The sequence below is a fragment of the Megascapheus bottae genome, chromosome 18, assembly GCF_031878675.1.
Source record: "Megascapheus bottae isolate mThoBot1 chromosome 18, mThoBot2.hap1, whole genome shotgun sequence".
Lineage (NCBI taxonomy): Eukaryota > Metazoa > Chordata > Mammalia > Rodentia > Geomyidae > Megascapheus > Megascapheus bottae.
The window spans coordinates 8358416-8430504 of record NC_143526.1 but is presented as its reverse complement, the minus strand read 5'-3'; positions in this window follow the sequence as shown (position 1 = coordinate 8430504).

Genomic DNA, 72089 nt, shown 5'->3' with positions numbered 1-72089 from the left:
CAGTGCAACCCTGATACTCACAATACACTATGTTGGAAATAAACTTTATAACTTGGGAGAGAGAGGAGTTGGGGGCAAGGGAAGGGAAGTGGGAGAAAACAAGGGAGAAGGTAACAATGTTCAACAAACACTTGGTACTCTTTCTTTAGGTAACTATGCTCCTTCTGTACATTACCTTTCCAATTTTAAAAAATGCAATATTTTTGACAACCCAAAATGAGAGGTGGATGGAAGGAAAATTGTGTTGAGTTACAGAAATGATATTAAATCATAACTTGATTCTACAGAAGCAAATGCAGAAATTACATAACTAAAAATTCAAGTGATAAATGTACATTTGTTAACTTTCAGAATCCAACAATGTAATACATAAAGTAAAAGCTATAAGGATATTCCACTGAGATAGGAAAGAGAACAAAGATAGAATTTAAAATACTGTGACTGTGAAAACTTAGGTTTCGTAAAAATTACAGGTATCAGTGATTCATACTTCATAATTGTGAGAGTCTGAGATTACTGAGGTGGGGGTTAGCAGTCCTAGAGTTTTAACTCATTGCCTGGACACTGTCCCTGAGCTTCTTTTGCTCAAGATTAGCACTCTACCACTTGAGCCACAGTTCTACTTTCAGGTTTCTGGTGATTAATTGGAGGTAAGAATAAGATTACAGGCATGAGCCACCAGCACAAAGTAGAGGCTCAGATTTGAATCTAGCCTGGGTATACAAATCCCTGAAACTCTTATCTCTAAACAGTCAGCAAAATTCAGAAGTGAACATATGCTCAAGTTGTAGAGCATCAGCCTTGAGCAAAAATGCCAAGTGAGAGACTAAAGCCCTGAGTTCAAGCTTCAGTGCCAGCACAAAATCTATAACATCAAAAAAAAACTTTCAAAACATTGCTGTGATCATTTAAAATAACCTACAGAAATAACTATAATGTATGTTAGAAAGCACCTGGGGATTAGAAAAAATTATATTAAGTGAAGTAAGCTCAACCCAAAGGAACCTAGGCTCAATTGTAATAATTGTAATTATTTGTAGTAATTTGTACAAATCTAGGACTCTCCTAGCAGAGGATCACAGTAGCTCAAAAACTATGCATATGAGGTCATATAGGATGAGACTAAATGAAATTAACTCTAGGATATGGAAACAAGAGGTTTATCTTGGTAATTGTTGTTTTTAATGCATTATGTGCAGTTATTTCTTTTCTCTTATCCTCTTATGGTTAATCTCATGTGGTTACTGCATCTGACTTTGTTTCCTGGTATGTTGTATATAAATTTGTTCATTTGAAATAGGGAAAGAAGGGGGGAAAACAAGATGATTGGGAGGAGATGGGGGGAGGGAAATGGAGAAAAAAAAACATGAAAAGGGATGTAGTAACCTGACAAAATTAACTATATAATGGTATTTTTATTTTTTTTAAACTACTTAAACTGCATGAGGTATTTTCCTGGAAAACAGGACTGCCCATGTGTGATGCTCTCCTTTAAAAGCTCAGCCCCACGGAAGGTCAGGTCTGCTCTCTATCAGCTGCTGTTAAACTGACTCCTAGCTCCGTTCACTGAGTACTGGTGACTCTATTGCTGGGAGTTCAGGGACCCCCAAATGGCTGGGATATAGCCACTACCTGATGAATGTAACTGTAACCCCTCTATACATTACCCCAACAATAAAAAGGTAAAAAATTAATTAAAAAAAAGAAAGAAGCTGGGGAATTGGGAGCCCCACTTGTTACACCTGTGGACATAGGCTTCAGATGTTTTGGCAAACAATTTGTACTTCTTCAAAAGGTTCTCACATATACTTCATTTCAGCTCACTAAATCCCTACCTGTCTCTATGCCCAAGAGAAAGGACTTCTTTTATCCATACAAATATATACTATTATTAAATCATAGTTTGTAATAATAGAAAAACTAGAAATAACCTGTCCACTAGCTGACAGATGAGTCAATAAAAATTTACTACACATATGCAATGAAAAGTTGAACATAATAAAATATTGACATGAATAGAAAACACAGATGATCTCTGAAAACACCCAGCTCAGTGACAGAAATCTATTACAGAGGGTCACATAAAACACCCAGAACATGCAGATGTATAAAGACATATTGTCATTTAGTGGTGGCCCACAGACAGCTGTCTACGAGAGGAATAAGGGGAGGAACAGAAAGTGTTTGGAGAAATTGATAAAAATATTCTAGAAAAAATTGCGGTGAACCTGAATACTAACAATCCTTTTTTTTTACTGTAAAGGGGTAAACATGCTAAGTAAAAAAATAGAAACAATAACAAATGGTCAAGGGAAGAACTAAGATAGCACGAATATTACATCCTGGAGAAATATTCATAAGCAATCAAAAAGAAAGATCAAAATCTATTAATGAAAACGATACATCATACAAATGCTAACTACAACCTCTGGGATAATGCAGCACTTGACAATTAAGGTAAACCATAAATGTTAGTGGTAATAAAGAGAGGCACTACGTAATACAGGAACAATGTACAGGGAGACAAAGCCTAACAGTGTAACTCAAGTGTCAGAACAACAACCATGAACATGAAAGTCAAGTGAGAGTTCCAGGCCCTGAGTTCAAGTCACAGCCAATAATGGCACATAATAAAGTAATGAATTCCTATCTAGATAATACTTCAGAAAATATATAATCTTGGAGATTTACAATAGTAAATGTACTAGTCTGTAATTATACTGGGATGTTTTAATATGAATCTCTCAGAATCAGATTAAACAAAACATGAAAATATAGAATATTTGAAAAAAAGTAAGTTTCACGTCTACACTCATCCTTTCCAAACTATCAACCGCATACATGGTTAGCAGATATATGAAGATTGCTTTTTCTATGGAATAGAAGAAGGAGAATAACAATAGAAGACAGAATTTTCTGCAAATAATAAAGAATGCATTTGTATATGTGAAAATCCTATAGATACTGTTAAAAATATTATGAGTGCAAATCTAAAATATGGTTATTTTTATAGATGGAAAGATACAATAAATATCCTAGAGGTCCATTCAATTAGCTTCATACTATATGGCCTTATGTATCAAGTTTTTGCTCTATTGCAAATCTTTGCTATTAGAGCCCAAGGTTTCTACTGGTTATGATGAATGAGGGAAACAACTGAGCCTCTAGGATATTGAAACAAAAGCCATATAATGAATGATTGCTGTCCTTAAGGTGCTATGTTATCTCTCATCTCTTTTGCTGTTCCTTTGTTATCTCATAGTCACAATATCTCACTTTGTTATCTGATATATTGGATACATTTGTATTTGGTTACTTGAAATTGGACAGGGAAGGGGGGAAAACCAAGAGGGGGGTGTGGGGGGAGAAGGTAATGGGGACCAAGACATGTGGAAGGGTATCAATGTATGTGAATTAATGCACCTTCTATCTGGCAAATATCATGTAACCCTTTTATTAATTACAATAAAAAAATATTAAAAAAAAAAAGAAAGCTGGACTGGAGTGACCTCAGCAATGCCAGGGTGAGGGATAGCATCTTCACCATTGTCCCTTTATTGCTGGTGGTCCAGCCACAAGGGAAAAATTTAGCAATATCTTGACCATGTGCTCCTCAGCTGTTGCTCTCCTGGGCCCTTATTCCAAAGAAAGGAAAACTCCTATTGCTACAAAAACCGAAACACAAATGTTTATTACAGCCTTATTTGGGAGTGGCCCCCAAACTAGCAGATATCCTTACACTGATGAAACCAATGAAGAGTTAATATGCTGTGACAGCTGCATCCACACAACAGCACTCACCAATAAAAAGAAATAAACTCTGACCCATGCAGTAATCCTAATAATTCTCTAGAATTATATTGAATACTGAGGATGGAAAGACAATCATGGAAAGTATATACTGTCCACTTACACAATGTTCCTGAAATGACAAAAGGGTACAAAAAAAGATACAATAAATAATAAAAAGTTCCAAGGTGAATAGATAATTTCAATGTCATTTGATTCAAAAGGATACAAGGATTTAAAAACTATCCTTAGAACTCAAGCTAAAGTTCACATAACAGGAAAAGATTAAAATTGACAGAGATGTAGTTGAGGAAGGACAGAGGAGGATTTATACTAGAGACTGAAGAAGTTGTTGCAATGTTATAATAAAAATGCAGAGTAGGGCTGGTAGCTCGGCCTTGGTGGTAGAGTATTTGCCTAATGTGAACAATGCCTTGGGTTCGATTCCTCGGTATCAACTACACAGAAGAAGCAGAAAGTGGTGCTGTGGTTCAACTGGTAAAGTATTTTCCTTGAGAAAGCTCAAAAACAGTGTCAAGATCCTGAGTTCAAGCCCCTGGATGGGCAGAAAAAAAAAAAAAGCAGAGTAGGAAAAGTACATAAATAAACTTGTCAGTAGTTTTACTTTGTCTTTGTTTATGGACATTTGAGTCAATGCCCAGAGTTGTGTTTGCTGAGTCATAGGGGAATTCCATATTTTTTTTGTTTGGTTTTGTTTTTGTTTTTTTTTAGTAGGCCTGGCAGTTTTCCCTGAACTCTTCAGCTCATGGCTACTGCCCTACCCTTGAGCCAAGCCCCACTTTCCATTTTCTAGAGTTTAATTGGAGATAAGAGTCTCAGGTCCATCTGTGACCAAGCTGGCTTTGAACCTTGATCCTCAGATCTCAGCCTCCTGAATAGGTAGGGTTGTAGGTGTTTAGTCTTTTGAGAAATTGCCATACTGTTTTCCAGAGTGGTTAACAAGTTTACACTCTCTCCAACCAACTAAAGTGACCAGCACAACTATGTTCACTTCAGTATTATTTACCATAGCGAAGATATGGAACTAGCCCAGATTTCCCTCAGCAGATGAGTAGATCTTCCCCTCAAAAGATGGGGTATTTCTACACAATGGATTCTATGCTGCCATCAGAAAGAATAGCATTACCCAATTTGTAAGGAAACGGAAAGACTTGGAAAAAATTGTATTAAGTGAAGTAGACCAGACCCAAAGAAGTCTAGGCTCCATGATTTTCCTCATTAGTAACAATTAGAATGCATCTAGGATTCTACTAGCAGAGAATGACTATGTTATCTAGATAAATGAAAGCCAATTTTACAAACCCACAAAGAAAGAGTAATTTTTTTTCTTTTGCCAATCCCTGGACTTGAACTCAGGGCCTGAGCACTGTCCTTAGGTTTTCTCAAAGCTAGAGCTCTACCACTTGAGCCACAGCAACATTTCCTGTTTTTTCTATGTATGTGGTACCAAGGAATCGAACCTGGGTCTTCATGCATGCTAGGCAAACATTCTACAACTAGGCTGAACTCCCAGCCCCTATAGTAAGCAGAATGTGATAGCAGTGTTTATTTATTTTTTAGCAGTATTTATTTATGTATGTTGTGATTCATCAAAAAATTATAATATGTACAGATTATAAAAATCAATATATTTGACTGCACAAGAAGAGACAATGTAAAAAATTACTTACTTGGGTCCACAAACCTTTGGGTAACCTGGTTTTTTACCCATGGAGACTCAAAAGAGAAGTGCTTTCAACCATTCCTCCTTTAGACTTTCTGTATCGCCATTGTTGAATCTTCTACTGTTCTACTGCTGTGTTTTTATTCTGACATAAAAGATAGGATTCTCCATTTGAGGATAAAAGAGTTTTGAATAATGATTGTGGAGGCATAAAGGAGAACCTCAGAAAGTGAGGCTCCTCGCCAGGCTCAATGACTCATGTAATACTAGCTACTCAGGAGGCTGAGATCTGTGGATCAAGGTTCAAAGCCAGCCTGGGCACAAAATTACCTGAAATTCTTATCTCCAATTAACCTTTAGAAAATGGAAAGTGGGGCATGACCTAATCCATTACCACCATCCCTTCTGTTGATTTGGTGGGGCCAGTGTCAAAGTTTAATCAGTAAATCAAAGTTAACCTCAAAATGGACAACTGGAAAGGAAAGTTTATATGAACTGAAATTTGCAAAGTCAGTTTTTATACTTCATCAGAACTAGATTGCTTCATCTCAAACCTGTCAATGAAAATTTTGATTACTTCAGTTTCACATTAATGTTCATTTATAATGCACGAGGGTCTCTTTGTAACAGCCTGCAACCCTCTTTATCCCACAGTGTCTCTTCCTTCTTCCTTACCTGCTCTGGTCCTCTCCTAGATAGTCCATAGTAACGTAAAGTCATACAACCACTATGTAAATCATAACAGAGTTTCAAAAAAAAACCTAAAATTTGATCTACCTATGTTGAGTGACATTAGCCAATACAAAAATGCAAATATCCTGAGATCTGAGAATCATAATTAAATCCAGCCCAAGTAGAAAAGTCCCTGTGAGACTCTTTTTTATATATTTTTTATTGTAATTAATAGAAGGGTTACATTTTATTCACCAGATAGAAGGTGCATTACTTCACATACATTGATACCCTTTCTCATGTCTTGGTCCCCATTTCCCTCCCCCAACCCCCACCCCTCATCTTGTTTTCCCCACTTCCCTGTCGGATTTCAAATAACCAAATACACATATATACAATATATCAGATAACAAGGTGAAATACTGTAACAATATGAGATAACCAAGGGACAGCAAAAGAGATGTGAGATAACAGTACATTCAGGACAACAATCACTCATTATATGGCTTTTGTTTCTATCTCCTGGAGGTCCTTTCCTTTAGCATCCTACTATATGGCCTTATGTATCTAGGTTTTGTTCTATTGTAAATCTCTGCTAGTAGAGCCCAAGGTTACTACTGATTATGACAAATGAGGGAAACCATTGAGCCTATGTTCCTTTGAGTCTGGCTTACTTCACTTAATATGATTTTTTCTAAGTCATCTTACCACCCTGAATGTGCCCGATCTTGTCTGATCTCAGAAGCTAAGCAGGGTCGGGCCTGGTTAGTACTTGGATGGGAGACTCTTAACCACAAAAATCCAGATGTGATGCTGTGGTTCAAAGTGATAGAGCATTAGCCTTGGGCAAAAACAGTACGGAGACAGTTCCAGGCCCTGTGTTCAAACTCCATGCCTAACAACAACAACAAAAATTATAAATGTCTCATGTTCTTGCACATTTGTAAGCTGTAGACCTAAAAAAAATTAGGATGATGGCTGGAAGTTTGTCATAGTGGTAGAATGCTTGCTTAGCATGCGCAAAGACCCGAAATTCAATTCCTTGGTACTACATACATAGAAGTGGTCTTGTGGCTCAAATGATAGCATTCTAGCCTTGAGAAATCCAAAGGACAGTGCTCAGGTCCTGAGTTCGGGCCCCAGGACTGGCAAAAAATACATACACATTAAAAAATAGGATGAAGACTACAATAGCTAATAGATTCTGAATATGAACAAAGGGATGCCTCTTAGTAGGATTGAAGCAAGGCAGTTTGTGGTGGTGCACAGCTGCCATTCCAGCTTTCAGGAGGCTGAGACCAGAGGATCTGCTTTGGATATGGCTTGAGTTTTTCCCACAAGCTTATTGGGAGCCTACGTGATGATGTTCAGAAGTAGGGCCTTTCATGCATGGAGAAAATCGGGAGGGCATTAGGTCATAGGACAGAGATGCAGGTAACGCTCTGGAAAGGGTTGTAATGAGTCTCTGTCTTCTCCCTCACTATCTTGTGTCTCCCTCTTACCTGTACTTCCCCCAGGAGGCCATTGTGGTAACATAGGCTGTATCTAGAAGCCCTCATCACAGCCAGTGTTAAGCTATCTGCATTTTCATCATCCAAAACTATAAACTAAATGAACTTTTTTCCCCTCATAAAGTTCCCAACCTCGAGTATTTCATTGGAGTAGCAGAAAGAAGAGCAACACAGGCTGTTGTTCTCTGTCCTACAAAATCAGCAAGAGGGGTGATTTTGATAGCCTTATCCAGGAGAGCTTTGAATGACTTAAACCCTTCAATCTTTCCTTCTGTCCACTCCCTTCCTTGGTTTCAATCACAAACAGGAAATGGAATATAAAACTTCTAGATGTGCCTGACCAATTACATATTTAGGTTTCTGCCTAGAGGCTGGAGTTGAGGCTACTTTGAAAGGTCATTCACATGATATCAGAAGCTTTCAAATTCGGATTGATTTTTCTGACTTTACCAGCTGCACATGAGTCAGAAAATGAGAATCCTTATAAAAATAGACACATCACAACAATTCTCTTGGCCTCACTTTTCTCTAGGTGATAAAAACAATTCCTCCCATCAACTCATATGTGTATTATTGTTACTACTTGGCAGAGCAGGAATGATGAAGAAACCTTGATCATCTTTGGGAAGAAGACTCATAAAAAAGAGGAGACTTTTGTGGGTTTCATTGCAATAGCAGAGAACTAAGGTTATTTGGACTGAATTTACTCTCATAAACAGCTGAAAACCTGGGCCATAACCTCAGCTGGATGTCATGTGAGTAACTTCACAGGATATTAAGGACTTGTTAAATTTAGATCTTGGAGTCTGGATTTCCCCTGAGGGCTACTGCCGATTTTGAAAGAAAGAATTTAGATGATGAAGTTGAGATCATCATAGCAGTCACTCAGAAGCCTTCTGGAGCTCAGATGTTCTGTTGTCCTGATTTTTGTTGTGAAACATAAGGGCTTAATATGTTACATATTAATATGTAATGTGCATATGCAATGTGTAATCATTCCTCTCTGCATTTATGCCTTCAATAAATTGAAATAAAACATATTACTTGGAGAAACCTTTAGTATTTTCTTTGTTAAATAAATTTTTACAGGTAATTGAACTCCATGAGAGAGAGAATATGGCTTCAGTGTGAAGCTGACCAGATCAGAAGTCAGCCAGATGAGATACCAAAAGACTCCTTCCTTCAGACATTATGGAAAGTGATTCTTTAGGTCTTTAAAGGTAATTTGTTTATTTTATTTTTCTTTTGTGAGAAAGAATACAATATTTTAGAGTCAAGTACTTAAAAATGACTGAATACAAGTGGCTTACACCTGTAATTCTAGTTACACGGAAGCTGAGAACAGATGATTACAATTCAAAGCCTACCTGGGCAGAAGAGTCTGTGAGATTGTTCTCTCCAATTAATCATCATCAACAACAACAAAAAAGCTGATTGGAGGTATGGCTCAAGTGGTAGTACACCAGCCTTGATCAATAAAGCCCAGCAAGAACATGAGGCCCCAACTTAAAGTCACAGTGCCAGCCTCTCCCCTGAAAACAAGTACTTGAAAAATGGAGAGGTGCCAGGAGCGGAGGCTCACGCCGGTAATCCTAGCTACTCAGGAGACTAAGAGCTGAGGATCAAGGTTCAAAGCCCCAGCACAAAAGTACCAGAGACTTTTATCTCCAGTTAACCTCTAGAAAACAGGAAGTGGGACTTGGCTCAAGGGTAGGGCGGAAGCCTACAGTTAAAGAGCTCAGGGACAATGCCCGGGCTCAGGAGCAGGGTGGTAGCCTTGAGCTGAAGAGCTCAGGGACAGTGCCCAGGCTGAGTTCAAGCCCCATGACCCATAAAAATAAATGGAGAGCAACTCTATAAATATAAATTGAAAGAAGTGATTCAGTTTAATTTAGCAACTACAAATAATATTTTCAGATTTCATTGTCCCTTGTTTCAGGTGAAGCGAGTCTGGGAAAAGATTTGGCTTCCCAAATGTGTACCATGCCTAGTTCCAGGACTGGCTAAGGAGATCGTGTAAGTACTCATTGAGGATCAGGCTAATATGGCCAGTGGCTAATCTGTTATCAGTAGTCCCCAGCTCTCCAGCTAGTTATCTGGGCCAGCTTTGTGAAAAGCAACCTTACTCACTCCAAATTTTAGGACTGTCTTTTGCCAGATGGCTTAACTGTGGGGACATGGACTTGAATTCTGAATTCTGAAGACAAACAATGATACACTTTGGGAATGGAGTAGCAGAAAGAGGCCTTTGTAGCATTTTTTCCCCTTTGCAGTGAAAAGCATACCTAAGAAAATCAACTTAAGGGAAAATTTATTTTGGCTTACAGATTTTAGTCCAGAGACACTTGGATTCATCACTATGGATCTGGGACAAGACAGAAGGATACAGGAGCATGTAGAGGAGCAAAGCCAAAAGGAAAGGAAGAGGCAAGATATGGACACTCGCATGAAGTGTACACTTCTAAGGAGCTATTTTCTTCAGCTAGGTCCTTTCTCCACAATTTCATTACTACCCATGGGATATGAATTCTTCAGTAGATTAATTCATTCATAAAGAAAGAATCCTCATGATCTATCACCCTCCCCTTCAAAATCCTCACAACTAAAGACTGCTATACTGGCAGCAAACCTTTAAAACATGAGCTTCTGAAGAGACACTAGGTGCCCATACCATGATAACTGGATAGCACTAGCATGCCTACCTCATGGCCGTAAGCCAAGGTGCTGTCCAGTTTACATTCTTGTTTACAACTTTGTGAGCTTTCACCATTCCACCTTTGTCCTCACACTCTTCATGCCCTCCTACATAGGTTTTATGTTCCCTGAGGTTAAAACTAGAGGTTCCTAGTATGACTTGTGTCTGATATTGTATCTCCCTTTAGTTTTGATTATTGCAAGGGTTAGGAAATTCTTGTCAGATATTGCTACCCTGAAAATTCAGTTCTGCAAACGGAGTCTCTCAATCCAATGATCCAGTTTAGTGTAACATACTCACCAGATAAGAAAATTTAGTGAGCTATAATTATTAAGTGGATCATTGTCATTAAGTATTAACTAGCTAAAGAGAAAGCATCTTAAAATATCAAATACTTGGAAGGACTGGAGAGTATACCAAGACATTTAAAAATAATACTGAAGTTATTTCAGTTTTCTACCTCAATCTATTTATATTCTGAAGCTACTTGTGCAGATCTGGTGACTAAGGGTAACCCACAAGCCAATATGAGGTTACCAACCTAATGTGCATTTATGGAAGATAGATGTTAACCAATCTTCTTTTAATATTGCAAATACTACAGACAACATGGCATCAAAAACAAGTGATACCAAGGACCATCCCTTCCTTAAGCAGAGAAACACAAATAACGTTAATGATTACATTATGAAGTAATAAGGGTCTGCTATAGTACCTATGTGAAATAAATATCAAGAAAGCCCTAAGAGCAGAGAGATTATGTGTTGTTTGTGTGTGTGTGTGTGTGTGTGTGCACACGCGCGTGCGCAGGTGCACGTGTTCGTGGTTGTGGGTGTTTTACTCTAGGACTGGGTCATTCACAATAATAGTTGTCACTACTTATAGATAGGTATGATGAATTGATCATTTTTAAATGTATATTATATTTAAGAAAACTGTACCTTAATAGAGGAGCAGTGAATTTACCATGGTCTGAGCTCTTTATCTTGGTATCTGATCTTGAGTCAAATCAAATTTTCTGAAGCTCAATATTCTCTCATGAAAATAGAAATGATGATAATAATAAGAATAGTAAGTGTCATGACCCAGGATAGCTGTTAAAATAAAATTTAATAATGCAGTTTCGAATACTCTGCTTAAACCTAATGAAAATTAAACTGCAAGTCATGATTTCATGTCTTATTAATACAAAACATATAACATCTGTATCCTTTAACCATTGGCGTCTTTTTTATCAAAATCCAAATGTAGCATTTCCCAACTTCTACTTGTGATTCAAGTAGTAAAACATAGTATAAAAAGAATTAGTAAAGTAAACCGTAACTTAGAAAGTTATAAATTTTATTTTCCTGGTCTTCGTGTTAGTCTTCAGTCTACCATAACAAATTATGTTTTACTAACGTGGTATATACCCATTTTCCTGCCTTAGCCATTCCTGTACTTAAATGTCCTTGCATGGCTTTGATACTTAATGAGTTTATCATCACAGCTGTACATTTATCAAATATTCAATTGTCAAATCAGAGTTGAAAATCAAATCCCCTATAATGCTCTTATGGCTCTTCTTTAAATTTCCTTTTTGAGTGATCAGCTTTAGTTTCCACTGAACTACTTGAGTAACTTCCATATTTTTCATTAGCACCCTCTAAATTCATACATGATCACTTCTCTTGTTGGCTGGACACCATAGTGGCATTCATTTTTAGGTGTTTCAGTCTTAGACAACCTCTGGTTCCATTGTCCTTAAGAAGTGTTCTAAAGTGCTTCTGCCATGTACTCTGGCTTAGAATAAGACTTAAGTTAATAGATACAAAGCTATCCTTAGATCTATCTTGTAGTTTTCCTTCTTTTCTGCATCTAGAATTCATTGACTGCCTTAGTATGTAAACAGTAGTAAAGTCATAAGTCAGTAGACCTTCTTTGTGACCATATATGAAAAAGCCAAGCAAAGTTCAGATCTTTTCATTTAAAACCTTGATAACTTCTTATATGAGCACAGTTCTAACTGCTGACCTACAGAATCATGCTATAATTTTATTAATTTTGGTTGGCAAACATCAAAATGACAAAATGGCAAAAATCCAACTTTGAAATAGTAAATAGAACCAAGAAGTACACAACTTACAGGAAACATAATCAAAGATACCAAATTTAAAGCTAAAACAATTATTAACTTGAGCCAGGCATAGAGACACACTAGTACAATCCAAGTACTCAGAAGCTAAAGAAAAAGAATTAAGAGCCAGCCTAGGCTTGCTTTTGAGAACCTATCTCAAAAAATAATTGACTTAAAACCATGTCTCTAAATAGCTACTACCTTACATTCATTGAAGAATTTGTTTTCTAGAACATTTGATAGAGGGAAAAAAATGAATGTTACAAGTTGAGTAAATCTTTGCAACTGACAGTATAAATTTCAATACTTCATTCTAAATTCACTTATTGAGACCCTCTTATATTTCTTGGGCTGTTTTAGGCCCCGGTGTTTCTGCTGTGATCAATAAAAATGAGCTGTTGAAAGCTGTTAGATGCCTGGAGAGACAAGATAAACAGATACATAAAAAAGAAATAATAGTAATTGGTGTGCAGAGCTTAAAACATCCTGATATTGGAGCATGACTAAGCAGCTATTTGTGACTGGCATTGGAGATGTTCTCTAAAGATATGACATTTGCGATGAAATCTAAATGACAAGATATAAGCTTTGGGCAGAAAGAACTACTTGGTTAGAAAATAACTTGATATATTAATCTAAGTCATCCCAGAAGCAACTCCATGAAAAAAATCAAAACATTGAACCTGAGTTTTTTTATACTGAAATTGATTGCAGAAAACCTAAGTATGGAGTGAGGAGATGATACAGTCAAAAAAGATGTCAGTGCTGTGGTCAATGGCAACTTCAGGCTGTGGGAAATTCAGGAAGGTAGTACAGGCTCCATAAGAAGGACTAGAGCTAGAAGCGTCTGCACAAACATTCCTGTCAATTCTTGAATGAGGGATGTTTCTAGGCGTATCAGTTGTTACAATGCCCAGACTGACCTTTGCACACTTAATCTCTAATGGCCAGAGAAAGCTTTCAGACAACTAAATAGACATGCTGGTACCCATCCAACAGGGATGAATAGAAATGGCACAGAATATGTATCTGAGGCTGGAGCCAAGAAAAAACTAATAGAGATAATCTGAGAATCCAGAAGAGAAACAGCCATAGAATCTTTGGATAATAATTAAGGTTATATAATCTGCTTAAAGTGCAACAATGAACTGCTGGATCATTTTAGGGAAAAAAGTAGCTTAAAAATATATTTAGCAGGGTGCCAGTAGCTCACCCCTATAATACTAGCTGCTTGGGAGACTAAGATCTGAAAATCACAATTAGATAGCCTGGTCAAGGCAGTCTATGAAAAAGTTTTTTATTCCCAGTTTACCATCAAAAAGGCAAGTGGTAGAGCACTACCCTTGAGCAGAAAAGCTTAGCCACAGTATTCAGGCTCTAAGTTCAAATGACAGGACTGGCGAAAAAAGAGCAGGGGGGATGGGGGAGGGAAATGGGGACCATTTCATGAGAAAGGGTATCAATGTTTGTGAAGTAATACACCTTCTATCTGGTGAATATAATGTAACCCTTATATTAATTACCATAAAAATAAATTTAAAAAATAAATTAAAAATGCAAAAAAGACTGTATCTTCCATGCATATAAGGGATTGAAGGGGGTCAGCAAATGAGTACTTATCATAGTAATAACCAGGACACAATTTTATATTATTTGAAGCATCCATTCCATACTATATCTGCCTGTGAATACAGTCATCACACATAAAATATGGTACAAAGCCCAGCCAATTTGTTTTATTTGCAAATGGAAGCAGAGCTATAACTATCATCCTTTCTATCTTGTCAGGAGAACACAGAGAATGCCTAGAAGCAAACGTGATTCCATCATAGGAAAACCATAGAAGTTTTTCTGTTGCAGAGGTTTCAGTCTTGAATCTATTAGGCCATTTCCGACTGAGTCATATACACTAGTGTTCTCAGGTACCACATTGACTAGACCTAAGGACTTCAACAGATACACAAATTAAAAATGAAGTCAAATAGTCATAGGCAACATAAATTCCTGCTCTACCTGGCTTATAGCAAAATGTTGAGAGCCAGAAATGATTGTACACACCTGTAATCCCTGATATTCAGAGGCATAGATTATCTAACAAAAATGATATTCTGTCACTAATGAAGTAAGCTGGTTGTGCAGAAGCACTGCATGTTATTTTTCAAATACAGAAGGTAACAAAAGTTGACTTAAATATAGAATAGAAGTTTTGTTCTATGCAGCATAGAAGGGTGGTAAAAGAAAAGTTTAATTTGATTATAGTATGCTGTATGCATGAATGGAAATGCCACACAAACCTCATTAGCATGTACAATCACTACCATTAATGCATATTCCCTTAAAATAAGATAGCAAAGCAAAGAAATTTAAAAAAAAATAAAGTGGAGTGGTATCTCAGGTTTATGCATAAGAAAACTCAGTATTGTCAAGGCAGATTTCTCTTTTTTTAATTTGGTTTTTATAATCTACTAATTCTCAAATAAGAGTCTTTAAAAATTTTAGTGACAAAATTATTTGAAAATGCACACGGAGATATAACAGACCCATAGTAACTAATGAAATAAATGTATTTCTCCCACATTTTTATTTGAAGTCATATGCCTCAGAGCTTTAGAAAGTGGCTATATTTGGATATAAGATCTCTAACTGAAAATTAAATATTAGAGTGAATTGCAACTAAAAGTCACTAAGGTGCTTATAACCAGAATAGATTAAAACATAAGGAGTGACATCAGAAATACAAAAGAAAATATATGTAAAGGCAACAGAGGCTAGGGAAAATCACTGATGGATACCAATTCCACCAGTTTCTTGACATTTAACTTGCAGACTATTGAGTTTATTGGCCTTGGCCTTGTAGCCTACAGAGTTATGCAAAAATACTCTTTTAAGCCATAAAGTTTATGGTTGTTCATTATTCCACAGAAATAAATACAATACATGACATAATACTGAAGGGAAGAAAAAATAATATCCGAGGACCTATACTACCTGACTTGAAGACATATTATGAAATTAAGTCTAGATAGTGTGTTAAACAGAATAGACAGATGGAAAAAATGCTAAAAATAGCACAAAACTAGACAAACAGAATACTCTACTGATATTTGAGCAAGTGAAAGTTAATTTCACAGAGAAAGCACAAAGCTTTACAAATGGTGCTTTAACAACATAAGCAAGAAATTTAGATGCAAACTTGATACCTACCACAAAAATAAATTAAAAATAGGTCACACATTTAAATTTAACTACCAAACCAAAAAACTCCAAGAATATAACAGAGGAAAAACTCTAGCTATCCTTGGGTTTGGCAATAACTTCTTAGATATAGCATAAATAGTCCAATCAATAAGTTACTAACAATCCATCAACTTTTCCCCATCTGCCTTCCTTGCCATCCTTCCTAGATTTAGTAACCACCCACGAAATCAACTTTCATTCCACATGTGGGTGAAAGATGCCGTGTGATTCTTCCTGTACCTGACCAAAAAAAAGAAAAGAAAAAAATCACAGTCACATCCATTTTGTCACAATTGAAAAAACTTCATTTCAAATGGCAAAATTATTTTTGATGATGTCTATTTTATATTTTCTTTACACATTCTTCACACTTTAGTTGCTGGATAATGAAGTTTCCTTTTTTTTTCAATCATAGGGAGTATTGCCTTAAATATGAGAATGCTGATGTCTCGACATATGGATTTTATTTCCTTTGGAGATATGCACAATAGCGAGATTGATGAATCATACAGCAGCCTGATGTTTTATATTTTAAGGAGACTCCATAGTCTCAGAGGATTCACCAGCACTTGCTGTTTTAGTCTTTCTGGTTATAGCCATTCTTATGTGGGTCAGGTGACTTACCATTATGGCTTTGATTAGCATTTCTTCAGTGCTTAGTGATAAGGAGTTTTATTTCTCTTTTCATATACCCACTGGTTATTTATATTACATCTTTTGAGAAGTAACTATTACTATATGGATATATCTATATATACCTACATAGATATGTATAGATACAGATATATAAATATGTATATAGATATAGATATATAGATTATCTATATAGATATATAGATACAAAAGCCTATTTATCTATATAGATATGTATAGTTATATCTATACAGCTTTTGTTTATTTGATTATTTTGTTCGTTTTGTTTCCCCTCTTAGTTTTTGGAATTCTTTTGGTATTTTACTTATCAGTCCCTTGACAGATGAAACGTTTAGATATTCTCTTTTGTTCTGCACATGGTCTCTTCAATCTGTTGATGATTCTCCTTGTTCTGAAGGAAGTTGTCATTTGTCATGTTTTGTGTTTTATTTTTTTAGATCAAATAACAGGAATAAAGATATCTGGTATGTTATTGCACTGTAGGAGATGGGGGATAATAATAATATTCTGAATATTTTGAAAAGCTGGAATTTCATTAGGAAGAAATTACAAGGTTTGAGGACATCAGTAAGTTTAACCTGATTGAAATATTTCATGATGTATACATATACTGAAGCATGTTAACCCCAATAATATGCATAATTAGTACAATTTTGATGGGGTAGGCTTTAAAATATTGTTATAAACATCAAAACATTAAAATAATAGTACAAGGACCTCAGTAAAGGAAATTTTTTTTTTAAATTTCACATCTATTAAAAATGTTACGCATGAAACCCTGGGATCGATTCCCCAGAATTACATACACAGCAAAATCCAGAAATGACAATGTGGCTCAAGTGGCAGAGTGCTAATTTTGAGCAAAAAGTGTCCAAGGAGCTGGGAATAGTGGCTCATGTCTATAATCCTAGCTACTCAGGAGGCTGAGATCTGAGGATCACAGTTCAAAGCCAGCCTGACACTAAGATCCTGAGACTCTCTTCTACAATTAAACATTAGAAAACCAGAAGTGGATCTGTGGCTCAGGGGTTCGGCAGTAGCCTTGAGCTGAAGAGCTCAGGGAGAGCACCCATGCCCAGAGTGTAAGCCCCACCATAGACAAAAAAAAAAAAAATGTGTCCAAGGACAGTGACTAGGCCCTGAGTTCAAGTCCCAAGATTGGCAAAAAAAAAAATGTTATTCCCAACTTCATATAAATAGGCTGGCAGTTGGAACTAACAGTTTACTAGAGAAGATAGACAGCAAATGAGCATACAAAAAAAAAAAAGATAAATCATGGGCCGGGAGTTTGATATGCTTGCCTAGAACACATGAAGACCCAAATTTGATTCTTCCATACCACATACATAGAAAAAAGCTGGAAGTGGTGCTAAGGCTCAAGTGGTAGAGCTCTAGCCTTGAGAAAGTCCAAGGACAGTGCTCAGGCCCTGAGCTCAAGCTCCAGGACTGGCAAAAAATATACATCATATGAAAATCATATACATTAGGACATTAAGAAATTTTATAAACAATCTTAATACTAAATTTCTATTTTAATAGATAACACTGAAAATACTTTCATCAAATCCTTGCAAGAAGGTAGAGAAACTTTGGTCACTCCTGGTAGAAGTGTAAAATGAAAAAGCCACTGTGAGGATATACTCAGATGGTTTCTTTCCAAGCTTCAATCTTAACCTATCACTATGCAATTAAATGTCTTGGTGCTCACCTAAATGAATAGAAAACTTATGTCTAAATGAAAACATGCACATAGGTGTTTATAGCCCTCTCATTCATAATTATGGAAAGCTAGGCATAACCCAGATATTTTTTTAATAGACAGAACTATAAACTATGGAACTCCACACACTGAAATGCTGTTCCTTGTTAAAATACAAGACATAGAAGAATTATAATGTTAGTAATTGCTAGAGACCAGTCATAAAATTCTAGGCTTTGGGTCCTTCACCAAATAACCTTCTGAAAGAGGGATAATTGAAAACAACATGAATGTTCAATGGTCACCAAAGGCTCAGGGAGAGAAAGCCAGAAAGTCACAGGGGTAAGTGCAATATATTAATAGACCACTGTGTAACACTATAATGACATGTGTCATTAGATATTTGCCAAAACTCACAGAAGAGCAAGTACTAAATGTGAACTGTGGGTGTTGTTTGAGCATATTATAACAAATGCACCACTCTGTCAGATGAGGATTTGAGGAGGAGGGGCAGACACTGAATATTCTGGGTAGAAAGTTCGTGGGGGCATCTCTGTATTTTGCACGTTCATTGCTAATCTAAAATTACTTCCAAAAATAAGTGACAAGGCCGGTTAGGGTATCATAGATCTATCATCCCAAGAATATGTAGGCTGAGACAGTAACCATAATGGTGTTGAAAGCAAGTTTCAATTCAGTCTAAGGTACATAGTGAGAGCCTGACTCAAACAAAATTAATTGGCTCTGTTTTAAAGATGATACCTTTTCATTTATCCAATCTTCAATAACTTCAGAAACAGAAGAGTAACAAGAGTAACAATATTTTCTTGTTCTTTCCATTAACATACAAATAACATAATGCTACGCGCACACACACACACTTATCTATGTCTAAGGCTTATGTGCGTGTAAGAGATCAGGTAGTAGAAATAAAATGGACCTTGCTTTCATAGTATGTTGTGCAATGTACTGTTAAAACAAAATCCTAACACATCACAGTTTCAAATTTGTGTAAAATAAGGATCCTGGGGGCAAGGAATGTGCCTAATAGGAGAATGCGTACCTAATATGCACAAAGCCTTAGGTATGATTCCTCAGCACCACATACACAGAAAAAGCCAAAAGTGGTGCTGTGGGACAGTGGTAGAGTGCTGGTCTTAAGAAAGCTGAAGGACAGTGCCTAGGCTCTGAGTTCAAGCCCCAGGACTGTCCCCCCACCCAAAAAAAGGATGCTGGTGTGACTCTCATCTATTATCTTAGATAACGCAGAAGGCTAGGATTTGAAGGATCACATGACAAAGCCTGCCAAGGAAGGACAATCTGCAAGACATCACCTTCACTTAACTAGCAAAAAGCTGGGTGAGAGTTATAGCTCAAATGGTAGAGCACTAACCATGAGCAAGAAAGTCATATGAGCGCAAGGCAGTGAGTTTAACCCTAGAACTGGAAAACAAAATTTTATAGAATTTTGTTGCTTGAATATATTTACTTAATTAATATCCCATATTTTATCTTCAATTGATTGCTCTTCTCTATGAAAAACTATACTACATATTACTAAGTAGTTTTGCAAGAGTAACCCTGAACCAGACTTCAGGAAGGAGATATTGAGCGAAAGAGTATATGCATTTAAAGTCCTGATAGACTTTAAAATCTCACTGTACAAAGTACCATGTGCTTGACTTCAACAAAATAAAAACACCAAATTAGTATTATAATTTATATTCCCTTTTGTTGATTAGAGATGTGCAAATTCTATCTCATTTTAGATAGTGTTTATTAGTATTTAGTTTTGTTTCCTATGATTCATATCTGCTTTATGAAGACAATAATTATTTTCTAACCATTTACAATAACACTTACAAAAACATGCACCTTGAACATTTTAAACAATGCAAAATTATGCTTTACACATGGCATGGTTTCTTCTTGTTTAATTGTTATGGTAATACACAGAAGGGTTACAATGACATACGTAAGGTAATGAGTACATATTTGTCGAATCTTATTACTCCCTCCTTAGATTTTCTCCCACTTTTACTCCCTCCCTAATCGCCCCCCTAATCACACACACCACAACCAAGTTGTAAAGTTCATTTCCAGCATACTGTCTTGTTTGTATGGCTGCTACATTGGTTTGCCCTTTGTTCTCTGTCTCACCATTTTGTTGTTCCCCATCTCCAATTCAAGTAAACATACCTACAAGACATAGGGTACTAAAATCAAATGCAGTGACTCAAGAGGATAAATCAAAGAGGAAGTAAAGAATGAAGAAAAAATAACTTCATACAGTAGATTATAAACAGCAACAGAGAAAAACCTCGTTTCCATATGTTGGAGTTTATTTCTCTTAGAATCATTTCATATGGTCACATGTACATAGCTATTGAGCTATTGTGATCTGTGGGGTACATCACATCAAGGGTAAAAGGCCTACCTCGTGGTCCAGTGCTCACTTCCTGGTTTTGGAAATCCAACCTGCCTGTCGCCTTGTTAGGAGGTTTGGCTGTGGTTTGCGATGTAAAATAAGGCTACCTGGAACCCATGGATTGGCCCCGCCGCCCTCTCTGACCGCACCTACCTCCCCTTGCCCTGCCCACCTGTATGCTGATAGACTCCTGCTTCTTACTTTATCCCCTTGTACTTTCCCAATGAGTCTTGCTGTGACAGTCTCCCTGGTGTGTCTGTGTCTTACCTCTGGAGAGGGAGGGCTGGGTGAAGGCGGCCAGTCGGCCCCAACCTTTCTTGGTCTTGTCCTAGTCAGGGTGTATTCTCCTTGCCTCTCCTGCAGGTCAGGAGGCAAGAAGCGCTAAAAACCCCGACAGTGATCCTCTTCTAGGATTATCCTAAACACATACTAATTATTACAGAATGGAGTCTGTATTTCTTTGGTTCTGGCTTGCTTCACTTAATATGATTTTTACCCAGATTTTTCAATTTCCTTGCTTGTGTCATGCTTTCTGATGGCAGCATAGAATTCCATTGTGTACACACACACACACACACACACACACACACACACACACCCCACATCACATTTTCTTGATCTATTCATCTACTGAGTGGCATCTGGGTAGGTTCCATATCTTACTAAATAATCTTACTTGGCTATACTAAATAATGCTGTAATGAACATGGTTGTGCTGATAGCTTTAGTGTGACCTCCTTTGTGGACATTTTGGTAAATGCCCAGAAGTGAGATTGCTGGGTTCTAGGGGAGCTCTATATTTAGTCTTTTGAGGAACCTCCATACTGTTTTCAAGAGTAGTTGAACAAGTTTGCACTCCCTCCCAAAGTGTATTAGTGTTCCCTTTGGCCTCATTTGTTGTTGTTAGATTTCTTGCTTTTTTTTTTCAATCGGTCACAGAGCTTAAACTCTGGGCCTGGGCACTGTCCCTGAGCTCTTCAGCTCAAAGCTATCATTTGAGCCACAGTACAACTTCCAGTGTTCTGCTGGTTAATTGGAAATAAGAGTCTCATAGATTTTTGTGTCTGGAAAAGTCTTGAACCAAGATCCTAGGAGCTCAGCCTCTTGAATGGCTAGGATTATAGGGGTGAGCTATTGGTGCCTGGCTGTTATTAGATTTCTTGATAATGGTCATTCTATCTGGGTTGAGGTGGAATCTTAATGTCATTTTGATTTGTATTTCTTACATGGCTAGAGATATTGAGCATTTCTTCATGTGTCTACTGGCCATTCTTATTTCCTCATGGAAAAACTCTCTATAAGTCTTTAGCTCACTTAATAACGGGATGATTGTTACAGGATTTGTTTGGGGGGGAGATTTTTTTTTTTTACTGAAGTGGCTACTTTATCAGATTTCTCTTTATAAATCAAGTGACATTTTATCATCCATTTTTGCTTATAATAACTAAGGATGTACTTGTTACATTTATACCATTACCAGACCTCAACTTCACTTTGATACTGAAATAGCAGTATCCTTTCAAAAATATCAATTCTGTTGTCACAACACTTCCAATTTTTTAATCCAGTGCTCATTGAATAAAATTCTAATATATTCCTATTTTCCTCGACAATCATTTTTCTGATTCTGAATTTTGTTTCATTCAACCCATCTTTTTTATAATTTTTCAGAATCCACATGGCAATTTTGTACATGTATTCCTCAGAAAGTTGCTTTATAAAAAAACTTTCCCCAAGCACATCATCAGTATACTAATTTGGATGACACAGACTTCAAAGTTAATTTTGAAAAATAACATCTTTATGATATTGAGCCTTTCCAGGAAGTTATGACTATTATTCCAAAGCCTTCTTTCATAGCTCTCAAAAGAGTTTTAAAGTTTCTTTCACATAAACCCTGAGTATTTGTTTTGCCTAGTGTTTTTATATTTTTTTGGTGCTGTAAATGGGATATATTCTTCATTAAATTTTCTGTTTATTGTTGGCATATAGGAAAACTAATGATTTTGATATAAATTCTGCCACCAGGGAGTCTTTGGGATCTCTTTTTTCACTTCTACTAGTTACTCAGACAATTCTCCTGAGCTCAGATGGGCCACAACAATATTATCTGCAAGCAATAATAATTCAGTGTCTTTCACCCTCCCTTTTGTGGATCGTCCCTTTTTTTCTCATAAAAATCAAACTAGTGAAGATTTTTAGACTTAACATTGATCAAGATACATCATAACTGATGTCTTGAGTCGAATCCCCATTGAACAAATATTTAAAGATAATAAAATAAATAAACAATAAAATTAAAATGAAGGAGGGATAGTGGGGGAGAATGTGGTCAAGATTCATTGTATATGCTACAAAATTAATGAAAGTAAGAAGAGGGGTGGGTCAAAATGGGTGAGAATATTTTAGGTGGTGGCACTGATCAAGATGCATCGCATTCATAAACTGCTTTGTTACAAGACACTTCATGCGTACAACTACTTAAAGATAATAAAAGGGTTTTTTTTCCAAAAGAGATTAGCTCCCTTGAAATTTTAAGTCGAAATACTTTTCACTTCAAGTATACTTGTGCAGTTTATCAGGATTTGATCCTGCCCATCTATTTTTCTTAGCATCACAAAACCATGGGAATCTCTGAGTAGTCCTGCATTCCTCTTTCTGTTTTTCAGGTTTTGGACTTTTCAGATCGTGGTATTATCTGATGTGTATTCAACTGATGCCAGCCAAGCAATATGCCCTCTAAATGGAATCATCCCTTCTAGATGCAAAGACTGCGATTGAGACACAATTTCTCTGTTGGCATTCCTTCTTCAGGAGGGCACCAGCTAGTGTCTGTGATTCTGTCAACAATTTGCTGCAGGATTTATATTCAATATCACCCTATCGTTTCCATCAACCACGAGAGACTTATTGTTTTTATCCCTCATCGGTTGACAAACCCTAAAAAAACAACTTTTCAGTGTTTCATGGTTATTTAGTAAAAGACAACACCTTTGTCTATCAAGCTCGGGGACTTGGCTATATTTCTCTGAAACTCAGCAATGCTGAGACCAGAAATAGAAATATCTATCTATCTATCTATCTATCTATCTATCTATCTATCTATCTTCCTGAGTAAATGTGGAAGAAAGTACAGTCAGATCAGTCAGAAGTAATGAATATTCTCCTAGGAACTGGCACTAGAAAGGATGAACTAAGAATTGATCTCCTTCTGTGATTCAGGAAGTGTTTTCCAAACCCCACATTACAACCTCCCAATAACTACTCACTCATAGTCCTCTGGGCACCAAGCAGTTCCTCATGTAATAGCCCAGCCAATTACTTTCCAGTCCAAACTGCTTTCTTCAAGAGTAGGTACATGATCAAGAAGGCTCTTTAGGGAGGGGGAAAGAAAGCACTTGTTTTTGTTGTTTTTTTTTTTCACCTGAGGAAACTTAATTCAAGTTTTGAACTCATTTCTTCTCTCAAGCAGTTTCTATTGCGAACCCAATTCTGTGGTGGGATTTATTGAAGCACAAAACAGAAAAGGCATTTGCTCAGAAGTAACTCAGGGATGTGATGTGGATTAGAATTTGGGGGAAAACAATAAATGATGAAGTGACTGAGTCTTGAAAACCCTGAGCTATATTTGATAGTAGACAGAGAATTGGACAGGGTAAGCTATTGTTACATGAATGTCAATGTGACAAGAATTATGTCTGGCTTACTTCCCATATCAAAAGTTTCATTTAGCCTATTTGCTTAACTCTTTTTTAACCCCATTCATGGAAATATTAGCATCTCTGCATAGCCTTCTATAGATGAACAAATGAAAGAATAATTGAGTTTCCAGGGGGCTATTCGGAGGATAACTAAAGACTTACAATTAGAATGAATAATTGCTATTCAGAAGCTCCCTTAATTCCATTATTGATTGCTCATGTTACCATACCTTACTAAGAATTCTGATACAGCAATTCTGATGTGTAGTGTGGGCATTTTTCTTGCCATCTCTGTATCGTTGAGCCCAGTGGAGCTTCTTCCAATTCAAGTCTGGCAGCTTTCATAAGAAACCAGCTCAAAAACCCCAGGGCAAAGATAGACAGTGCAAGAATCTGACGATAATGCTCACAAAAGATGGCATAATTTACTGTTCATTTTCTGCTGAGAAAATTCAGTGGTTATTAATTGACTTGGTACATGCATGAAGGATAGTTTGGCACAAATCCCCCTTTTTCCCCCCAGAATATATAAAATACAAGGGGAGACAAAAGTTATCCAGAAAATATAGTTACAAAATTATTAACATGGTATAAGTGTATAAACATGCCATAAATAAGGGTGTGATAAAGGTCTGATAAAAGATGACTTCAAAATATGCACATCTCAGTGAGGCAGATTAGCTATAGGGAAAGAATGCTGAATTCAATCCCTTCCTCTAGTGTTCTAGGACACACTCATCAGAGTGAAGTTCCCTGGCCAGTTCTAATCAAACTAAGGCACCTGAGTAGTAGAAAATATTTTTTATCCTTACCCTGCCTGATGTTTGTGCAACAAACTCCTACCTGAGTCTCTGTGCATATGGATTTCAGCTCGCTTGTGCAAGAGAAGGGGTTATATGTTGAGTAGTTTTCCTGCTCTTGCCATAAGGCAGCTGTGGGGATGCTGAAAGTTGCCTACACATTATGATTGTGTATATGACTCACCAGCCAAGGCTGTGGTGTCTACTTACACAGAGCTCTTCACATGCAGTCTTAGTGGGAAGAGAAGCTTCCATAGTTTTCCTTAGTACGCCCAAAGATTCCTGCTTCCAGGCTGGAAGTGCTGGTTAAGACCTTCTGGTTCATGAGGTACTTCTGACTATCAAAGATCAACCGTTCTATTCCCTACCAGGACAAAGCTCCAGGTCTGTGAAAGGTCCAACTTCCTACAGGTGCTAAACAAATTTATTGCTGTCTTCTTTTCATTTTTATTCATTTGCATTTTCCCATTCCCTCGAGTAATTTTTTTATCATATTTTACTAAATGCAATCTTTCAAGAGCTTCAAATCCTATTACAAAAAAATGTGTGGCAGACCTAAAATTGTACATAGGGAAATTAGATCGGGATATTAGTCTGACAACAAATGTCTGTCTCTTTTTCTTCCCTAGAGAAGACATAAAGAATTGTGCTAAGCAAACAGAATTATAACATTAGCAGGAAACAAGAAATATCCTCTTCAGTGGATGAAGAAACAATGAGAAGAAATTCAGAAAACTCATCTTGAGGAGCTCATAGACTAGAAGAGCTTCAAGTCCAAAGAGATTCATAGTAGAAGTGGGATTTGGGAAGGCATATACTGAAAACTGTGATCATAATTTGGGGCATAATTAAATTCACACCATTTGATCTCTTGTCCATTGGTAAGAGAAACTCACGACTAAGTGACATGGATAATTAGGGATTTATTTTTTAAAAGATCAATTAATCAAGAGCAGTGATGAGATACAACAAAGAACAAAGACCTTTCAAACACTGGCTGCTGGTGCATTGTATTGGTAAGCTCATCTTGCCTTGTCTCCATAGTGAGGCGAAGAAAGAGAGTACAAATAATAAAAGTAAAATGTCGCTGGGCGCCCATGGCTCACACCTGTAAGCCAGACTACTCAGGAGACTGAGATCTGAGGATCACGATTCAAAGCCAGCTGGGGTACTAAAGGTCATAAGACTCTTAACTCATATATCTCCAATTAGCCACCAGAAAACCAGAAGTGGTACTGTGGCTCAAGGTGTAGAGTGGTAGCCTTGAGCTGAAGAGCTCAGGGACAGCCCAGAGTTTAAGTCCCATGACAGACAAAATAAATTAATTAAATTAAATAAGGTCTTAGAAAGATGAAGCAAAATCAAAGCAACTGAAAATATTAAGATAAAAATAAAATATATATGTAAAGCCCAGTGCTGGTGACTCACATTCATTATCCTGGTTTCTCTAGTGGCTGAGCACTATAAGATCCTGGTTTGAAAGTAGCCCAGGCAAGACTTTGAGTCGAATGAACCAGAGAAAGGGTTAACCAGCCAGTTGAAAACAAGAAAGCCTAGTTATTTCTTTTCTCTTTTTTTTAACCCTTATGCTAAATCTAATGTGCTTACTGTATCTGATTTTGTATTGGATATTGTTTATTTGTATTGGATATATATTTATTTGTTTATTTGAAAGAGAAGGGAAGGGAGAAAATAAGATGATTGGGAGGGTCGAGGGAAAGGGGGACAAAAACATGAGGAAGGGTATCAAGGTTCGAGAAGTAATGCACCCATTATTTGACAAATGTAGCTGTAACCCCTCTATACATTATCCTAACAATAAAATGCAATTAAAAAAAAGAATTTGAGGCCCTTGGCTCAAATCCTAGTACTAGCACATATATACATACAACTTCATAGAAAGAAAATAAATAGCATGATTATAAAAATGCACATAAATACCATTTGTTTTTATTTGAAATAAATAGCTACTTAGCTACTTTTTTCCTTTTTCTTCAATCATGGGGCTTGAATTTAGGTCTTGGAGCTGTCCTTGGGCTCTTTTGTTCAAGTCTAGTGGTCTACAACTAGAAGCCACAGCACAATTTCCAGGGTTTTTTCTTCCTCCGTTGCTCTTTCCCTCCCTCCCTCCCTTCATCCCTCTCTTCCTTTCTCTCTCTCTCCTTTCTTTCTTCCTTCCTTTCTCTCTCTCCCTCTCTCTCCTTTCTTTCTTTCCTTCTTTTTTTGAGTAGTTAGTTGAAGAGTCTCACAGGGACTTTTTTGCCCAGGTTAGCTTTAAAACTGTGATCCTCAGACCACAGCCTCCTGAGCATGAGTCACCAGCACTGAGAGAATGGCTACTTTTAAATTTTAAATGGCAGTTATTTGTGAAAACCTATTAACAACATTAATTGAGAAGAAGACACCTGAAGACACTACAATATTGAGCATTCCATATAAAGACTTAAAGCTACTGAAAATATGCTCAAAAAGCTAAATGAAAAAGAATATGGACAAAACCTTAAAGTAACTCAAGAAGTAAAAAGATGTATGAAGAATATATGAATATAAATGAAGAGATAAAATTACACCTTTATCCCCTAGGTATATAATGTAGCTGAAAGTTATTATAACTGAAATAAGGCAGGGAAAATAGTTAAGGTTGAAGAGATCAGAAGACAAAATCAGGAACCTGAAGAGAGAAAAATTGCCCTTTTCTCTGAAGAACAAAAAGTAAAATTAATGAAAAATCATAAAGTGACTTACTAGATACCATCAGGCTGTATAATATCTGCAGAAGAAGATATTCCTGAGGAGAAGAGGAAGAATCAGAAAGAATATTTGAAGGAATGAACACCCACTTGGCAAAATTGGAAAAAGACAGGAATCTAAAAATTGAAGACTACTCCAAGTATAAAACACCAGAAGAGCCACGAATATCAAAATATGTTTATATCAAATTCCAGAGAGATTCTGGAAGATATCACAAGAAAAGTCACTTGTTCACATACAAGAAATATTTCCTGGGTTTAAAGGTAATTTCTCACCATAAGTTTCAGGATACACAGGAAGTAAGATATACAATGGAAGTTCTTTTCAGGTCACTAAAGAAAGATATATCCAGCAAAGTGATCCTTCAAAACTGAGAGAAACAGATGTGCCTTACCAATCAAACATAAGCCGAGAGAAAGAATTTAAAAGTAACCTTGTAGGTTCAAATGCCAGGTCTCTGGACATTAAGTTGATGCAGAATAAAGAAATAAAGAGCTCATTGATGAGAACCAAATGAGAAAATATAAAGGCCGGTATTTAATGCACTTTCATTTATATTTCTGCTTTATTTCTTAAAATAGTTAAAAATTATAAAATAACGCTAAACCTAATTTATTGGGCATACCATATATGCTATGTTTTTGACAAGAACATAACAGAAGGAAGTACAGACCCATTAAGTTTCTGTCCAGCAAATCTGATCCTCAACTTAGGATATTGAACATGATCACTATGAAAGGAAGTATACTTTAAGTTATATCAAAAATGAAAAGAAGATAGATTTAAAATAGTTTCTTAAGAACAATTAAAGGGGCTGAGAGCATAGCCTAATTGTAGAGTGCCTGCCTAGTGTGTATGAAGCCCTGGGTTCAATTCCTCAGTACCATACTCAGAAAAAGGCAGAATTGGTGCTGTGGCTCAAATGGTAGAGTGCTATCCTTTAGGAAGCCCAAGAATAATGCTCAGGCCCTCAGTTCATGTCTCGGGACTGGCAAAAAAAAAAAAGGAAGAAATGAAACAACAAAAAAGAACAATTAAAAACAGTAATGATTATGAACATAATAATAATGAGGGATCAAAATGTCATATGGAATAGAGATAACAAACAGGAAAATGGTAGAAGCCTTTCCTATTTAGTCATTTCTAATCAAATAAGGATGTGCCACTATACTAGCTGTTGGTTGAGAAGGAATCTCATTATCCTGGGGCTTATCCAGAACCCCTGTTTTCCTGATCTCTGCCTCCACAGATAGCTAGAGTCACAAACTCTAGCCACCATGCCAAGGGCAAATGCCATTTTTTGTTGTTTCATGTTCATCAGTGTCTATATGTGCTCTGTGCAAATTTCTGTACATAGATCTATGTAAAAATGTTCTAAGTTTCACAGAAGTGACTATATTCAGCCACGATGTTGGATTTCCATACAGTAAAATAACAATTCCATTTGTGCCTCTTAGTGCTTTAGCGTCTACTGGGAAACTAGATGCAAAATATGTCTAAGAAACACAGTTAAGAAAGGTAAGGAGCCAGGCACAGTGGCTCACTCCTGAAATCCTAGCTACTCAGGAGGCTGAGATCTGAGGATCGAGGTTCAAAGCCAGGCCAGGCACAAAAGGACCTCCAATTAACCTCTAGAAAACAGGAAGTGGGGCTTGGCTAATGGGTTGGGCAGTAGCCTTGAGCTGAAGAGCTCAGGGACAATGCCCAGGCCCAGAGTTCAAGCCCCGTGACCCACCAAAAAAAAAAAAAAAAAAAAAAAAAGAAAGAAAGACTAGTCCTTTTGATAAGGAGGCCACAGGAAGAGGGCAGAAAGAGCAATAGAAACTCATCCAACTATGATACACACAGGTGGTTATTTCAGACACCCATGACATCATGGTGTTTCTTTTACCATGTTCCCATACAAAGCAGAATCCACCATGTGTGAGCAATCCTTATGCAGGGCTCAGCAAGAAAATCTGGGAGGGGTTGTAGGAAGTGAAACGGCATTTGATTCCCACCTGAGGAAGAGTGCAGAATCACTCATCCATGAGTGCAAAAGCTCCTGCATAGACTCCCATGTGTGCTCATCTCTTTTCTTAGTGATATATTTCCTGTCTAGGACTATATTTGAAACTTGTGAATTCTAGCCAGACACTGTGTTTTAAATTAGAAACTTTATCCTCACATTTTTTTTCTATTCACCACTTAATATTGCCTCTTGCAATAAAATAAGAAAAAAATTGCTTGCTCTACATTCACCCCCAAATCAAAATTAGGATGAGATCATTTGTGTCCCATTCCACATTGTATTAGCATCAATTCATTGTACAAGGGGGGTATTATTTTGACATGTCCATATATGCATATGTGCCTTGATCAGACACATTCCTCCATCACACTAACTCACCCTTCTCTCTTCCCTTCCCTAACCAATCTCAACAAGCTTCAGTGTGTCACAAGGGTATGTAAAATATTCTGACTAGGGCCGAGAGTTTGGCCTAGTGGTTAAAGTGCTTGCCTAGCATGCACGAAGACCCGGGTTCGATTCCTTGGTACCACATATACAGAAAAAGCCGGAAGTGGTACTGAAGCTCAAGTGGTAGAATTCTAGCCTTGAGAAAGTCCAAGGACAGTGCTCAGGCCCTGAGTTCAAGCCCAGGACTGGCAAAAAAAAATATTCGGACTATATTCAACCTCATCTATCCTCTCTACTCACCCCGAAAGAGACACTTTTATGACTTTTCCTGCACTCCGTGCCACATAGGCTATTTTTCTCCAGAGATTTGTGCTTGATGTAAACTTGGATTCTGGCACAAGCTTGATGGGTATTGACAAGCATCATTGTTTACTGTTGTTCATCCTTAAGGTGTTGTTTCATTAACTAGTGAGAGGTGAACAACAGAACTTTGTTTGCCTAGAGTAAATCATACTCAATTTTCTGGAGCTCATTGCAAACAAACTGCTCCAAAATAGCTAATTGGGCCTAAGGATATTAAAAGGAGAGTCTAGATAGCAGTGTGCTCAGAGTCTCAGTTCCAGGCTTTTTTTTTTCCCAACACATTCATTCTGTGTAAGTCTGTCTCATTTTCTTTTCCTCTGAGGGAAAGTCAAGGACCCATACTTTGTGGCATTTTGACGCCGGTGATGGTTGAAGTAGTCAAAGATGGATCATGCAATGCATGACAGACTTGTCAGCTCTTAGGGCCATGCTAATGGTCACTGGCAGGCTCATCAAGGGACTGAAAATGCCATTCGATTCATTCAATGGAGGAAATACAGAACTGAGTTTTAAAGTACAGCTCAGTTAAGAGATGATCTGCTTTCTCTCCCTCTCCCACTCCTCTGAGTGTACATGCATGTGTATGTAGTGTGAGTGGGAAAGAATGAAGGCACTTGTCAATCAATGAAAACAAGATTATTTCAAGAGTCAGTTAGCTGGTCCTAAAGAGCCAAGCAGTCAAAACACATGGGCTTCACACACTGTTGGAAACTGTATTTCTATCTGTATTGGGTGATTATGAAGATTGAGGCTTGGCTTGGTTTATCTTCCTCAGGCCATGAGACTTTGGAGTCACAGACTATTGCATTTGGTGGAGACCAACTTACCATAGATAGCTCATCTCTAGTCACAATGTGCTCTCCTCGTCCTAAAGAACCTTGAGCTTATTGACATGGTGTTAACATTAGAGTTCCCAGCGAATAGCAGAAGCTATTGTCCTGGCTTTTGTCCTGTCCCCACATGGGATGACACAGGAACTTCTTTATTGTATTCTATTAGCCAAAGAAAGACCTGACACTAAACCAAACACTAGGGAAACTGATGTCTTTGGGGCTTTACAAAGTTATTAAGAAAGGGCATTGATTAAGAAGAGACGGATAATTTGTTTGTAATCTACAAAAGCTCATAAGTTAACAAGAGCATGGTTTTATGGCCAGTAATCTTTAATATATCCACTTGCTTATTTCATTATTTTGTAAGAGGAAAGCCTACCATTTTCTTACAGTACAAAGGATTATATTATAACATGGCTAATTTTTTTTCCATCCTCTTTTCCACCTTGTTCTTTGCTGTTTTTGAGGCACTTTGATGAATTCCTCAGTGCAGGAAATCTATTAAATACTATGATTAAGTGTGAATAAATTAGGTGTGTGTGTGTGTGTGTGTGTGTGTGTACCCTTCCTATGGCTTGAAATCAAGGCCTGAATTACGTCCCTGGGCTTTTGTGCTCAAGGCTAGCACTCTGCCACTTGAGCTGCAGTTCTACTTTGGCTTTTGGGGTGGTTAATTGGTGATAAGAGTCTCACCGACATTCTGTCTGGGCTAGTTTCAAACCCTGATCTTCAGTTCTCAGTTAACTGAATAGCTATGATGACAGGTGTTAGCTACCAGTGCCTAGCAAATGAGAGATTCTTTATCCTATAACATATAATTAGAAATCTTTTAGCATTCTATTAGTTCTCAAGTTCCATCAAGTCAGTTCAACAAACCAGTAAGGATGGTTTATGAGATAGGGATTTGAGCAAGTAGCCTTTATGTGGGACTGCTTCTATATGACAGTATTAACTAGAAAAATGATAGTGTCACCAAAAGTGTTGGCCCTATTGCATACCAAAGAGTTTGTAAAGACAACTAAAATCTGCTGCCATGGACTGAAAAATTCTTTGAAATCCAACTTCAAAAATTTAGAAGTCCCAGCCAAATGCAGTGGCTCATGCCTATAATCCTAGCTACTAGGAAGGCTGAGATCCTAGGATTGTGCTTCAAAGCCAGCCCAGAACTAAAGTCAGTAAGACTCTTATCTTCAATTAACCACGAGAAAACCAAAAGTGGAGCTGTGGCTCAAGGGTAGGGCAGTAGCCTTGAGTTGAAAAGCTCAAGGACAATGCCCAGGCCAAGAGTTCAAGCCCCATAACTGAAAAAAAATGAAGTACCAAGGGATTATGTATGGTTTTCATTTTATAATAAAAGAAGACTTGTGCTCATAGTAAGTATTGAAAAAAAAATCTCTGTAACATGAAGGAGAGAAACTAGGGCACTGGGTCTGACTAACTAGCTCCAAGTCCAGACAAGGCATATTAGAGATGTTTTCTCTGAACATAATGCCCTGAGCTGTAGGAACCACAGGCACCCAAAAGTTAGAAAGTGGAGACTGTCTCAACGTTAGGAAAATCTGTGTCCCACCAAAATAAGAAACGTGAAAAAGAAAGAAAGAAAGAAAGAAAGAAAGAAATAAAGAAAGAAAGAAAGAAAAAAAGAAAGAAAGAAAGAAACTTGATTTGTGTGGGTGTGTCTCTGGCCTCTTATCATCAGGACACAGAAGTAACTTCAGTCACAAGTAAGTAATTTTTGACTTCACAGTTTAATACTATCCGAAGATTTCTCACTGTATGATTGAAAAGGGCCTCATTCACCAGAAAACAATGGAAACATTCACAGCATTGCAAGAACTTGGGAAAGCAAAATAATTGATGGTAAGAATTCCTAGGCCCATTGCAAATGTACACATTATAGGGATATAATTCACACACACACACACACACACACACACACACACACACACACACAAATTTAAAAACAGTGAATCTTCACAAAAGCTAAAGCTCATCTGTGGAAAGTTTTGCCCTCAGCTGGCTCCAGTCATTGAGAGGCATTAGGACCATGAAGGCTCTAACCTAATTATGAATTGATGGCTTCCTAATGATGTTGGTAGGGGATTGGGGTTCATTGGAAGTAGCAGGAAGTAGCAATAGTTCATCCCTGGACCCTTTCTATCTCTCCCCACTTGACTACCATTAGGTAAACATCTCTGATCTACCAAGTTCCTATCATCACAATATTTCTCCTCCCTATAGATCCAAAGCCAGGCAATAAACTATTGACCAAAATGGCTGAAACCACACACCAGAAAAAAATTCTCCTTAGTTTAAGTTGTTTTCCTCAGGTTTCTCTAACACAAAACACTAACACTGAGATCAAATAATTTGAAAATTGAACCTGGCTATCCATCACTACCTTGATTCTATGGTAACAGGGGAGCTGGGTGGGGGAGGGTAGAAGGGAACTAGGGAACTGCTGGGGCAGGTCAAAGTGCATTACAAAGGCTTTGAAAAGGGAGCTGACATTATTAAAGTCAAACTTACAGAAACATGATCTAAACTCATGGTTTGAATCCAAACTGGTAAAATTACCAGTTTGACCAAAAAAAAAGTATCATTTCCTTCCTAGAACTGAAATGAGATTCAGCATCTCAGGATATAATTATCCAAAGATCCAGAATGCAGCTTAAAATGATTTGCTATAGGAAGAACTAGGGCAGCAAATTTTAACTTTTTTGGAAAAAGTCAATCTGAGGAAGACAGAAAATGACCAATGTGTTGAAAAATTATATATATATATATATATATGTCCAAACAGCTATTATAAAAATCCCCCAAAGCTGGTATCTGTGGCTCATGCCCATAACCTAGCTATTTAGGAGGCTGAAATTGAAGAACTGAAGTTCAAAGATAGTTGTGGTAAGGTGCAACAAAAAGCTCAGGGAGAGTGGCAGTCTTGAGATCTGAGGACTATGACTCAAAGCCAGTCTGGGCAGGAAAGTTTGTGACACTTATATCTCCAATTAGCCAACACAAAGCCAGAAGTAGAGATACTGCTCAAGTGGTAGAGGGCCAATCTTGAGAGTGAAAAGCTAAAGGATGGTTACCAGGCCCTGAATTCAAACCCCAGAACCAGCACCCATGCACACACATACACACATACACACATGCACGCACACACAACTAACAATAAAAAATATTACATAATCTCTTTGTAAGAGAGAGCTTAAACGTTTTGTATAATACTAAATATAGAATTATCATATGAACCAGCAATTCCCATTCTAGATATTTCCCTTATTTTCATATTGAAACTTGACTGAATATTTATTGCAGCTCAATGCACAGATGCCAAACCCTATAAAGAATTTGGATTTCTTTTAATAAATCAATGACAAAAACAAGCCACTATAAAACCATACAATAGAATACTGCTCAGTTGAAAGAATCTCCAAGTAATCTAAGGTCAAAAGATTGCATACCATGATTCCATTTATTTGGTGTCTGGGCAAAGCCAAACCCACAATGAGAAAGAAATGTAAAATGGACCAAAGTTAACAAAAGAAGAAAGTTTGAGAAAGAACCATACAGTGAAATGATTTACGCAAGATTTGAAAGTTGTATAAATATAGGTACGTGTTAAAATTCATAGAAGATACATTAAAATTTAACTATGATCATCTAAAATAATACTGAAGTATATACACATATATGTTTATATCCTGTCATTTCTAAAACTGATTTTAATTACCATCTTATAAATTGTAATTAATATAGTGTTAAAGTATGCATTGGCTTGCCAACACACATCTTGCTTTTAATTTTTATTTTTGTCCACAAATATAGATCAATTTCCAATCAAATCATGGCTTTTAGTTTCCAAAAATAAACTGTAAGGTGGTAAGGAAGATATTTGGAAATTGATTGTGAAGTGAGAACCATGTAACCACGCCTGTAATAATGTACAGCAATGTGCAGGGTCTCCGTCACAGCCCAAGCAACTTTCCTGTACTTTCTTTATTTTTTATTTATTTATTTTTTTGCCAGTCCTGGGCTTGATGTCCTTGGACTTTCTCAAGGCTAGAGCTCTACCACTTGAGTCTCAACACCACTACTGGCTTTTGTTTTTCTATGTATGTGGTACCGAGGAATCGAACCTGGGTCTTCATGCATGCTAGGCAAGCACTTTTACCACTAGGCCAAACTCCTGGCCCTCCTGTACTTTCTTTATGTAACCTTCCTAGCCAGTAATAAATGTATTGCTGATCTATTTTCTTTTTCTTTTCTTAAATTTAATTTTATTGTCGGGTGTTGTACAGAGGGGTTACAGTTACAAATGTAACCTGGAACATTTTACCTCTCCCACATTTTTCTCCAACTTTCCTTCCCTTGCAATCCCCCTGCCCACCACCAAGTTACAAACTTCATTTCCATCAAATTGTCTTGTTGGCATCACTGTGGCATTGGTTCACTCTTTGTCCTTTGTCTCACTCACCATTTTGCTGCTCCCCTTCCTTTCCCTAATTCAGATACATGTATATACAATACACCGGGTAGCAAAATCAAATACAGAAACAATAGGGGATAAACCATAAAGAGAAAAATAGAAGAAAAGAGAAATAATTTCATGGAGTATATTAAAAACCACAACCACAAAGAAAAAACTCTTGTTTCCATATCTTGGAATTCATTTCACTTAGTGTCATCTTAGATAGTCTTACATATATAGCTGTTGAGCTATTGGGATCCTCTGCTAGGACAATCCTAGACATCATAGCAAGAAAAAAAAAGGCCTCCAGCCAAAAAAAGATAAAGTACCTTAAATAATCAGCCAGAAATGCAGAAGGAATTCTTTACAGGTCTTTCTAATGTCGAACATAATTACTGTTTTTATTGAAGAATAAAACTTTATTCCTATTTTATCCCATAAGAGATACGTAAGGGTGTCTTGGTCTAAATCATACTCAAGTGTTTTCAGATTAAACCTGGGGGAAATCTCTGAGAGACTGGCTGTTTAGATGCTGGAGGAATCTCGACACCTCTCCCACCTCCCTTTGCATTCTGAGCTTGGAAGAAGTAAAGTCCGAGAGCACTGGAGTGGGAGTTGTGCAGACAGTCTCATCTCAGGGCAGCAAATGACAGGACTGTAGGCCTTGGATTAGCTTTTTTTTTTTTTTCAACTACATTGGAGAATACATTTGAGGAATCACAAAGAAGGCAGGAAGTCTGCTTTTGCCCTCCTAGAAATGGAGCTAAGGATCAATTTAAGTGTTTCACTGAGCAGATGACAAAAAGGCTTTTCTGAAATAAATCTTTAAACTTTTCTGTCTGTAAGACTCGTTACCACCAGGGACCCCTTCAAGTAGAATAAAGCTGTCTATTTAAAATGGTGTGAACAATACCTGAAGGAAAGCAGCCCTGAGAAGAGTATCAGATACCTCTGGTCATAGTAGACTCTAGACACTCTTCATTGTTTGTTCCATTTTTGTTGTAATAAAATAAAAAAGGAAAAAAGAAAAGAGCTCCTCCTCCTACAAACTAAAGATATTTCTTTTCCATATCCTCTACAAAGTTTTACCAGATTGTGGTTGTGTAACACTGTACTTCATGTCTTCGTTATTTTACAGTTATTTAAGCACTGATCAAGCATTCTGTACAAGAAATATTTTCTCAACTGTTTCATAAAAATTTTTTTTGTGGGGCCGGGAGTTTGGCCTAGTGGTTAAAGTGTTTGCCTAGCATGCATGAAGACCTGGGTTCGATACCTTGGTACCACATATGAAGGAAAAAGCCGGAAGTGGTGCTGAGGCTAAAGTGGTAGAGCTCTAGCCTTGAGAAAGTCCAAGGACAGTGCTCAGGCCCTGAGCTCAAGCCCAGGACTGGCAAAAAAAAAAAAATTGCCAGTCGTGGGGCTTGAAATCAGGGTCTGAGTACTGTCCTTGAGCTTTCTAAAGGCTAGTGCTCTACCACTGGAGCCACAGAACCACTTGCAGCTTTTTCTGTGTGTGTGGTACTGAGGAATCAAACCCAGGGCCTCATGCATGCTAGGCAAGCACTCTACCAACTGGGCCAATTTCCTAACATTTTATCCTATGAATGCACACTTATTTGTGGTTCCTTACTGATGACAGTGTGAATGCTATGATTTTCACAATATTTTGTGGCTCTTCACTTATATTTGAGAGTTAATTTCTGTAAGTGAGGTGTCCTAATATGTTGATATACCCAGCCAAATTATCCCTCAAGGCTTCTGTGCCAATACACAGGCTATACAATACGATACATGAGAAGAAATACTTACCTAAACTTGACTAGTATGTAATATCATTTATTCATTATTATCCAAGAGTTTCCATTTTACTTCTGCAAGTTTTAATATTTATCATGGAATGTGAATACATTTGCAAGTAGATTTACTTGGAAACTTTCTAATGTAATCTCCTGCACTCAAATTGATATGTTGAATTGAAACCACTTTATTTTTAATTGTACATTATTGCTGGAATAATGTATAGAGGAGTTACGGTTATATTTGTCAGGCAATGGGTACATTTACTTCTCAGACCTTGATACTCCTTCTCACGTTTCTGTCCTCTTTTCCCTCCCCCCACCCCTTCCCAATCATGATGTTTTCCCCCTTCCTGTCCCTCCTATTCAACAGACAAATAAACATAAATGCAATATACCAGATGACAAAGTCAGATACAGTAACCACATGAGATTAACCATAAGTAGATAAAACAGAACTTTGCATAGTATATTAAGGACAACAATCACAAAGATAAACCTCTTGTTTCTACCACTTTCAAGCAATTGGTCAGTCTTGGGGCTTGAACTCAGGGTCTGAGTGCTGTCCTTGGGCTTGCTTGATGCTAGTGCTCTACCATTTGAGCCACAGCACCACTTCTGGATTTTTGCATATATGTGGTACCGTGGAACAGAACATAGAGCTTCGTGCATGGTAGGTGAGCACTCACCACTGGACCACAATCCTGGCCCCTAAAATAATTTTTTTAACTAAAAAATAATCTATGCTGGACTTCACTTTTGTTTTCTTGGTTTTTTAACCCTTTTATGTAATTAATTTTTCCACTAAATGATTTTCAACAAAACTTCAATAGATGGAAGAAAATGATTGTAGAAATGACATTGATCAAGATACATTGTTTTCATAAACTGACATATAGAATGGAAACCACTTTGTACAAATACTTAAATATACTAAAATGAAATCCAGAAATACCATCCAAACTATTTAGTAGATTGTGATATCTCTCATTCATCCTTAATTCATCTGCTTCCCACTTTAATTCATCCACAGTTCCTGTATCTCAAACGATGTTTATGCACATATGAAGAGATATATGATTACCCCATTTACAATATTTTTGACATCATAATCACTGCCTCACTTAATATGCCTTGGTCATTTGACACACAATACAAATAAGTTAATCCCACAAATAATATATGGAATTATTTGTTTCCACATACCATTATCAGCAGAATAGCTTATTGAGCTTCTAGGAACTTTCCATGTAAGAGTTAAAATGATGCTTTCTTACAGCTTCTATATGAATATCTCTCACTATAACAGCTGTTGATTTCTTCTCATATATTTAAGAGCCATTTCTATCTCATGTGGGTAATATGAAATATTTATTCAAATGAATTTTCAATTAGGTAGTTCATTTGCTTACTGATTTCTAAGTGTTGTTTGTTGACTTGCTGGGAGATTTTAGCTCTTTGTTGTAATGTGAGCTGCAAATATACTTTCTAATATGACATTTATCTTTTGACCTTGTTTGGTAAGTTTTCTTTTTTTATATAATCACTTTAATCAATCGTTTCTCTGTTGACTTTGGGTTTATGAGTGAGAGAGAACTTTGTCATTCTGAACTTATAAAATAATTCTATGTTCACATGTAATAATTTTATGGTTTCATCTTTGGGCATGCTTTTGGAAGTTTTTATTGCAGAATAAAATAGACACATAAATTTGGGCAAACCACAAATGTTAAACTGATTGAATTTTCAAAACACGTAGTCATCACCACTCACATCATGCAATCGAATATTATCAAGAAATGAAACCCCCTGGAGACATTGTAGTCACACAAGTACCTGCTTCTTCAAGATTATATTGTTTCAACCTCTGAGACTATGTTAACAAGTTCTTTCTAGAACTTTGCAAGGGTTTGCAAGAGTGCCTAGGAAATTTTTAATGCTGCATAATCATCAAATATATCTACTCACAATAACCAGAATAATTTCTCATATTGAAAATAGAATTGACCACACACACACACACACACACACACACACACACACACACACACAAGTAATGCATCATTCATGGTAAGCATGAATGGATGAATTGAGCATTAAAATATATTCTCGAGACACTCTGAGGAAATAAATGAAATTAAAGATTCCAAGAATATTTTGGAGAAACTGCCTCCTTCACCCTGTGGGATAAATGAATGAGTCACATTTCTGTACCTTTTTCTTTAGTGAATAGCCTTCCCTTTCTCATTGCCAAAATCCCGTTGGTATGAAAATCCTTAACAGTACATTTCTCTTAAATATATTTCTGACATGCAAAGTCCATAATTTAGAGGCATATTGATAAGATTTTTTTTACCATAAGAGCAATTCATCTATCACAACAAAGGCAAAATGACTAATTACCAGTCATGCAAAGTAAGGAAGCTAAAGAGTGGTAACAGATAACTGAAAACAGAGAGCAAAAGTCATGAGACTGGGCTGGGAAAATGAAGTACAAATGAAGTACTAATGGTGTTGCAATGAAAATATATAATGCAAAATGAATTGGAAGAGAATGAGTAACACAGTATAGCTAAACTATAATTTCAGCACAGATTATTTTCCAGATAGACTGGAAACGTTAACATTTATGGTGAGATTAAAGAAGAGGAGGAAGTTTGAAGTTCAAAACCAGAGAAACAGAACTTTATTTTTTTCAAAAGTATAACACAAACGTATTTTCTGTAATGTCTTGATTTCTGTTTTCCAAAATGATTTTTCTAATTTGTAAATGTCTTTTTTTTCTATTTGTTTTACTTTCATTTTTGTGCTCACACTGGGGTTTGACTCAGGGCCTAAGGTTGTGCCTTGGATTTTTATGCAAAGCTGGCACTCTGCTACATAAGCCACAGTACCAAGTCTGGTTTTGCTGGTTAATTGGAGGTAAGAGGCTCACAAACTTTTCTTTCTATATTGGGTGTGAACCTCAATTCTCATATCTCAGCCTCCTGAGTAGGGATGATTACAGACATGAGCCACCAATGAATGGCTTCTGTGGAGTTTTTAATAATATTGATCACTACTGAAAGTTTTCTACCCCTTTTTATCTCTGAAACTATACATTCCATTGTTTATCACTCTATTCCAGCTCTGTCTTCTATCAGCAATGGTAGAGCTTGAAATAAGTGTGTCCAGAGTTTATAGAGGAGGTATGCGTAAAGGAGAAGTGTACGAATGAGAGAATATGAAGAAAGGTGAAGAGAAGGACAAGAGATTGTGTTATTTATTTAACTGTTGTGACCATTCAAATCTGGTGTGAACCTCTGATTTCTGGGGCCATAACCATCACCATTTAAAAGCAGACTCAGACATAAGGACCTGTGGCTAATTATTTTATCAAGGAGTTAGTCTGAGGAGGAAACAGAGTGTATGCTTCTGATCCCCCATGGGGTAAAGTACAAACTTCTTTCTGTAACACCCTTTGAGACACAAAGTTCACCTGGTAGAATTCTCCACCTGAGAAGTAATAGGTACGTTTACCACTCAGCCCATCCTATTATGTATTTGTGGAAGGCTTGCACTCATTTCATACACTCTCAACATTTCCAGACTGTGCTTGACTAATGGGCTCCTGATGGGATCTGGGTGGTAGGGAAATCTGGCATATAAAGCAGTGGCCTTTACAAGAGTGAAATGTCCAAATGCAGAGCATTCTTGCCCCAGAATGAGTTATACAATAGAAGATAGTTAACATCAGAGATGAGTCAGTCAGGGTCTTCCTCCTTCACTCATTAGCTTATTAGAGAAGGGCAGGCTAAGGATTCTGTCCATTCTCCTGATCCACCTCCACTTCTGATAGAACTATGATTTAAATGAAGCATTTCTCTGTGTAAGAATATATAATGGGATGGTTCTACGGAAATATCTCCCCATATACCGCTGCTCTTCTGAAAGCTGCTATAATTAGTCTAATACTCATGGGGACTACAAAGAAAAATGTTTCTCTCAAAATTATTGTGAAGCCTTGACAATAAATGCATGCCTACAAAGCACACAATCCTCTTGCCTTTGAAGGCTGAGTATGGAAAAAGGGGAATATGTTAGCAGTTAGAAAAATGATGTCCCAAATATGTTCGATTCGTTTCTTTTTAATTTTTACTTTGTGCTGATGTACAGAAAGGTTACAGTTACATTCATCAGGTAGTGGGTACATTATTTCTTGAACATTGTTACCCCTTCCTATGTCCCCCGCCATTTCCTTCCCTCACCCTCTCCCAGTCATCTTGTTTTTCCCTTACCTTCCCTTTTTCAAATAAATGAATAAAACACATATAATCAGGAGGTTTGTCTTTGTGATTATTGTTCTTACAGTGTGAAGTTATTTATTTTCTCTTCTTTTCCCCTTAAGGTTTATCTCATGCTGCTACTGCATCTGACTTTGGTACCTGGTATGTTGTATACGCGTTATTTGTTTATTTGCTTCATTTCTTGAGTGGCAGAGTGAAGGGATGGCGAAGTCTTCTTGACCACTGTTTGATGTCTGCTAGCATTGAAGGCTCTCCCTCTCTCACCCTTCCCACACATCTACTGCCATTCCAGGGATCTCTTCTGAATCCATCTTTTTTTTCCTATGGGCTTTCCCTCCCATGCCTGCTTAGCATGAAAATAGGCATGTAAATAGTGGTTGACTGGGTGTGCCATACATGCATATATGATTTGTTAATTATATTTTCCAAGACTTGTCCAGTTAGTAGGAACCCTAATGTTTGGGATTGTTACTTGTCAGCATAACACATTCAGTTTGATGCAGGTGAGTCCAGGGGTGAGGACTATGAAAATCAAAGGTCATTTTTGATGCCTTGCACCTCTTGTTTTAGATCATGTATAGACTTCTTTACCTCCTTGATTTGGATGTGAGTGTTCACTTTGAAGTCCATTCACTCAGAGGCTCTATTCTCATTGGACTTTAGTTGGAATTCATTCAGCTTTCTGTTTGTGGAGTCAACGAATTCCTCCATTATTCTTTGATTGGGTTCATCACCTTCACATTCACCTTCACATTCACATTCACATATATCCTTCTTCATGCTTGCAAACTTTTCACTGATTATGTTTCCCAGTAGCATTTGTAGAACATTAGAGGACTCTCTCCTAGGTTTTCCATTGACTGCTCTGATGTTTGTTTATTTTGAGTGGGAGATAGGCTTCTTTGACTTGCCATTCTTCTTGAGTTTCTTGTTCTGCCTATTTGGAAGTGGGAGCAAGACTACTACCATGCAAAATTAGTTTTCAAGATGAGAACCAACCTAGTGCACTATAGCTGCCCAGACTATAGAGAGTCACAATCTTTTAGACTGGTATTTTTTTTTCTCTCTCTCTGTCTGTTTCTCTGTCTCTCTCTCTATCTCTCTCTCTGTCTCTCTCTCTCTGTCTCTCTCTCTGTCTCTCTCTGTCTCTCTCTCTGTCTCTCTCTCTCTCTCTGTCTCTCTCTGTCTCTCTCTCTCTCTGTCTCTCTCTGTCTCTCTCTCTCTCTCTCTCTCTCTCTCTCTCTCTCTCTCTCTCTCTCTGTCTCTCTCTCTCCTTTTAATGCACAAATCCAATACCACCATCAAACACAGTTTTAGGACAAAATAGAAACAATCCCTCCCTATGAGATTTAAATCACTCTGGACCTATAGTATAATTTAACTTATACATGTACAATCTGGGTCAATGACAATGAACTGTAGATCCGCAAACTATGGATATCCAAGAAGGAGCAAAGGACCAGAGATAGAAAGGTATTATGAAATGCAAGATGGGGTAATAAGAGAAGAGTACTGTAGGAAAGGAAAGGGATAGAGTGAACTGTGACCTAAATTGAGCAAAGGGAATAGGAATGAATAAAAAATTTAAAAAATAGGGCCAGGACAAAAGTGGGCAGCCACATGCAGAAAACTAAAAATTGACCCTAGCCTTTCTCCATGCACAAGCATTAACTCAAATTGGATCAGAGACCTCAGTGTCAGACAGGAAACCATGAAACAGCTACATGATAGAGTAGGAGAGACACTGGAACTCATAGGCACAGGCAAAAGATTCCCGAACAGAATCCCAGGGTCACAACAAATTAGAGAGAGACTCGATAAATGGGACTACCTAAAAACAAAAAGTTTCTGCACAGATAAAAGCATAGCCACAAAAATAAAGAGATAGCCAACCAACTGGAAAAGATATTTACCAATAATACATCTGACAAATGCTTAATGTCCAGTATCTACAGGGAACTCAAGAAACTAATCCCCCCAAAACCCAACAAACCATACTAAATGGGCAAGGGAACTAAAGAGAGACTTATCAAAAGAGATTAAAATAGCAGAAAAGCATATGAAAAAATGTTCCTCATCCATGGTCATAAAAGAAATGCAAATTAAAACAACCCTAAGATACCACCTTACCCCAAAAAGAATGGCCAAAATTTTGAACTCAGACAATGACAGTTGCTGGCGGGGTTGTGGAGAAAAAGGAACCCAACTACACTGCTGGTGGGAATGTAAACTAGTTCAGCCACTCTGGAAAGCAGTGTAGAGGTTTCTTAAAGAACTAAAAATAGACCTTCCCTACGATCCTGCCATACCACTTCTGGGCATCTACTCTGAACATCACAACCCAAGACATGATAAGGACACGTGCTCAGCTATGTTTATCTCTGCACTATTCACAATAGCCAGGCAATGGAAACAATCCAGATGCCCTACTGCAGATGAATGGATACAGAAAATGTGATATATATATATATATATATATACACACACACACACACACACACACACACACACACACACACACACACAATGGAAATCTACATAGCCAACAGAGAAGATAAAATAATGGCATTTGCAGGGAAGTGCATGAATCTAGAGAGAATCATGTTGAATGAGACAAGTCAAGACCGAAGGAACAAAAGGCACATGGTATCCTTAATATGTGGCTATTAGATCCAAACAGTACAAGAGTGAGGACTCAGCCGGGAGTTTGGCCTAGTGGTTAAAGTGCTTGCCTAGCATGCACGAAGACCCGGGTTTGATTCCTTGGTACCACACATATAGAAAAAGCCGGAAGTGGTGCTGAGGCTCAAGTGGTAGAGCTCTAGCCTTGAGAAAGTCCGAGGACAGGGCTCAGGCCCTGAGCTCAAGACCAGGAGTGGCAAAAAAAAAAAAAAAAAAGAGCGAGGACTCAATATTTGCATATCCAATGCTATGGACATGGTATTGGAAATATAAACATAACTACATAGACACAAAAACCAATGACTCTATAGACATTATTTTTATTTCATAAATTAATATGTATCTATGATATACAAATCCTTAGCCTAATTTTGATTAAGTTCTAAAAATTAAGTGCCAGTGATTGTATATAGAGATTCCTTCTTGAATACTTGTTTTTAAACATGTTATTTGAAATATGATGTAAAAATCAATGTTAATAAAAATTTTAATAAAAAAAAAATAGGGCCAGGAGTTTGGCCTAGTGGTAGAATGCTTGCGTAGCATGCACCCAGGTTCGATTCCTCAGCACCACATACTGAGCTCTAGCCTTGGGAATGCCCAAGGATAGTGTTCAGGCCCTGGTTCAAGGCCCAGGACTGGCAATAAAAAAAATAAAAATAAACATAAAAAATAAAAACAATAAACAAAAAAGAAAAATATTAAAAAGAGATAAATAAAAAACACCTCACAATTATGAGTAAAGAATAAATACTACAATTAAAAAACAGTAAGATTGAAAAACAGGGGACTGAATCAATAAAAATATAATCTGAATCAAGTATGTGCACAATGATGAAAAATGTCTATTAATTGCTGTCACTATGTTTCTGTTAAGACAAGCAGGGACTGGCACCATCCCCAATGCCTAAGAGTTCCCCACCCTATTGTGGAAGGTCCACAATGGTGCAGCCCTACCTTTGCCCTTCTAGGGAGGGGCAACCTTGACCTTCTCCTCATCTTCCCTGAGGAGGGATATCTGCTTGGGTGGTGGGAGGCGGGGCTACTTTGTGTGGAGACCTGCCCAGTTTGCACACCAACTTCAACTAAGGTGATAGGTAAATTCAAACACTGGGCTGTAACCCTATTGGCTACCTGCTGGCCAGAGCTGGCAATGGTCCATGGGCCACGTGTGTGAGGCCAGGTTGGATTGCATGAGTTTTGCCCTTAAAAACCCAGCTTGAGAGCTGCTCGGGGGTCACAGTGTCCCTGGCCGGTCAGTCCACCATCCACTCTGTGTGGTGGATTCTGGTGGGATGTGGAATCCCCTCCTTCAGACCCCATAACATTTCTAGGAGTGAACAGACCCACAGTGGGGGAAAAAAAAAAGAGGGAAAAAAAAGAATAGAGAAAAAATGGGCCAAAAAAGGAGCAAGTAAAAAAGGAAACAATGAACAAAGTAGTAAAATTTTAAAAATTATAATTAGGGGAAAATTTAAGATGCTCTTCAGTTTTTTTGTGGGGAAATTTGTGTCCCCACTCATGTCAGGACCCAGTTTCTTTATGAACTCTTTTTTCTCCTTGTGATGATTTCTTTGCCTTTGGTTTAGTTGTTTTTTCCTGATGTTTGTTTGATTGGGCATGAAAAGTTCTGCCTTACAGACTTTGTGACTGCCTACCTAGTTTAATTTACTGGCATGGTGATGAGCTTTATGTGTCCTGCAGGAGATCTTGAATGTGAATGGAGTTGTATTCTATCTGGAATCCCTAGGGAGCTTCATAACTCACCCTGATCTAATCTGGGGCCACTATTGTCTTTGCCTGTTCAGCAGAGTGGCCAAGGGGTGGAGCTGCCTCTGGCTTTGTTTACCAGGAGACATTTTTACACAGGAAAATCATGTGAATAGGGATGATTTTATTTATATATTTGCAAGTTTATATCTTTAATTTCCTTTTCCTGACTTCTACCAAAGAAGTCAGTACTCTCTCAGAGTACTTTTTTTGAATAGGAGTGGCTAGAAGATTAGCTTTTAGATGAGGACCTTTATTTGAATAAGGAAGCCTTTTCCCATTTGTATGAGAAAGAGATTTTATTATTTGGGGAATGTGATTTTCATTTAAATCTTTATCTATACCCATTGTAATAATAATGTTTTTAAATTTTAGATTACTTATGTAATTGATTATATTGATTGACTAGTAAAAATTAAACATAACTTTCATCTTGTTCACAAAAAATTTCTCCTTGTGTTTTTTTATGTGTTACCTGATTTGTTTTGCTAAGACACTGTTGGAGAATTTAAGATTTATAAAAATACCGGTTATCAACTTTCTTGCCTCTATACATTTCTTGTTTTAGGAAGGGGAGTAAAAAAGAATTTCTTACCTCTTAGAATGAGTTTAGCTTTATTCGTTCTTAAATTTGCTGAGAAAACTTGTAATTTTATTTTATTTCTTCCTTAAATCTTTAGAAGATTTTTCCCAAGGAATTATTTGGATCTGAAATGTTATGGGGTCAAGAGGAGGGGATTCCACATCCCTCCAAGTAGGGATTCCACATCCCACCAGAGCCCACCACACAGAGACAGTCTCATATAAAAAGGTGAATGTATTGGGGAAGTAGATGATGAACTGACTGGCCAGGGGAAATAGATGGTGAACTGAGCAGACTTGGGAGCTGACACTGTGACCCCAAGCAGTGCTCACGCTGGGTTTTTAAGGGCAAAACCCATGTGGTGGAACCTGGCCACACACACACAGGTGGCCGATGGGATAGTCACATACACAGAGGGACCATAGTCAGCTCAGGCCACACGCAGGTAGCCAACAGGGTTACAGCCCAGTGTTTGAATTTACCTATCACCTTAGTTGGAGTTGGTGCACAAATTGGGAAGGTCTCCACACAAAGCAGGCCCACCCCCACCCAAGTGGATATCCCTCCTCATGGGGAGAAGGTCAAGGTTGCCCCTCCCTGGAAGGGCAAAGGTGGCTGGGCTGTACCATTGTGGACCTTCCACAATGGAGCAGGGAACTCTTAGGCATTGGGGATGGCGCCAGTCCCTGCTCCCCTTAACATGAAGTTTTCTTTATTGGAAGGTTTTTAAATGTTATCATTTAAAGTTCAAGTTATCTATGCCTTTTTAGATAGGGTTAAGTTGTTTGTGTTTTTCAGGAAACTGAAAAATTCAACTGTGTTGAATAGATGGGCATAGAGTTGTCCTTATTGAAGATATATTATAAATCTCAATTATCTTAATTGTGAGTCAGTTTACTGACCCAAGATATTTTCTCTGTAGAGATAGGCTTTATGTGCACATTAGAAGAATGTATATATGGCTATTATTATGTGAGATAGTCTGTAAATATCAACTAGGTCATGTTTGTTTCCAGTACTTTTAGTTGTATTTCCTTGATGATTTTCTAGCAATTACTGAAAGAGGAAAGCTAAAGTTCAGCAATAACTGAGGATCAACTTAATTCTCTTATCAGGTCAACCTATTTCTACTATATATTGTTGAAGCTCTATTATTGAATGAATGTGGATTTAAGGCTGTTATGCCTTCTTTGTGATTTGATTCTTTTATCATTAACCATTATCTCCCTTTATCCTTCATTAAGAAAGTATCTACTGAACCATTACAATTACATTAAAGATTTTATGTGTATACTAATGTCTGCTGTACACCAGTGTCTGCTGGGGGGAAGTGAGAGGTTGAAGAAGATTAGCAAAGCTTGCTAAAAGACCTGAGGACATTTTAAAAATGATCAATATACTTACTACCTTGGAAATGGTGATAATGACACAGGTGTATACACACATGAAATTTATTCCATGTAAATATCTTTTAAACTTATTGTATATCAATAATATACTTTAATGAAGCTATTTTTAGAAAGATTACAGTATAGTTGTGCTTTTTTTTTCATTTGTTTGTTTGTGCCAGTCCTGGGAAATGAACTCAGGGGCAGGGTGCTGTTTCTGAAAGATTTTGCTAAGGACAGTGCTCTACCCTTGGAGCCACACCTCCCCTTCTGGCTTTATGGGTGGTTAATTGAAGATAAGGATCCTGGGTAGGCCAACTTCTAACTGCCATCCTCAGATCTCAGCTCCTGAGTAGTTAGGATTATAGGCATGAGCCACCTGAGGCCAAGAGAAACATTACTCTACTTTTAACCAATAGAACAAAGTTCATCAGGAGTATAATGAATATAGCTATGAGAAGAGGTGTATAAGCTCTGCTTAGAAGTAGAAATGAATTAAGTTAGGTCGCCAGGCATGGTGGCTCATGCCTGTAATCCTAACCTCTCAGGAGGCTGAGATCTGAGGATCATGGTTCAAAGCCAGCCCTGGCACTAAAGACTGTGAGAGTCATATCTCCAATTAATCACTGGAAAAGCAGAAGTGGTGCTATGGCTCAAGGGGTACGGGTGGTAGCCTTGAGTTGAAGAGCTCAGGGACTACACCCAGGTCCACAGTCCAAGCCCCACAACTGACAAAAAAATTAAGTTAGGTTATAATAGGACAATGGAAAAACAAAAAATTAAACAAGTAATATCGTAGATTCTTTTGGACACATGACATGCAGTGTTATTTCTTTATCTAATTAAAGAGAGCAGTTGCAATAATAATAACAAGAGAACTCTAGATTTGGAAGCATACCAACAACCACACTTGGGTAAACCCAAATATTTAACTGACAGCTCCCAACATACCAATAAAATAAATGTAGTGCATTATGTGTTGCTACAAGGCTATGATGCACTTGTGAGAAAGCTTCAATGAATTTGATGAAGAAATGATGCTTCATGAAAACCAGAACCTATGCAGAAAAGGCAAGCACACAGTGAGAGCCAAAGGCACTTGAAGAATTCCACCGTAATAACTGCATGTTGAGGGTAAATTACAGAGCTGGAGAACCTCTAATCTGGGTGTTAAACCTCACCGGGCACAAAGATTTCAAGAATTATTACTATGTCTATTTGTACCTTGTATGATTATGTCGACCTGTGCAGGGAAATCTCTAGACTTTGGAATCTGGCTTTGCCCAAGCAACAGGATATTTAGAAAGACCGTAATAGCCCCAGGGAGCTGTTAGATGTCAGAACAAGTACAGCAGTTGAGCAATGGAAATGCTTTCTTCCAAAGATAGCTGTCTTCTCAGAACTAAGTTCGCAACACAAAATGACAATAAATATAACATTTCTACAAATGGAAATGAAATTCATTCAGTAATGAGCTTGCATTTAGAACTAGCTGGGCCTGGTTTCAAAGCCCAAGAAATTTCAAATATTTTTCATCTAAAGAATCCTTGTTTTCCATGGTATTCTGATGCTTACATCTTGAGAAAGGACATTGAGGGAAAGGAAAGGAAAAGGTGAGGGGATGGGGAGGGGAGGGGAGGAAGGGAAAGGGGAAGGGGGAAAAGGGAAAAGGGAAAAAGGGAAAGGGAAAGGGAAAAGGAAAGGAAAAGGAAAGGAAACTATATCCTGGTTCATGACAATGGTTATTAGCCTCCCTTGCTCTGATGGAAAGGAAAAAGGGAAGTTCATCACATACGTGGAAAAATTTACTACATCAAAAAGAGAGTGATATCACTTTTGGGTAAGTGAATGCATCCAGTGGGATAACTTACTTATTCTCATGAAAGCGAAGAGTGGAGGTTGATGGGGTTGGAAAGCCAGTATCAGTTTGAACCCAGGTTCCCTCAATTGGCAGGTCATGGACAAAGTATTCACTTAACTAAACCTCCTTTTAGCCTTTTCTCTTTTTCTTTTTATCCTTGTTTCATTTTCCTTTCCTTCCTCTTCCCCTTTTCTTCCCCTCTTTTCCCCTCCTTTTCTTTCTCTCCTTTCCATCTTTTCTGCATCTGACAATCTCTTCATTTCTGTTTCTTTCCCTCCTTTCTTTCCTCCTTCTTCCCTCTCTCCCTTCCTTTCTTTCATCCTTCCTTCCTCTACTCACCTCTCTCTTTAGCTTAAACAACTGAAATTTACTTCTCACCATTCACTACATTAATCATGAGAATAACACAATATTATATTGGGTTTAACTGACATGGGCAAAAACTGACTCTTGGTAGAAGAATATTAGCAATTCTCATAATTAGCCAAGGAGCCCAGGAAACATCATTGTGTAGGCAACATAGCAGGAACGTCATTGCCACATTCAGGACTTCTGTAAAGACCTGAATTACAAACAATTCACTAAGAGTTCATGGTGTATTTATTTAGTCAGGATTAACTCTAAATTGTTTTATTTGTCTCATATATACGTGATGATGAGGGCATTCTACTTCGATGTCTAACTAGATAAAAAATTAGAGAAGAAAGAGATAAATTTCCTAAAGGGAAGTCAGGGATCTATTACCACATAACAATGAAGTGAATGTTTAGGAGAATAAGATAAGTGTCTGGCACACATCCTCATGAGGTTGTTATGGAGATCAAGTAAGAGGCTGTTTGTGGGGCACTTAATGAATGAAAGCTGAGCTGTGAGGAAGGAAACCTAACTGTCTCAAGACCTGGGAAGTCAGAGGACTCAGCCATTTTGACTTTATAGACCAAAAACATGACCCAACCTGTTTTGTTTTCAATTAATAAACATCTGAGGGACCTATAAGCTTGGCTTTCTTTTTTTTTTTTGTTAAGCCTATCTGAACATAATCAATAGAATGTGCTCCAAAGATCTTTCTACTTTTCTCCTAAACTCTATTTAAAACCAAAACAAAACTTCCTTCTGGCCCTTCCCATTCAATCATCTGGATCTATTGTCCCTAGAATCTAAATGAAAACAGACAGGAAGGAAGGAAGGCAGGAAAGAAGAAGGAAGGAAGGAAGGAAGGAAGGAAGGAAGGAAGGAAGGAAGGAAGGAAGGAAGGAAGGAGGGAGGGAGGGAGGGAGGGAGGGAGGGAGGGAGGGAGGGAGGGAGGGAGGGAAGGGAGGAAACAGAAAGAGAATGAAGACACTGACAGATGACAGACAATTCTGTGGCTATATCCTTGAAAACCATAAATTTGGACATTTTTGTAAAGATTTTTATGACAACCACCCAGGACATATTTTAACAACTGTATTTATTCTAACTCAATCAGAAATAAAAAGTTTAAAGTCAAACCACTCCTAGATTCATCAATGCTCTATTTCTTTTTCTTTTTTTTATTTAGAGTTTTGTTGTTGTTGGTTGTAGGACTTAAACTCAAGGCCTGGCTGCTCTCTCTGATCTCTTTTACTTAAGGCTCTACCACTTTGAGCCACAGCTCTATTTCCAGTTTTCTGGTGGTTAATTGGAAATAATAATAGTCATATGAACTATCCAGGCTTTCTTTCAAAACCACAATCCTCAGATCCAAGGCTCTGGATTAGTTAGGAAAATAGGTGTGAGCCACTGGTGCCTAAATTTTTCTGTTTATTTATATTTTTTTTAATGTCTTAGTGGCAACTATAATAGGTGTTCCTATGGCATTAAGACCATATCCATACAGCTTGCTTTCCTGGGTTAGCGGCAAGAAGGCTGTCCACATTTTGGTGAGAGTAGGTGATTTATGGTCAATAAAATGTTCAAGTACCACGCATCCATTTTGCATACATTGATCTCCGAGCTGCTCTGGACAGTCACTTCCTTTAGGTGGATAGTTAGACGCCAACACCATTTTTTCTCAAGGTATACCTTAGCACCAGCAGTTTTCAAGTTCTTCTAGATATAAGATATGTAACTGTCAACAAATACCTGTTGAAACCAATCCTTCTAAACCTAAGATTTCAGCATTACTTGGATATCATGTGTAAAATACTCCCCATCTTTGCTGGCCTCACTTCTGCTGGTTCATAAAGGGAAGGGACATATTTTTACCTGGCCTTATGGCATCCAGGGCTTGATTCTATAACACTAGAAAGAGGAAAGGAAAATATAGTTATTGTCTTACTATGAACAAACATCATTTTTTACTTCTTGCTCAGTATCTTAAAATAAGTTAGAGACAGAGTCATCTTATCCATATTATAAGTCAAGAAAATACAGTCAACAAGCACATGGTATCTATACAGCATAGTCTAATTCTGGTCTGTCAGATGCTTTGGCTCGTGAACCTGATTCTCTAGGGTACTATTTGAAGATACAGATCAATCCAAAATTAGTAATTTAGACTGCTGTTGGATATGGTTGAAAAACATAGAGCAACAGAACATTTGTCATGAGTTTAACACTTTTGTGACCATCTGTTCTGATATCCCTTTATCACTAGTGACATTTCTCCAGGGTCAAAGGCCCCAAGAAAGCTTGCTAAGCAGAATAACCCTGTACAGAGGATAGCAATGCTTTGCCTCCATTACTTCCTTCCCAAGAACACTTCTCCAGCTTTCTCCCTGGTCCTGAAAAGAGAAGGAACAGAGAACATGGACTATAATTGTTTGGCTATTAAAGCATGTATGCTCAGAACTTCAGTAAAACCTTTATTTAACATTAAAAATATCATGATACACAGGATTTGGGAGTTAAAATTACTTTTATCCACTTACCCATAACTGCCTTCCATAAACATCTACAAAGGCGCTAGAAAAAAAGCCCTTCATCGAATGCTTTTGTCAAGTGTATACCACTAGGGAGAAGAGAACCAAAATTGCTACTGAATTATCTTTGGAGTTGTTGGTAAGAGATGCCAAGTTTGAAATTAACAACTGGAAATTCAATAGAGCTTTTGAATACTAGTGGATCATATGACCATTTAATAAGGCTCAACTGTCTGGAAACAAAAAAAAGAAAGAAAAGGAGTGGAATAAAGCAATGACCACCACAGTCCAGCATACAGGGCTCCATGACGATAGCTGGTTGATATGGGGGTCCTGAATGGCATAAAAGGATGCACAGACCACAAAGCTTCTAATCCAACGTCATCACATCACAAAATCGGATCCTGGATTGAAGATAATGCCTGAATGATCAGGAAAATACCTCTTCATACTGGAGTTACTTCTTAGCAGAGTCAGACACTCTTGAAGGATTGGGCATTCATAACAGATGCTCTCCCCAGATCCTTCCTACCTTCTCCAAATGGCCTTGAAACTATAATTCAGGCTAAGTAGGAATTGGGTACATTGGGGTGTTTAAAAAAGCAAAATGTAAATAAAAGCTTATTCCTAGGGCCTTAGATCATCTTTATGATGTTAATAAAGTCTTTATAAGGTCAAACATTTAACCAATCGAACTTAAGCCTACCTCATATTAGTTGTACTTATTAAAATTATACAATGATAGGTAAAATTATGTAATTCTGTACCTCACTTATGTATATTTAAGACTAACTACACTCAGCAGTTGGCATAATGACAACTTAAATTGACCCATGGGTTGAGTTTTAGTTTATTGGGAAAGAAGGGAAAAGATCCTAGAGCTCACTGAACCAAAACACTAGATTAAATATAAGGGAAGTCTTTGAGCTATGTGCTGCATTCAAGATCTAAGAGATCCAGAACGTTCTTTCTACTTACTTTGCCATTTAAATCACTGAAGAATCCTGGAGATAGCATTTAACGATTACATTTGTGAAGAGGGTTATTCTATCTTCCATTAGTTTGTAGTCCACCTACATTAAGTTAACATAAGCAACAGCGATCACTTTACTGTTGTTGAGTGTGGTGTGTGTGTGTGTGTGTGTGTGTGTGTGTGTGTGTGTGTGTGCATGTGTGTACATTGTTGCTGGTACCAAGGTTTCAAATTGGGACCATAGTTCTTGGTCAGAATGCTGGCTCACGCCTGGTTAATTGGAAGTAAGAGTTTTGTGGACTTCCTGTCCAGACCTTTAAACTACCATCCCCCAAATCACAGGTTCCAACTACCCAGCTGCTGTTGCCAGTCTTGTAATTGTTTTTCCTTGTCCCAAAGAGACATCACAACCCACTTCTTCTGCCTTACTTGAATCCACAATTCAGACAGCATATCTCAAAATTTAGTGTTTGAAGAAAACCTTGATATGCTTATGAACTTGGAATTTGTTTCCCAAGTTCATGCATGTGTAAAAGAGGTCAGGATCCGAAGAGCAGATATAACAGATGTCTTGGAAACCCTTGAGTAGAAATGACAGAAATTCTTTATAAAACAGACTGCTTCTGGGTTCTGGGAATCCAGTACTGTGGAGAAAATGAAAGATAGATTCTTAATCCTGCATTCTTCCTTACAATGAAAAGTGTGATTAAGCCTTTTGTGATTTTACTCACAACTTGTATTTTCTGATGTTTTTCTAACCTATTGACCAGGCTATTAAAAATGTCTCACATAAGTGACTCACATATGTAACCCTACGTATTCAGGAGGCTGAGATCTGAGACTCTTGGTTCAAAGCCAGCCTGGGCATTAAAGTCCATGAGACTATTGTCTTCAATAAAGCACCAGAAAAGCAAGGAGTGGAGAGAGGCGGCTAACCTCTTCCTAAATGTAAAAACATGCAAGGACAGGCTCTGAGTCCAAGCCTCAAGACCAGCACACACACACACACACACACACACACACACACACACACACACACACACACAATTAAAGAATGAAAGGAAATAGTCCAGCTGGTCCAGGATGCTGTATCAAGTATTTTGCTACTGGGCTCTCACAACCAGCTGATTTCAGGATGCTTAAATCTGTGGTAGACAGGAGAGTGCTGCTTGGAGCCTGTGACAAACTTGATGGGGATTTAGGGATTAAAAAGCCTGTACATTCCTTTACAAAGTGAATACCATGTTAGAAAACACTCTTACCTCATCTTATAACTTGGTGGTTTATTTATCAGTATGAGTGCACAACAAGACCAGGTACTGTCCAGGAACTACCAGCCATGAAGTCAGATGGGCAGAGCAGCACACTGTTGTCCAAGGGGCTGGGGCTTGAGGCAGTTCCCAATGTTTTGGAAGTTGTGTGAGCAGATGGTTCCTACACATAGCATGCTTTGACTTGGCATACCACCAACCCTTGATCAACTCACACTTTTGAACTCATGGGGACTCCCTTGGGACTAGAGCAAGTGTAATTTATCACACAGATACTTCCCAGCTAAAAAGTAGGCCAGGACAATATGCCTAAAATGGATGCCTCTAACCAAGGCACTATGCTGTGTCACCCGACCTATGATTTAGTGGTTTTCACCTGGGAGTGACCTCTCCGAAACTTTTGGCACTATCTGAATCTCGTGGTAATGATCTGTGACATGCTCCATACATAATATTCCTTACAAAAAAAGAAATACCTATTATATACAATCGCACTGAAGTTGAAAAGTCTTTCTTGATTTAGATTTGGAAATTATAAAAAAATAATTTATTTAAGACAAAAATTGTCACTGGGTACCCACAGCTCATACCTGTAATACTAGAGGCTGTGATATGAGGATTATAATTCAAAGCCAGCCCAGGAAGTAAAGTCTTTGAACCTCTTATCTCCAATAAACTACCTAAAACAAGCTGGGAGTGGAACTATGGCTAAAGTAGTAGGGCACTAGACTTGAGCAAAACAAGCTCTATGTCAGCACACAGGCCCTGATGTGAATGGCAAAGGCACACAATAAAAGAAGTACCAATGTACATGAGTTCTGTAGGATAGGCTATAGACAAATGCAACTGAGTAAGGGTAGCACAGAGATGGACCAGCTTAACCAAGAGCTGAGTTGTAGGAAAATATTTCTACACTAATTATTCAGTTCATTTTCCACTTGGACTAGAAAGGAAAATAGGTTAAATCAATGATGCTGTACAATCTAGGAATTCATGGTTGGAACAGTATTCACAAAACGATTAGGAAAAAATAGCTTTTGACACTTGTAAATGGACCTCAGAAACTCATTGCAGACGAGTGGCTTACCGATGAAGCTAATCTATCTTCTGTATATCCATTGGCCACCTCTTCCAAGTTCCTCAGTGAGGTTATAAAAACATAACTAAAGTAACAGATACCATGACTGTACAGGAGTTCAAAAACAGAAAGAAAGAAAGAAAGAAAGAAAGAAAGAAAGAAAGAAAGAAAGAAAGAAAGAAAGAAAGAAAGAAAGAGGCTTGGGTTTGCCAATGTTGATTTGACAACTACATGGATCAACCAGGAGCTTCGAATATGGTACCATACTTTTGAGACCAGTTGGTCTCCTAGAGAGCATGTCTCAAAAAAGTGATGAAGTAGACCATTGAAAGATCAATTGCAAAATCGGCTGCACATCAGTGTTTTGCTCCAGAGAAAGTAACATACATTTGGAAATATAGACTAGGTCTTTGACTTTAAAATTTTTTTTTACTTTAATTGTCAAGGTGATGTACAGAGGGGTTACAGTTATATAGGTAAAGTTGTGAGTCCATTTCTTATCCAACATTGTTACCCACTCCTTATTTTTCTCCCATTTTCTCTCCCCCAAGTTGTACAGTTCATTTCTAACATATTCTTACGAATATCACCGTTGCACTGCTTCAACCTTACAAGTTAAGCAAATCTACAAATCAGTGAGCTCAAGAAGAAATGCAAATAGAAAATACTGCAGCTAGTATTATTTTATTTTTTAGATCTGCTTTACACAGCCAAACTAATCTCCCCTTTGTGTAATATTTGACTTTTTCTTAGTGTACTTACTATACTGTAATAATGTAGTCCATACTATTATATGAGTAAATTTCCATGAGGCACTCTATCTTGATTTCTAAGTCCTGAGGCCACTGTCAAAGGACTCAGTAAATATATATTTAATAAATGCATGAATTAATAAAACAATAAATAATAAATAAAGCCGAATCAAATAACCTTATTTACTCAAAGTTCCTCATAGGAAACTTGCCTATGTTGTATAATAATGTTACACAAGCCAACATGACCCAATGCTAATAGCATTATTAAGAACTTAGTTACTTTTTTTTGTCAGTCATGGGACTTGAACTCTGAGCCTGGGTATTACCACCCTACCCCTTGAGCCTCAGTGCCACTTCCCATTTTCTAGTGGTTAATTGGAGATAAGAGTCTATGGACTTTAGTGCCAGGGCTGGCTTTGAACTGTAATCCTCAGATCTCAGACTTATGAGTAGCTCAGATTACAGGTGTGAGCCACCGAGCCTGGCTTAGTTAATTTTTTTCACTGATGCTACTATTCACCTTTAGAGAAATAAAAATAGAAATTCACTGCTAGAGTTGGACCACATCACTGTTATTTGCAAAGGGATGAAATCTAAGTTACTAAGAAAATAGTAATAATACCAAGGATGGTACGATCCAGGATGAGAAGGCAAGGAAGATGTAGGGCATAGCACTTGGAGTCTTGTTGATGTATCTTTCTACCTATCTAGCCATCAATCCACATCACTATCATCTGTCAATCTATCTACCTTGAGTAGCAGTCAGCACAGCTTGAACAGGTAAGGATCCCATAAAATTACTACAAATGTCATTTGTGACAAGTCACTTTTTCCTTTCCTCCATAGCCTCTAGGTCTTCCAAGAATACTTTTTGCTGCTGCAATTTGGCGTTGATAGCAAATTAAAACTGAGAAAGGAGGCTGTACCTAGTCTGTGGCTAAGTCAAATACAATAAAATAGACTTGAATATTTCCCTGATCTTAAATATTTTCACTTTTATCTTCAAATAGCTGTACAAGAATATGTCCATTTAACATAGTCATATATGTGTACAATGCATCTTGATCACAGTCACATCATCATCCCCCCCTTACTTTTCCTATCCCCACCCTTCACATTGTTTCCTCATTCCATTTTCACATTGAATATTGTACTTTTCCCACCATTCCTCTTTCCATTCATCTGCCACTCTCTTCTAGTGATACTTCCCTCTACTTAAGATATGTTTTAGTTCCTAATATTCATTTCATTAAACTTTTAATTCTTCAAAGGGATTTACCATGAAATCTCATTCCTGTGTATAATGTGTTTCAGTCAGTTTGATCATGTCTCCATGCAAATGGCCCTGCATGCATTTAGATCTATGTTTATACATTAGGTCTAGCATGTGCATATGTACCCTTTGATTTTCTGGGCCTGGCTTCATCTATGTTTATACATTAGGTCTAGCATGTGCATATGTACCCTTTGGTTTTCTGGGCCTGGCTTCATTCATTCATTGTGATTTAATTCCCCAGGTGCACATATCTCCCTGAAAGCTGTGTAGTATTCTTCTTTATGCATAAATAAAATTCTAGTGTGTATATATGTACATACATGTATGTGTGTACATATACATAAGTACACCTAAGTATACACAGAACATATATATATATACATATATATACCCATATAATATTTTTTTGGCAATTGCTTTTTTTTTAATTGTAATTAGTAAAAGGGTTACATGATATTTGCCAGATAGAAGGTGCATTAATTTACATACATTGATACCCTTTCACATGTCTTGGTACCCGTTTCCCTCCCCCCCCACACCCCCCACCCGTCTTGGTTTTCCCCCCTTCCCTATCAAATTTCAAATATCCAAATACAAATAAATTCAATATATCAGATAACAAAGTGAGATACTATACCAATATGAGATAACCAAGGGACAGCAAAGGAGATGAGAGACAACATAGTACATTAAGGACAACAATTATTCATTATATGGCTTTTGTTTCACTATCCTGGAGGTCCTTTCAATTAGCTTCACATTATATGTCCTTATGTATCAAGATTTTGCTCTATTGCAAATCTCTGCTAGTAGAGCCTAAGGTTTCTACTGATTATGACAAATGAGAGAAACTATTGAGCCTAAGTTCCTTTGAGTCTGGCTTACTTCACTTAATATGATTTTTTTCTAAGTCTTTCCATTTCCTAACAAATGGGGCGATGTCATTCTTTCTGACAACAGCATAGAATTCCATTGTGTACAAATACCACAACTTGTTGATCCACTCATCAACTGAGGGACATCTAGGTTGGTTCCATATCTTTGCTATGGTGAATAGTGCTGCAATGAACATTGTTGTGCTAGTGGGTTTAGTATGTCCTTGTTTCTGGGTGGTTGGGTAAATGCCAAGTAGTGGAATTGCTGGGTCATAGGGGAGTTCTATGTTTAGCCTTTTGAGGAACTGCCACACTGCTTTCCATAGTGGTTGAACGAGTTTGCACTCCCACCAACAGTGTAGTAGTGATCCCTCCTGGCCACATCCCCTCCAGCATCTGTTGTCATTCGTTTTCCTGATCCTGGCCATTCTAGCTGGAGTGAGGTGGAATCTTAGAGTTGTTTTGATTTGCATTTCTTTTATGACCAGAGATGTTGAGCATTTCTTCATGTGTCTATAGGCCATTTTTGTTTCTTCTTCAGAGAAGATTCTCTTTAAGTCTTTGGCCCATTTTTTAATGGGATGGTTGTTACTTTGGAGGTTAGTTTTGGAGTGATTCAATTTTTTGAGTTGTTGATATATTTTAGATATGAGGCCTTTGTCCATTGTTTGGTTGGTGAAGATCTTCTCCCACTCTGTAGGCTTCCTGATTAGTTTACTAGCTATGTCCTTTGCCATACAAAATCTCTGCAGTTTAATGCAGTCCCACTTATCCAGCCTTTCTCTGATTTGCTGTGATTCTTGGTCCTTATTAAGAAAGTTTCGACCTGTGCCAAGGAGGCCTAGTGTATCTCCTATTCCTTCCTGTAGAGTTTTCAGTGTGTCAGCTTTTACCTCCAGGTCTTTGATCCATTTGGAGTTAATTCTAGTGCAAGGTGACAAAGAAGGATCCAGCTTTAGTTTTCTGCAGGTGTTTAACCAGTTCTGGCAGCACAACTTGTTGAAGAGGCTGTCTTTCTTCCATTCTATTTTTTTGGCTCCCTTGTCAAAGATTAGGTGGCCATAGGTCTGTGGTTTAATATCTGGGTCCTCAGTTCTATTCCATTGGTCTTCAGGCCTGTTCCTGTGCCAGTACCAAGCTGTTTTGAGAATTATAGCTCTGTAATAAGAGTCTAAAGTTTGGAATTGAAATTCCTCCAGCGCTGTTCTTTCTGCTAAGAAGTGTTTTTGCTATACGGGGTCTTTTATTATTCCATATGAAATTTTGGATTGCCTCTTCTATTTCTTTAAAGAATGACATTGGGATGTTGATGGGTATTGCATTGAATTTGTAGATAGCTCTTGGCAAGATTGTCATTTTCACAATGTTGATTCTTCCAATCCAGGAGCATGGGAGGTTTTTCCATTTCCTTAGTTCTGCTTTAATTTCCTTTTTTAGGGTTTTAAAGTTTTCGTCAAAAAGGTCCTTTACATTCTTAGTTAAGCTAATTCCTAGGTACTTTATTTTCTTTGAGGCTATTGTGAAAGGAGTTTCTTTCCTGATTATTGCCTCGGTCCTCTCACTGTTGGCATAAAGGAAGGCAGTTGATTTTTGAGGGTTGATTTTATAGCCTGCTACTGTTCCAAAGCTTTGAATCAGCTCAAGGAGCTTGGGAGTTGAGTAAATAGGATTCTTTAAATACAGAATCATGTCATCTGCAAAGAGGGATAGTTTTATTTCCTCTTTCCCTACTTGGATCCCCTTTATGCTTGCTTCTTGCCTTATTGCACTGGCTAGGAATTCTAGTACTATGTTAAAGAGTAGTGGAGAGAGTGGGCATCCTTGTCTCGTTCCTGATTTTAGAGGGAATGGCTTTAGATTTTCACCATTAAGTGTAATACTAGCAGTAGTATTGACTTACGTTTCTTAGTTTATTTTCAATGAAATGCTTTGAATATATGTTTAACCTAGGATCAATCTGTATACAGACAGATATGAAAGGACAGGAAATTTTTCAGTGACTATGACAAAAAAAAAGACGCACTAGATCTGAGAGTGCCAAGGAAGCCAAGAGTCAATACACACTGCCTTAGTGAGTCAGTTAGCTTCCAATGTGTACAAAATCCCTCCATGCAATTGGTTCAGAGAAAAGCCTAAGTAACTTAGAGAGTATGGTTGCTAGTCATGAGCAGACACACAGAAGGTCTCACGTTCAACAACAACTAAAGAGAATCTGGAATTGACCAGAGTAGGAAGACATGATGTTTGACCCCAGAGATGTTCTTCAATCTCCCACATCCTCATTGTCTTTCTATTTCAATGTAAATAATGCTAATATTTAACTCGTGTGATTAGTAATACAGCTAAAGTGACCTAGAAGAAATTACTTGATATCGAACTAAATAATAGCAATTTTAGTAAGGTACAGAAGTGAGGAGCTTTGACCCTAGAGCCAGGTTCAAATACAGTCTCAGATGGTCTCTTGTCATCCTCTTGCAGTGGATCATGTGTCCTTTTACTCTTTCTTATTTCTTTGTCACCAGCAAATAACAAGCATTTATTATTGTTGCTTTTATTATTACTATTATTGTTGATATTAATATAGCCAGACCTCTTGCATGAACTTGGGGTCAGAGTACTCTGAGATCTGGTATGATGCTATCCATCTGTTGCTTACCTATACTGCGAATCAACAGCATTCTGCAGACTTAAGCAAATTCCTTGGAGCAAGGAATAGCCAATTCAAGGTAGTTGCAGAAGTTAAGTACTGAGAATTTCCTTTTGTGGTCAATTTTCAGACAACAACAAACTGCTCTAAAATGACTCGTTCCCACTAGAAAAAGATGATCAAATCCTAAAAGTTATTGATGACAATTGAGCTTCAGTTTTGATATCCCTTTACCACTTTTGTAAAGGCAATAATGCATGCATTTAGATCTAGTTTATACATTAGGTCTAGCATGTGCATATGTACCCTTTGATTTGTGAAGTAATGCACCTTCTATCTAGTGAATATAATGTAAACCCTATATTAATTACAATAAAAATATATGAAAAAAATTTTTGAAGAACAAAGCTGGTGCCAATAACTCACAACTATAATCCTAACTGCTTGGGAAGCTGAGATCTGAGGATTGCCATTCAAAGCCAGCCTGGTCAATCAAGTCAGGAAGACTCTTATCTCCAGTTAACCAAATAGTTCAAATAGTAGAATACCAGCCTCGAGCACAAAAGCTAAGGAACACCACCCAACATCTGAGCTACATTCCCAGAACCTGCAAATATCCCTCTACTCAACAAAAAGTTCAAAGGACAGAAATGTATTTAAGAAGAGGTAAAGGATGATTCTACCCCTGGTTTCCCTCAATTTTTTTTACAGTAGGTATGAATCAAGCTGCCAGACTTCCTCCACATATGCAGCATTGATGGGTAGAATTGAAACTATAGCATCTTAGAGGAAGAAAAAGGGTGAAATGAAGATGGATTTGATTCTTACCATGTGCCAGGAGCACTGGAGTGCCTTACCATTTAGAATCCTATGTGATTTTCACAAATGTCTTTCCAGGAAGGAATCATTAACCTTGTCTATGGATTATCATACAGAATTCACACAAATTGGATATGTTTTCCTGGCTTACCTCTAGACATCACTCACTAACATTCCATTCTTTGGCATTATTACCAAGGATTTTTCAACTGGGGAACAGGTTCATCCTTTCATTTCTTTCTTGACCCCTTGGTTTAGTAATTTTTAGATAGTTGCATTATATGTCTATGTAGGAATTAATATAGTCATTTAAAATGACCACATATAGAAAAATATATTTATGATCGATAGACTTGAATTTTAGGCTCATTTCATTTATGCACATGCAAATACATCTAATCTATTTTCACCAACATACATTCATATTTTTAATCATAAAATATAGATTTAACATTTATTTTTTATTATGATTTAGTGGGGCAAATGCACTACCACCAAGCTATATCAACAACCCTTGCTTCTTTTGTTTTTGTTTTTGTTCATTAGTACTGGAGCCTAAACTCAAGCCAGAGAACTTTCTTTTAGCTGTCATTTTGCTTTTAAGAATTGTACTCACCACTTGAGTCACATTTCAACTTCTAGCTCTTTGGTGGCTAATTAGAGATGTGTCTGATGGACTTTTCTGTTCAAACTGGCTTTGAATAATGATCCTCAAGCCTCAACCTCTTGAGTAACTACAATTATAGGTATCAGACACCAACACCTGGCTAGACTGTACTTTTTTATTGTGATGTATAGAGGGGTTACAGTTATATTCATCAGATAGTAGGTGCATTACTTCTCACCCCTTCACATGTTTTTGTCCCCATTTCTTTCCCCTCTCCCCCTCCCAATCATCTTGTTTTCCCCCTTCCTTATTCTATTTCAAATAATCAAATAAATATATATACAATATACCAGGTAACAAAGTCAGATACTGTAACAATATGAGATTAAGCAAAGGGCAACAAAAGAGAAGAGAAATAACATAGTATATTAAGAATAACAGTCACACAATATAAAGCTCTTGTTTTCATATCCTGGAGATGCTTTCACTTAGTCTCATCCTATATGGCCTTATGTATCTAGGTTGTGAGCTATTGTAATCCTCTTCTAGGAGAGTCCTAAATGGCATTTGACAACATACAGCACCCCTTCATGCTAAAAGAAACTAGGAATCCATGGAAAATTCCTCAGTATAATAAAGGCTATGTATGATAAATCCACAGCTACCATTATACTTAATGGAGAAAAGCTAAAGACCGTACTTTTTAGATATTTTCCCAAGTGTTACAGATCTCAAAAACCCTCCTACTAAAGCCTCATAAGTGCCAGAACTAGAGGCATGCATCACCGTACTCCAGGTTATCATATAGTTATAGAACTCAAATTATGTGCCCTAGACATTGGTAGCAACTGAACTTGTGATTTAAACTCAAATATATTACTTAACCCTTATGACTGTGTAAAATGATTGGATAATCACTGGATTAACAGAGCTAAAACACTGTGAAAGTCTTAGCACAGTTTATTTTAAACAGTTGACAAATTATTGTTTCATGAGGGCTGCTAGAGTAGTTTTCAATTTACTCCCCAAACATAGACAAGCAAGGGACTGTAATCAGGCTTTGGCCAGCATAGTCTTCGAGCTGGCCTCATTGTGGCCTGCAGTAAGTGCAGACAGTCTTTTCATCAAATTTAAACTTGAATCCAAAGGATAAGGTGACTAAAGCAGAAATAGAATGAAGGTATTCTTTTAGTATTGAACCAGAAGAGGGTTCAAAAGTCAAAAGCAGACAGCAGAACCAAGCTTATTATTGCTTTTATAGTCAAACATACCATTTCATTTGCACTCAGAATTTCTGTTACTCATTCTGTCACTCAACTAGTAACAGATGCTTTCCTAACTAGTAGCTTCAGTTACTTAGAGTTCCATAGCAGTTTTTTTTTAACCCTACTTTAATGTAGATGAAGTGTTCTGCCAATCGTTCAAGCCAATGCCATCTACAAATTGACCTACCCTTTGGTCATGCTAGGAAATGAATTATTCACCTTAATATATAGAAAACATCTCCATGTGGTCTGGAACTTTGAACCTGTTTTATCTATCCTAATTGCTATGGCCCAGTCCAGACACTCATTATCTGCATTTTTATTGTTTCTATATTGCTAGTCACTGTTCTCCACTCCCAGAACATACATTATGAGACTTCCAGTCCTTTGTAAATAAGGATCCTATCATGATGGGATGATAGAGAACACTAGTATAATCATACTTCATGAAAACTAATAACTAAAATCTGTACTAGAAAAACCAAAGGCTTAAAATAGGAGAAGCATGAGCAAAGAGAATAGGATGGCAAGGCCTGATTAAGGAGCATTTTAATGAGATATTATGCCATTCAGAAAAGAATAACTACTAGTAAGCAGAACTTTAGAATTGTATTCCTCATTTGTAACATTCATTGAAGAAGAGGAGAATGGCCACTTAGTCAATTGTACCTGGTGAGAAATGGTGGTGTTTATAGAGTATAGTTGGGGTTTATGAGTGACTCATTGTATTTTACCCTGAACTCAAAATGGATGTGGTATAAGGGAATGAGGAAAATTAGAGATTTGATCATAGAAGTTTTCAGAGTAAACCAAAGTCTAAGTTTGATATATTAAGTCTGAAATGCCTTTAGGATATTCAGATGATGATATAGTGGAAAATTGAGACCACGCCTCTGAAACTAAGATGATCTGCCTTACTTTAAGTTACATTTTTGGAATTGGGGACAGTCAAAAGTATTCACTGGTAGGAAATGAACCAAATTGCCTGGAAAGAAAGTCTTCCAATGTTAAGTTGGTAGAGAAGTAGTGGAGCTTGAAGAAGAAAGTTTAATGCTAAGAAAGAAAAGATACTGTGATCACCCTATTGGATACAATTTAAGTTTCAAATAGGATAATGATTAAGAAATGTCCTTTGGGTTTGGAAATAGAACTGGAAATAAATTTCACTTGAATTCTGAGAGAGAAGGCCAACTGGACTGGACTGGCAGAAGTGTGTGTGGGGGGGGTCTTATGAGTGATCAGCACATTAGTCACTAACCACGATACTGGTCTCTCTTTCTAGATATTTGTCTAGAAAGTGAAGCAGAGGACATGGTAGAGATATCATACAAAGAGATCTGGGCAAGGAAAGACATTTTAGAAACCATTTTTAATATGTCACCTTTCTCATCTGATCTTATACCAATTTGAAAAATATTGAGGAGTCCAAACAAGAAGGAAATACCTTATGTTGGTTTGTTTTATGGACATTGTTTTGTATAGCACTGGAACACATCCAGGCAATGAGATGGCCAAAAGACTCTAGCCAGGCTTCCCAGAATCTCCTTCATATCCTGTATTGCCTTCCTCCTGCTCTCCAGATTTCACTCTCCCAGATCAGATCTGGGATCCTGGATGCTTCCCCAGCCTGTTCCCCTTCTTCACACTTTCCTATACTCCCACTTTCAGCAGATCCTACCAGCTTCCTGAGAAGGTGCTACAAATGTCAACTAAACATCAACTTACCTGCCAGAATGCTCTCCAGGCAATGGGGTCTTTCGATATGTTTTTATGGTTCATCAAAAGACAGGTGCTAAAGCTGCTGAAAGGAAAGTGGACGGAAGTTTCATTGACTTACTTTAGATTTCTACCCACCCTAAATGGGTTGCAGAGAGCTACTTTTGTTTACTTTTCACACTTTCATGGAAGGTGGCGGGCAAGTATGTAATCTAGGTTGGTATCAAATTCATAGTTCTGCTGCCTTGGCCTCCCCATTGCTGGAAGTACAGTCTTGCCATTCACACCCAACATTTTGTTATGACTAAGTCAAAGGCTATATCCTCAGTTCCAATCAGTTCAGTCCCTTTCAGAGACCACTACTTGTAACTCTGAAAAGTTACGAAAGTAACACAGATAACAAGGTGAAATACAGTAACAATATGGCATAACCAAGGGACAGCAAAAGAGATGAGAGCTAACATAGTACATTAAGGACAACAGTCACTCATTATATGGCTTTTGTTTCTATTTCCTGGAGGTCCTTTCATTTAGCATCATATTATATGGCCTTATGTATCTAGATTTTGTTCTATTGTAAATCTCTGTGCTTATTTGGTTATTTGAAATTGAATAGGGAAGGGGGGAAAACAAGATGAGGGGTGAGGGTGGGGGGAGGGAAATGGAGACCAAGACATGAGAAAGGGTAGCAATGTTTGTGAAGTAATGCACCTTCTATCTGGTGAATATAATATAACCCTTCTATTAATTACAATAAAAATATATGGGAAAGAAAAAGAATCACCAGAGACAAAGCCCCCAGAGGCACCTACAGAGGGAGCCGCCATGCCTCTGGTGCTGACCTGAGAGCCTAGACTGAAACTGGGTCAGTGATGGAATTCCAGTTTACAGGTGGATTTGATCGTGGACGTGTTCAGCACTCACCCTAGGAATGTGGGAGAGGATTTTCTGTGTGCATGTGTTAAATAAACTTGCAGGCAGAAGAAAACGAAACAAAACAACAACAACAAAAAGAACCAATATAATGCAAAGAAAATCATCTCACTCAGAAACACTGAGCAACAAACTTGAAGCCTTGTACAAATCCATCGTTACCTAATTGTGTATATACAAAGACGGGGAAGTATATGTAAATTTCTACTCATTTTTCTCGTTAAGGTATGATTTAATGTACTTTAAAATACACTTGAACAAAAAGATCAAGTACAGAGACTTTGATGTGCGCTTTGCTCCTCTAAAAAATAAAGTAACAGACCTCCGCCTCAACCTCCCTAATAAAGATAAAGTTGTCAAGGATGCCAGATACATGTCTATGTCCTTTCACTTGCTGATTGAGTCAGGTGAACAAAATTGAGAAAGAAATGGACTAACTATGAACATCTCTGTGAAAGTCACCTCTGCCAACTCCCCACAAGCTTGACTTTCCAGAATGAAATCTGGCTTCAGAGTTCTGCTTTTGTTATTTTCTGTCTGTGGCCACGGGCTTTAAATAAGTAAATTCAGAATCAAATTTTACTTTATTTGGCAAGGCTGGATAAGTATAACTTGATATAATTTACTTTTATTCACAGGACTTTGATTCTGATAAAGAGAATATTGAGTGAATAAAAAACATATACGTACCATGTTAAAATGCAGCAATAGCTCCAATCAGATCTAATTGTCATTATCTCTTTAGTAGAAGTATCATGTCCAATCTCCTTTGCACAGCTCTTGATTCCTTGCTCCTAACTGGCCACAGTTTGCTTTTCTCATAATTATATCAAATTGGATAAATTAAAGTCTAACCAAAACTAATTTTGCATAATATCCCAGTCCATTTGTGCCGAGTCTCTAAAACCCTCTAAGCTATTTCTCTAGGCAGCAGATTTGCTAATTATTTATCCTCCCAGCAGCCTCTAAGGTACTTCTATCCTATGTTTAGAGTGGAGAATGATTCCATTTGATTAGGAGAAAAAAAATACCCACAGCTTTCCTAAGATAACATGGAAATTCCATACATCCAAGGGACTGTAATTTACTCTCAGCACATTCCCTGGGATCCTGAAATACTGTGCAGTGATGCAGAGGCACATGCCCATTATACCTCAGATTTCCTCATTCAGGAAATCAATTCTTAAACGTTAGGGATATGCAAATTCAATTATTCTTGAACCGCAGAATGGTAATCATGCTCTGAGAAGCACATTAGCATATCCATGTGGATCAGGCTTCTCCTTCCCCAGGTGTGCTGCCACCTGTTGAATTAATTTGGCCTCATCTCTTTCCACCCATCAGGTTCCACATTTGATAGGAGCAGAGAGTCACTTAACCCAGGAGAAACTGCAAAGTAACCAGAGAGTCACATCTCAGCAGAATACTATGGAGAAGAAGCAAACACTAACACAAATGCTTAGCCAACCAGTTACTAGATAGCCAGAAACAGCATACCTTAGCAAACAGAGACCATTGAAATCTAATTAGGAAGTTTCTTTCTGGTCCACAGTAGGATCTGCACAATGACACAAGAACAGTGCTTAACTGGCATGGTGCTTGCTAAGCAAGCACTTGGGAATTAAATTCTTTTTTACAGAGATTTTCTTTTTTAGGCATTGCTGAAATTGTTGCCTTGATTCTAAGAAAAAAAATTCATTTCAAGTTGATTTTAAACAGAAAAACAATTTCCATTGTACTCATGATAACTCCCAATGACTCAAAATCTTCAAAAGTAGCTTGAGAAATGGGGAAAAATGCCTGTGTGTGTGTGTGTGTGTGTGTGTGTGTGTATGTGTGTGTGTGTAAACAAATGTATTTCATGTAGCAGCTCCCATTTAAGATTGGTATGTACCATTCCCAGCATCTGTCTTGGCTCATTTCTGGCAAGATAATGTAGTTACCTAACATTTACTTCCAAATAGCTTATCCAAATTGCTTCCCCAGCAAGTTAAGTTTCCTTCTCATTGCCTCATTATCTAGCTCTTCTACTCACTTTGGCTAATGATGAAATGCACCTAATAGCACCTTCATTTTTATCTGGTTAATTGGAGAAACAGTCTCATGGGCTTTTTCCACCTAGGCTGGCTTCAAACCTCAGTCCTCAAATCTCAGCCTCCTTTTGAGTAGCTCAGATCGCAGAAATGAGGTGTGGGCATCTGGCTCTAAATAGCATCTCCCAAATTCAAATTCTTGAATGATCATAGGAATGGGAGGACTGAGAATGTCAGATGCCCTCGAACATCTCCAGGCTCACATTTTTATTCAGTTGTCACTACAGCCATTCACTCCCCCAGAGTGCTACTGTAAGAGCCTGTGAGGGGATCTGTAGCAAATTTTAGCACCCAGTGAATCCCCAGGCATCTCCTCATTTGAACTCAGAAATTGTCTCCTACCTCCGAAACTTCTTGTGGTAAGGGACAGTTTTTTCACCCTTTGTAGGTCACAGGCCTAGCATACAAAAGCTGCTCCATACGTAGATGAATATTTATGAAATTTGTTCAGAATAATATACATAAAATATATTTTATGATATCTTACATAGGCTACTTAACGTATGTCACCCATGATCTTGAGCTTCTTCATATATAAATACCACTACCTTGTGTTCTATCACTACAATATTTGTGGAATCAACAAATATGGCATCATCTGAACTTAAGAGACATGAAACATTCCTCCAGTTCCTTCTGAGTATTTTTTTTCCTGTTTCATAAATCTGTTCCGCTTCCCCACTGTAGCACTAAAACTGCTGTTTGGTATTTTTCCCTTTCTAGTACCTTGTTGTTTTTATTTTTCTAGTTTCTCCCAAGAAGCAGGAGTTTTAGTTTCCTTTCCCTGGCCTATAAGCCAGGTTTTCATATATCTTCATTTCTAATGTGTTCATTTATGGTATAAATTCTACCTGTGATGCATGTTTATAACCAAGCTTGTGCTTTTCCAAGGACATAAATGAACATTTACTCTTGGAAATTCTGTGTACTTTGTCTTCTCCTTAAGCAAAGGATAGCCTAGGAATGAGACAGATCAATGCAAACATAATTTTAAATCATTTTGTTTTGTTTTGTATATAAACTAGGTAGAAGAATATCATAAGAGAACTGGTGGAGAATGGGTATAATATTGTCCATTTTTTACTGTGGAAGAAGGAATTTAATAGTTCCCAGAAACCCAATAACATCATAGAAAGTAAGAATGTGCAGAACTTTCTATACTGCAGCAGGAAGGAAAAGGAGCCATTGGAGATGCAGAAAGGCCTAAACATGATGTTCCTTTCTTGAAGAATTAAGAGGACAGGAATGAAGGGAAAGCATCACAGAGGCCTAGATATCAATGTTGGCACACTGCATTATCTGCAAAGAAAGAGGAAGGCATCTTCTCAACCTTGCAGTAGGAAAAGATTCCTGAGAAAGACATTAAAAGGAAAAAAAAAACAATGAATTGATGACTAACACTGCAACTCTCTCAAAGATAGAGGAAAGCACAAAGCCAAAGACTGGCCATGTGCTAGGCTGCAGTGGCTTGTCTGCCACCTTCACTAGAAGACAGGAATAACAATTTCTAACACCTTCTCTAAAACCTCTCCAGACACAAATACTTGGATGATGGTCAAACAGAAAATACCTGTAGTTGGGGCTGGAGAATTTGCATAACCCTCACCTCCTATGCCCATGATTTGAACTTCTAGCTCCTGTCTGTACTCCAAAGACCTCTGAAGATTTCCTCGCATGCTGCCTGTCGATAGTATGCAGGCTAACTAATAAATTCCTTTTTTATATTCTTCACCATGATATACAGGGGCAAGAGGCTGACCATAACACATGGGAACCCAAGAGATTGAGTGTGGATTCTGAAATCCTATTTTTCAGGGTGAATAGAATGAATGGAAAGACAAATGTTCTTGAAGTGGAGGATAAGCAATGGATTAAGTTATCTATGTTGGCTAATTGTCAGTTTTCAAAAATAAGGTTCTTATTTACATACAGAGATTCTGTGTCCTATCTTTCCTGATAGTTACTTTTCCAAGAGATGGCTCCCAGAGAGCTAAGAAAGATATTTCTGTGTTGTAACAAACTAGAACTTGTTCATCCTAAAGATGCAGAAATCAGGAAGAAATCTGTTTAAAAGTTAATTCAACTGAGGAGTATGTTTCGATACAGAGGTCATTTCTATTCTCTTAGGAAATTCTATTCTATTCTATTCTAAAAATTCTGTTCTATTTTACTGCTCTAAAATAACAAGAACAGATACAATGAAAGGACTGGAAATGTAAAGTGTTGGTTAGAATATAACACACCCCTAAATTGTGGCAAGGATAGAACACTGAAAACACTTGGGGAATGTACTTTAAAGTCTTTAGTGAAAGTGAACATGTTCATGCAGCCATATGTATAGGTAGACTGGACAGCAGGTGATGCTTCTAGAGGGTTTGTTCATCACAGGAAAGCAAAAGACCAGAAAGAAAAATAAGCAGAGTGAAGCCAAGGGCTTCCTTGTAATCCTAACTAATCAGGAGCCTAAAACGTACAGGATTATAGTTCAAAGCCAGACCACGTAGAAAAGTTCAAGATTCTATTTCCAATGAACCAGTAAAATGTTGAACTGGAGTCTTGGCTCAAATGGTAGAATGCCAACTCTGAGCAAGATAGCAAAAAAAGGTGAAGCCCTGAGTAGTTCAAGCCCTGGTCATTGGAGCACACATGCACAGACAGACACAGACTGACAGACAGACAGACAGACACACACACACACACACACACACACACACACAAACACACA